This window comes from Miscanthus floridulus, chromosome 1 (genome assembly GCF_019320115.1).
Source record: "Miscanthus floridulus cultivar M001 chromosome 1, ASM1932011v1, whole genome shotgun sequence".
Classification (NCBI taxonomy): Eukaryota; Viridiplantae; Streptophyta; class Magnoliopsida; order Poales; family Poaceae; genus Miscanthus; species Miscanthus floridulus.
The window spans coordinates 143,024,903-143,096,808 of NC_089580.1; the positions used below are offsets into that span (position 1 = coordinate 143,024,903).

Below are 71,906 nucleotides of genomic sequence, written 5' to 3' on the forward strand. Positions count from 1 at the left end.
AGCTGGGGGATGGCGCATCCACCATGGTAGCAGAAAAAGGAGAGACGAGGAAGCAGCATGAGGGAGGGAAACAATGTACACGCTAGTGCACTAACACGAAGGCAGGATGGGACAGTGTAGCGTGGCTGGCAGCGGCACACCTGCGTGTGCATAGGGAAATGAAAAGACCCAGCGTGGCAGGGGCAGAGCCACGTGCTCCCTTCTGACTCCCCTACGTGGTGGACTTGTTAAAAACATGGGCTCCATTGCGTTACGAAAACTCTTCTCCCCTAGATGACCAAAACCACAGCGGACGTAAAGACAGAGCAAGGTAGGTGCCAACCGGGCTAGGACGAGGCATGTGAATGCACGAGACGACCACCAGGCAAACGTGGCAAGACCAACAGAGGGAGGGGAAACAAGCAGAGCAGTACAAGGCAGCAGTAGCCTAGCCAACTCATCCATCAACGCGCGCGTCATACCGGCGAGGTAGGTGGGGCGAGTGGTCAGCAGCACTATCGTTATTATTTCAGCTCTCAAATATTCATTTACCAAGCCGACTATTTATATTTTCCAACATGACTAAAGCACTAAAGTTTGTTACTTGATATTTTAACTACAACCAAAATCATACTCCGAATTTTACTTAAGTACTATATACCAGTCATATCATATTTTTGTTTATAAAAATTGTTTTCATGTTCAATCCAACATAACAAGTCATTCACCATTTACTTGCTAGAATCGTTATCGGACATTCCTAATTTTTTCTACGCACTGTGTAATTTAACTTGAGCATTTATTCGAGTCCATAAAACTAAGTCACACAGGATTCGCTTATTGCCTCAAGTACGTTTTAAATTAAAAACCCGAGAAACTCGATACAAAAATTTTTCTTAGGCCTAAATCACGGTGCTAAACGAGCTCGTAACACTAGGGGTGTTACACATCCTGGCTTGGCTACCATACAATGAGGATGAGAACGATGAGCTGATCTTCCCATTCAAATTCCGATTTGAATCAGGCTGTTCGGATGAGACAGCGGCTGTAATCTTTAATTCCTCCATCAAGCCCTGTGTTCTTCTAGCCAAATTTCGCCATGGTCATGGCAAAATGGCTAAAGGCTCCTTTCTTCCAGGCAACCTTCCAACTTATGAGTTCTACCATCCATCCTTCATAGCTCATCAGTTTAGTTTTGGTCAACTTCCCCCTCAATTGTTCTTCAAAAACATATTGAAGCCAAGAGAAGATATCAGTGAGGTAATGGAAGCTTCTAGATTCTTTCAATTGGGATCAGACATTCCTTTCCTTTGCTTGCATGACTGGATCAAGGTCAGCTTCTCTTCCACTCTTTTTGACTCCGGGTGGCAAGAATGACGCTCCCATCTTTTCTGTGGGTTAGTTCACCCTTTGTGCATAGCTCTGGACGGGGAATTCGCTTCTGACAATGAGGTAACTTTTCATCCCCTTTTTAGAGAAATTACTCGACAGATTCCTCTGCCAACTGTTCTAACGGACCCTTTTAGGATACTGAATTCAATCCTCCAAGCTTGGATAGGAAAGAGCATCCTATAGATTATCAGCCACTATGCTTAGTTTCAAGAATAGGATCAACCACACCTTCATTGAAGAAATTGATGAAAACTCATGCTGCCTCCACCATCGTAACATATCAATCTTCCAAGCGCAAGGCGGCTCAAGGGACAACCCAGAAAACCACTACTGGGAAGAGGCTCTATAGAATGAGACCATCAGCAGCTCAAGTAGATAATTCATTTCCTTCTCAAAATGACATTCAATTGTTGACCCCCTTCCTTTATAGTTATCAACCATTGCATCTCAATCGGTTCTGGGTGCGGAGCTGTTGTCCCAGGCATTCGGTTCGGCATCAACTAGACCTTCATCAACTGATTCCCAAGAAGAGCCGATTTTGGTTGAAACAACGGATGCTTTAAAAATGGCAGAAGATGTGAGTCCTCCCATCTTATCCTTGATGCTGCCGAAGTATTTCCTCAAAAATTCTTGATTCTATTTAATTTTTATTCCTCATCTAACTTCTTACCATGCTAGGTACTTCCTAAGGAAACACCGACGCAAGAGCAGGAATCTAACAGTCCCCTCATTGAAAATGATCATGCCATTGCTGACGTTCAAACTGTCGATTCCCTAATCCAGCACACAATTGATGGTAGGAAAGTCACATGCTCAATTTATCTTTGCAATAAATATGAACTAAAAATTTTCTCTGATGTTTGTAGATGTCGATGTTGAGAGTCTAGAGCCAATTCAACCAGATATTACTGGTGCATCATCAGTTGTTCCTACTCTTCAGACAGAGGCTACTATAGAAAAGGTATTGTATCTTCTTCACCATCTATTTTGTTATAAACTGATTCAAACCTCCTAACCAAGATTTCCTTATACATAGACACTCAATCTTCTAGCCTTGAGCTACTCTTTCAATCTTGAGGAGTATCTTGATAAAGATGAAATCAGCTCATCAGCCATCTCCTCTAAGGAAGCTTTGTCAGAAGAGACCGGAAATCAGCTAAGAGACATATTGTCAATGTTTGAGAAGAATATAGCCGATTTGGTCCTAGACACTAATTCAATGTAGAGAGTCTTCTTGGCTATTAAGGGTAATACATCCCTAGTTCTCTCTAGAGTAATGTCACCTTTATCTATTTTTGAAGATCAAGCCCTGAAGGTAAAAAAGACTCAGAGGAATCTGTCCGACCATGCAACTTTATTGGCCAAGGGGAACTCCAATAGGCAAGAGGCCAAAGAGCTGACATAGTTGATTGATCATTTGAAGAACACTTCTCTCAGTATCAACCTAGAGTTGTCTCAACTAGAAGTCAGACGTGCAGAACTTGAGAAGGAGCTAGAAAACATGAAGACTGCCATTGATCGTCATAAGTCCACCCTGGCTTAGATACCCGATGCCATTAAACAAAAGAAACAGGAACTGCTGGCCAAAGTTAGAGAAGACAGAGCCATCCGAAGTAGACTCGAGAGCATTCCTAGATCAGTCGAAGAAGATAAGCAATAAATCATAGAAGTTGATGCTGTCCGGCTAGAAGTGTTGAAAGCAATCCAGGATGTTCTAGACTTGTAATTTGTGTATCACATATCTTGTGTAGAATCAATGGTAACCATACTTTCTGTTGCCTAATTGTACTTCTTGTTTTTGGCTAAAGAGCCGATTTAAAAATAGCTGATTCTAGACTTCCAACCTTAATCCAATTAAGTCTGAAAACACAGCCTTTATTATTAAGAGAACCCCTCGATCTTCTGTCCTTAGTCACCCGACACCGTATTCTCTTCGGTATTAGTGACGTGGCGCTTCACCTTCTATTAATTGTGGTTGCCTTTTGCACATCCCGAGGCGTCCACCTCTTCGCTCCGTGACTTCAAATACCATCCGAGGGCTCCGGCCTCGAACACATCTACACTTGCAACCGCTCCTGTTCCTTTGCACCTCTCCACCCTCATAGACTCTATAGTAGTTTTCTGCCATCTTCTTGTAGACCCAAACAAACCCTATGGCCGGCGAGGACAATCGTGGCAAACATGCAGTGGAGGAGATTCCAAAGGAAGCCATGTCGGTGAACCAGCGCCTGTGACGTATGAGGTGAGATTGATATCTTCTATTTGTGACAATGAACTATTCTGATTTGTCTATAGATTCATTTTGAACAATAGTCTTCGTCCTCTTCACATGGTCGGTGAGCCCTCTGATGGCACATCTTCTGTGCCGGCCTCGTCGTTGGATTCTTCCGACTCCTACAACGACGATGACGCTCGGCGTTTTCTTTGAGAGTGGAGGGTGGCTCAGAACCGCTATTCCAAGGCGACTCAGGAAAACGGCCAGCTCGAGATCCGTCTTGGGGTCTCTCAGGCTGCCCTTCATGCCACCGAAGAAGAGGCCAGTGCTGTCTAGGCATGGCTGGCTGAGTCCGGCGCCATGGTGGCGGGTAAGATGAATTCTAGGAACGCTTTTATTCTAATTTCCATTGCCTTTACATTGATAGCTTTCCTATTTCTGTGATCGCCAGCCCTGACGGTGTAGTTGGAGTCCCTTCAACTGGTGGTGAACACGGCCATGGATGCCATTAATGCTCGAGCCCCCTTATCAACGCACGCCTCCATGACGTCTTGGCCCGCATCTAGGAGATCGCTCTCCACGGTGTTCATCATGGTGCACCGGTGGTGCTGGTCGTGGCGCAAGTCCAAACCAGGTACGAACTTCACTCCATGGAGACTGGCTTCTCGTTGGGCGACGGCCCTAAGGAGCATGAAGATTTGATCGAAGAATTCATCGACGCGGCTGAGGCCATTGTGGACATCACATCTACTCTGGATGTGGTGAACAAGGTCTTTGCTTAGTTTGTACTTAGGGAGAACTAATGAACAAAATCTCTTGCTCTTCCATGACCGTGTCTTAGTGCAATGCCCTTGTATATGTTATGATTGTCTTTGTTTTTGCTTTTGCTCTATAGGTGATACATATCGTATCGGCTCTTACATCTTCAAGTTTATTTTAAACTAAAGGCGATACCTTTCTGGTATCGGCTATTAGAGCCGATGACTAAACAAATCGGCTATCAAGTATTGATCAAACGCTAGGATAATATCCCTTCAAATTTTTTTATCGATCGCTATTGATAGGTTGCACCAGAACTTTTTAGACTAAAGGTTAAACGATCGATCGATCCAGGCCAAACATCTTATTAAGTGAAACAAAACTTCCTTTAATAGATCTATCAACTCTGAATTGCACTTATGATTCGACTTAGCGCTCACACATGTAGGCCTAAGCCTATTTCTAGTACCAATACTTATTCTTCCTCAATCCAATGGCCGACGCGAAGCTATGACTATCCACTAAAATAAACTCTCAGAGCTAATTGCTTGGACTGGCTATTAGCCTTCATTACTGATCTTAATGAAGCCTTCTTCCCACATGTTAACACTAGATTTTGGTCGACTTTGGAGGATGACAGGTGGACCCGCATGCGGGAAGAAGGATATTCAGCAAACAAAACGAGCGGTCGGCTAAATGCTTGTGCAGTCGGTTACTTCAGAAGGTGGTGACTCCATTCGGGAAAGTAGAAGATGGCAGGCAAAGCCGATCGAAAAGATGAAAGTTGTAATAATAAAGGACTCTGAGAGTTTAGGGCAAGGAATCATAGTTTCCAAGTTTGTTTAAGAGTTCCTTTGTAAATCGTAGTCTTTTAGGACTCATGTTTTGTCTAGGGTATAAATATTGACCCTCGACCATTGTAATAGGGGTTCACAACCAAATCAATACAACCGGCCCCGTGCCAACTTTCGAGTCCTTTTGTCGTGTCGTCGAGTTCTTCGAGAGGAGTCATCGATCCGTCGACCTCCGTAAGTTCCGACAACCTTGTTATCATGTTTAGTATCATGCGGTGGATTTAGACGTGATGCAAGTAGTCTTGTTTGTTTTCAATGATCGTACGGTGGATCTTTGCTTGACAATCAAGAAGTCTTTGCTTATGCTTTGTTTATGAGTAGATACCGTGCGGCAGGCGTTTGCTCAATATGCTTAGTGAAAGCAAGACAGTTATCGGCTCTATTAGATACGGCAAAATCTAAATAGATTCATTAAGTTATCCTGTGTTGCATGTTTTAAATATTTTATATATTTGTAACACACTTCTGCCCAATCTAGATTGATATTGTTCGGCCCTCTCTTATGGTTTTATTCGTGCTTCAATGATAATTGCTTTTCATATTACCTTTGCAAATAGATAACATGCTCATAATGGCTGAATTATTTTAATCTAGATTATCACATGTCGTGGGTTCATGCATGTTAATTACGTTTAAGCTTTAACAAAACTAGGTGTCGTGCGGCAGATGCAGGTTTTAGATTAGTTTAATCGTGTTTATTTGCATGTTCCTTCTTCATGGACCCCAACTCAGCTGGATTGCTGAGCTTGGTTATGCATTAACTCATAATTAATTTCACTTGTTCAAACATGTCTTCCCATGCACATGCATTCGGCAATCGGATCTTTACGTGTGTTCATCTTACGATTAGCTGAATGGTTTATAAACTTGTTGGCAGACAGCTTCCTATAGCTGTATGTCGTTGTAAGTGGCTTCAGGGCCGTATATATGGAACTGTCTGGTCTCACCCGACATGTTCCGGTTTGGCATTTAACTGTTTTATCCCTTGTTAGTTTTTTTCAGGTCAAACTGACTGGCACGTTTTCGGATCACGAAGCACCCGGGGACCCGATTGAAGCCACGCTTTCTGGCTTGCTGTGTGTGAGGCACAGTGTGTCACATTTTGTGTCAACACACTTTTTGGCACGCTCGGTGGGACAATCTGTTAGTTCAAGATGGCGTCTGAGATCAACAATGATCATGTTCTGGATGTGAGCATGGTAGAATTGCCAGATAATTACAGGGATTTAGTGCTACAAGCATGTGAGCAATACCAACGGAAGTGTTTGATGTCTTTTTCCAAAAACAAGAGCAACAAAGTGTTTCAAAAGCAGTCAATGCCAAGGGTTCTTCTTCCACATCAAACTGATTACACTGAAGAGGACGATGCTCAGAAGATGGCAGCCCTGGTTTATAAAGCTATGGGAGAAACCATGACAAACCATCACATAACTTTTCTGAATACCTTTCGGGCAATCATGATCAGTACTTTTGGTCCAATGGTTGATAAATACTTTGAAGAAAATGTTGGCCCACTCAGTGGACCGACACTTTTCAATGTTCCAAAGCATCAAGAGAAGCCTGTTGGAAAAGAAGGAGCATCGACTTCAAATATAGGTGGATTGACTCACACTGAAAAGCAATCACATCCCACCTATGGCCAGGTGACATTTGGTACCACAGGAGAAGTGCCACCTTCAGCTTATAGAGTTTCTCCAGCATCAAACATATTGCAGAAGAATATGTATGGAGATGGGTATCAAGAATTTACTGATTACAATGCTATCAATGCTGTGCCAAATCCAGGGTATAGGAGTGTTTCAGGATTGCCTTCTGGAGTGCAAGTACAAGGAAATCAGGATTCAGGCATTGATGTTTTGATGCACAGGATGGCTGATATGATGCAGAATCAGTTCGGCTTGAAGCCAAAAAATCAATCCTATTCATACAAGTCTCCTTATCTAGAGTGGTACAACAGAGTGGCGTTACCTCCAAGGGTGAAGCCTCCAACAGATTTGACCAAGTTTTCTGGTCAAGATGATACTAGTACCATAGAGCACGTCAGTCGGTACTTAATGCAGCTTGGAGAAGCTGCTTCAGATGAAGCTTGAGGATTCGATATTTTCCTTTGTCTCTTACAGGACCAGCTTTCACGTGGTTCACGTCTTTACCAGCTCATTCCATTGGTACGTGGGCAGAGCTAGAGCAGAAGTTTCATTCATATTTCTACACGGGTACTAATGAGAAGAAGTTGGTCGATCTCATGAGTCTGAGGATGAGAACAAATGAGACACCATTGGAATATTTTCGTAGATTTAGGGAGACCAAGAATATGTGTTATTCTCTGAATTTACCAGATGATCAACTACCTGGAATAGCTATAGCAGGAATGTTGCCAAATATCAGGGAGAAGTTGTTCGGCATGGAGTTTGATGATCTTGGCCAACTTGCACAGCGTTTAGCAGCTATGAGTAATCAGGCCTAAGGATTTAGGAGAGATAATCGCTTTTAGAAGAACAATGCCACTAATGAGGTGTATCAAGGTTTTCTAGAGGAAGCGACTGAGTATATTGATGAAGATGAGATAGCTGCAGCTGAGTTGAATTGGGCAAAGGAGCCTACTCAAATTAGTCAACGCTGGTTGAAACAACGAAAGGGAACCTATGATTTTGATGTTACTAAGGTAGACATGCTTTTTGCATTATTGATGAAGGAAGGACGCATCAAGCTGCTAGAAGGACATCCCATGCTACGTCCTGAAGGAGTGAAAGACAAAAAGTATTGTGGCTTCCATAACACTAATTCTCACTCTATCAATGATTGCCGAGTGTTCAGAATACAAATCCAGAAAGCTATCCAAGAGGGACATTTGAAGTTTGATGGCAAGATGAGAATTGATGATCAGCCTTTTCCACAAAATATGATTTCTTTCTCTGTGAATATGGATCTCTGCCAATGATCTCAAAGGTAAAGGCAAGATGAAGGTGTTGACTTCTGATAGAGCAAAGAAAAGTAGTGCTGTTGACCCGGATCGGCAAGTCACCAGTAGAGAGCTGCAGCAACGAGTTCGGTTTCAGAATAAGCCGAACCGAGAAAGGTCAAACTTCCAAACCCAGAGTTACATCACGTATTTTGCTAAACAAGTGGCAGAGAGAGCAAGAGAAGGAATACTATAAGAAGCAATGGTTTATGGAAGAATGCCGGAGGTATGAGGAAGAGGTATACCGAAGGGAGCAAGAAGAATACATGACAGAACAGGAGCAGTCTCATTGGGGTTGTTCATTCTTTAGGCATTGTTGGAATGAAGGCTTGAGGTTGCCTGCTAGAAATAATTGTCCGGAGTGTAGTGCTCAGTACTCCGAGTATAGGCAATCTCGAGTCAACCGCCGTCCCGTCTATGAAAGACTTGGAACGAAGGTTCCTGAAGATGATCGGCGCTTAAAAATAGATGATTTTGAGAATCAGCAAAGGAAAAGATTTGCAGGTCAAGGTTGGATTCATGATAGGGTGCATGATGAAGAAGCTGATTCCTATAGATACGTATGGCAAAAAGGACAGTGGTGTCCTCCAGGCCTGAGGAAAAGTCAGAAAAGAAGAGTTCAACGGTTGAGGAATAGGGAGTTGAAACAGGAAGTTACCGAAACAAAGCAAATATGGCGTCCTAAGAAGAAGCCTGATGGATGTGGTCCTTCGGCTGATGCTTGCATGGCTTTCTTCCTCCCATCAGAGTTTATAGCTCCCGAAAGCCAAGATGTCCAAGAAGAGGTGTACTCTGATTTTGATGAAAGTGAATGTCAGGATTTGATGGCTCAGCTTGTATTAACACAGCAGGCTGTTTTTGACAAACCAATCAAGAATCGTCACTTGAGACCACTCTATTTAAAGGGATATGTCAATGGCAAGCCTTTAACTAAGATGTTTGTTGATGGAGGGGCTGCTATCAATATCATGCCTTATACTACCTTCAGAAAGCTTGGGATGACTAATGAAGAATTGTTGAAAACTGACATGGTGCTTAGAGACTTTGCTGGCAACCCTTCCGATACCTGAGGTGCTATCCATGTCGAGCTGACTATTGGGTCGAAAACTCTGATTACTACCTTTTTTGTCATTGATGGCAAGGGGGCATATAGTCTACTCTTGGGCAGAGATTGGATCCATGCTAATTGCTGCATTCCTTCAACCATGCATCAAATTCTCATTCAATGGATTGGAGATGACGTTGAAGTTGTACATGCTGATGATTCGGTAAGTGTTGCTGCCACAGAATCTACCTACTGGGAATATGAAGGCGTCGATTGTTTCTCTAGGAAAAGTGTGGAAAGAAGGTCCTGTAAATGTTTTCAGCGATGGCCAACAGCCGATCCAAGCAGTCGGCTCTCATAGTAATTTTTAATGGGAAATCCTGTCGATGGCAACAAAGGAAAGTTGGGACGTGGTTTTATGTCGGCTGATAAGTTGGAAGAAATTGATGTTGGTGATGGTTCTAAGCCAAGGCCGATGTATATTAGTGCAAAGTTAGACCCAGAATATAAATCAAAGTTGATAGATCTGTTGAAAGAGTTTAAAGATTGTTTTGCTTGGGATTACACGGAAATGCCTAGATTGGATCGTTCCATTATTGAGCATCGATTACCCATTAAACCTGGATTTCGTCCTTACAAACAACCTCCACGGAAGATATACAAAGAGGAGGTATTGGCCGATGTGAAGAAGGAGGTTGAAAGATTAATAGAAGCAAACTTCATTCGGCCATGCAAGTATGCAGAGTGGATTTCAAATATAGTACCGGTATACAAGAAAAATGGAAAAATGAGGGTTTGCATAGATTTCAGAAATCTTAATAAGGCCACTCCCATGGATGGTTACCCAATGCCAGTTGCCGATTTACTAGTAGATGCAGCAGCAGGTTATGAAGTCATTAGTTTTATGGATGGTAATGCTGGCTATAATCAAATTTTTATGGCAATGGAAGATATTTCAAAAACGGCCTTCAGATGTCCTGGTCATATTGGTTTGTTTGAATGGATAGTCATGACATTTGGGTTAAAGAATGCCGGTGCAACTTATCAAAGAGCTATGAATTATATTTTTCACGAGCTGATCGGCAAGATTGTAGAGATCTACATCGATGATGTAGTGGTCAAGTCTAGAAATCATGAAGGACATTTAGCCGATTTAAGAAAGACTCTGGAGTGCACAAGAAAGCATGGCTTGAAGATGAATCCAAACAAATGTGCCTTTGGAGTTTCGGCTGGTGAGTTTTTGGGATTTTTAGTTCATAAAGGAGGAATTGAAGTTGGGAAAAAGAGCATGGAAGCAATAGACAAAGTTGTGCCGCCAACCAATCTCACAGAATTACAATCATTGTTAGGCAAAATCAACTTTGTAAGAAGATTCATATCCAATCTATCAGAGAGAGTTTTACCCTTTTCTCCTTTATTAAAGCTCAAGAAGGATCAAAAATTTGTATGGAGTGACATACAACAAAAGGCTTTTGATGAGATCAAGCAATATATGAAGGCACCACCTATGCTGGTACCTCCACAACTTGACAAGCCTTTTAAGTTGTATGTGGCTGGCCGATAGCCTAACTGATAGGATCGGCCCTTATGCAAGAATTTGAAGGAAAAGAAAGAGTCATAGCTTATCTTAGCCGAAAGCTGCTAGACCCGGAAACAAGGTATTCGGCTACAGAAAAACTTTGCTTGTGTGTGTATTACTCATGTACCAAATTTCGGCACTATTTGTTGAATGCCGAATGCGTGGTAGTTTCTAGTTTTGATGTAATCAAACATATGCTATCAATGCCAATTTTGAATGGAAGAATTGGCAAATGGATTTTAGCATTGTCAGAATTTAATTTAAGGTACGAATCGGCAAAGGCGGTAAAAGGTCAAATTATTGCCAATTTTATTACCCAACATCGGGATCTTTCTGTTGAGGCGATAAGCATTGTGCCTTGGGCCTTGTTCTTCGATGGATCATCTTATAACAAAGGTGGTGGTGCTGGTATTCTCTTGATTTCCCCACAAGGAAAAACTTTTGAGTATGCGGTTCCTATTGGATTTCATGTTACTAATAATCAGGCAGAGTATGAAGCGTTGCTTAGAGGGCTTCGGCTTCTTATAGAAGTAAAGGCCGTTGCTGTTGAAATCTTTGGGGATTCTGAGTTGGTGATTAATCAACTGAGTAGGTCAGTATGAATGCAAGAACAATGTGTTAAGAGAATATTATGAGGAGTGTAGAGAACTTTTGAAGAATTTTCTGGTAGTAACCTTGCATCATATCCCTAGAGAGTACAATGAAGAAGCAAATAAGTTAGCTCAAGCTGCTTCTGGATATCGAGAGAGTCGGGAAGTTTTTGCTATAGAAGAAGGTGTTTTAAATACTGATCAAGTAGATGGTGATTGGAGATACGAAATTACCAATTATCTAAAAGGTCCATCTCAAAAAGTTTCCCGAAAACTCAGGTACAAAGCTCTCAAATTTGTGTTCCTTGATGATCAGTTATATTACAAGTCCATCGATGGAGTATTGCTCAAATGTTTAAGTCAAGAAGAGGCCAAGAAAGTGATGTATGAGGTTCACGAAGGATTGTGTGGTGCACACCAGTCAGCTTATCAGATGAAGTGGATAATTAGGAGAACTGGTTATTTTTGGCCGACTATGTTGGAGGATTATTTTGAATATTACAAAGGGTGTCACAATTGTCAAAAATTCGGCAATATTCAAAAAGTTCCAGCGTCTGCTATGAATCCCATAATCAAGCCTTGGCCGTTCAGAGGATGGGGTATAGATTTAATTGGTCAGATCAATCCTCCTTCTAGTAAGGGACACAAATTTGTACTCTTGGCCACGGATTATTTCACCAAGTGGGTTGAAGCTATCCCTTTGAAGAAGGTAACGTCAGAAAATATGATCAGTTTTGTTAAGGAACATATAATTCACAGATTCAGGATTCCTCAAACTATAACAACTGATCAAGGAACTCAGTTTACTTCTTCAGAATTCTATGATTTTGCCAAAGATATGGGGATTAAGTTGTATAATTCTTCTCCTTATTATGCACAAGCTAATGGTCAGGCAGAAGCATCAAATAAGATTATGATTAAAATCATCCAGAAGAAGATTGACGAAAAACCAAGGAGATGGCACTTGGTTCTTAATGAAGCATTGTGGGCTTACCGAATGGCTTGTCATGGGTCCACTCAAACGTCTCCCTATGAACTGGTTTATGGGCATCATGCTGTATTACCATGGGAATTACGGTCAGGTTCAAGGCGAGTTGTGTTACAGAAAGAATTGGTAGAAGAAGATTATAAGAATCCGATGATGGATGAATTGGAAGATTTACATTTGATTCGTCTCAAGGCATTGGAAAATATTGAGAAAAATAAAATACGCGTTGCCAAGTATTATAACAAAAGGGTTAGGCTGAAGCAATTCGCAGAAGGAGACTTGGTTTGGAAAACTATATTGCCAGTTGGAACAAAGGATAGAGCGTTCGGCAAATGGTCTCCAAATTGGGAAGGTCCTTTCCGAATAGTAGAATGTGTACCTGGCAATGCATACATATTGAAGACTTTATTTGGGGAGGAGTTTACCAGAGCTATCAATGGAAGATTTCTTAAGAAATATTACCCCAGTGTTGAGGTTGGTTCATGAACGTAGATCAGAAAAGCCGATAAAAGAGAAATCGCCTTTAGCCTAAAAAATAAAACTAAGAATAGCCGAATAGTACTGGATTGCTTCGGCAGGGGGATTAGACTCAAGATCCTGTGCATAACCAGATGTTAAAATAAGGAGTGAATTCAAGAGCGGGAAATGATGAGCATAATGAAATTACCTCACTATCAGAAGTAAAATCGGGCTGTAAGTTTTTGCATAAAGGATGAACTGATATATTGAAGATATGAGCATGCCATTCTTGCCACCAAGAGACAAAGAAGGGATGAGCAACATCTATTAGCCCAAATGGAGATGGTTCGTATGTTGGCAATTCCCATCCTAATTCAAAGATTTTCTTGGCTTCCATTCTTTCTGTTATTACTTCCCTTGACTTTATGATTGTTGAGAAGAGGAATCTTGGGGGCAGCTGGCCACATCCTAATTATCTGGCCACCATATTTGGATAGTAGAATTCATAGGTAGACTGCACTAACCTCCCATGATGAAATTCAGCTGGCAGAGTACAAGGTTTGATAAAGGAGTTAAAGGTCTCCGTGGATTCTTGACCTGAACAACCAATTTCATAGCTAAACTTGCAGGGCAAAGTCAAATTTTTATTTTCTCTGTAAGGGAACCAGAGTACATTGCCGAATCCTTTAAAAAACAGCTTGAAGAAATGACCAATGTCTATGTCAATGCTGATAGATGATGCTGCTTCCCCATAAGTCTGACAAGCCTTAACTTTTGCTGTACTGCCTTCAGCATAGTTAACTGAAGGAAAACTTAGATTGAAGAGGCTCACAGGGGTTATCTGATGCATGTATAGCTGGAGCCACATTTGAATTAGCCACCAGGGACCATTCACACAAGAGATTTCTCCACCTTGGCGCATCTGAAGAGTAATCTGATGCATCATATGATAAACAGACCCTAAGAGATATTTGCCTAGTGGGATCTAAGTGCCTGCAGCTAAGTCTTCAGCCATCACCATGTGATTCAGAGTTGGTTCATTGGATTTTCCACAGAAGATGAATCTGCATAGCCACATATTCATGAAGGCTTTCAACTCTTTGTCAGAAATGGTGCCAGATGCATTCATGTAGTTCTGGATGTATTTGACCCATCCACATCCAGAGCTGACAGCTCTTTGATTACTTTTGCTCTTGTACTTATGAGGGTATACTGGTAGTGACACGTTCAAGCCAGTCATCATGAACATGTCGGCTAGAGTGATGGTCATCATACCATGGCCGAAGATGAAGGCATTAATGGTGTCAGACCAAAAATGGGAAGCTGCTATCAAAAGGGAATCGTTTCTGGGTGTTTCTGCTAAGGATAATTCTAGACAATGACTGATGTCTTGACTTTCCTAGTGGCTGCTGCTTTTCTCCAACATTCTCCTGTACCAATTCCGCCATCCAGCGATTGGGGGAAATGGCCAATTCTTGAACGTGTTTGGCCATCGGTTTGGTAAGGTGATCCTAGATTTGAAAGGGATTCTTTGGGTTTCCTTCTCGATAATTTCAAAAGGGTCAGGATTTCCCATTGGGCCGAGGAAATAGGAATCGGGGTTGGCAGCATAAGGGATCAAAATCTGATTCTTGTATTCCTTTAAAGGGTGATTGAAATCAAAGAGGAATAAGCCAAAAGAAGAATGGGAAGATCAAGTGGAAATTGCCGAATATAAGTGAAGTTTACCTCTGGAATTTCATCCTGGGTCGCCATTGAAGATTCGAAGTGGGTCCGAGGTTGCGCTGAAAGCTTGAATTTTTTTTGGACAGCGGCTGCGGTGTTGAACGGTGCTGACCTAGGAGAAAGAAGGAGCTTGTGGTCAATTTCAGAATAAAACAACTTTTATCCCGAAATTGAGGGGGCATGTGTTAACACTGAATTTTGGTCGACTTTGGAGGATGACAGGTAGACCCGCATGCGGGAAGAAGGATATTCGGCAAACAAAACGAGCGGTCGGCTAAATACTTGTGCAGTCGGTTACTTCAGAAGGTGGTGACTCCATTTGGGAAAGCAGAAGATGGTAGGCAAAGCCGATCGAAAAGATGAAAGTTGTAATAATAAAGGACTCTGAGAGTTTAGGGCAAGGAATCGTAGTTTCCAAGTTTGTTTAAGAGTTCCTTTGTAAATCGTAGCCTTTTAGGACTCATGTTTTGTCTAGGGTATAAATATTGACCCTCGACCATTGTAATAGGGGTTCACAACCAAATCAATACAACCGGCCCCGTGCCAACTTTCGAGTCCTTTTGTCGTGTCGTCGAGTTCTTCGAGAGGAGTCATCGATCCGTCGACCTCCATAAGTTCCGACAACCTTGTTATCATGTTTAGTATCATGCGGTGGATTTAGACGTGATGCAAGTAGTCTTGTTTGTTTTCAATGATCGTGCGGCGGATCTTTGCTTGACAATCAAGAAGTCTTTGCTTATGCTTTGTTTATGAGTAGATACCGTGCGGCAGGCGTTTGCTCAATATGCTTAGTGAAAGCAAGACAGTTATCGGCTCTATTAGATACGGCAAAATCTAAATAGATTCATTAAGTTATCCTGTGTTGCATGTTTTAAATATTTTATATATTTGTAACACACTTCTGCCCAATCTAGATTGATATTGTTCGGCCCTCTCTTATGGTTTTATTCATGCTTCAATGATAATTGCTTTTCATATTACCTTTGCAAATAGATAACTTGCTCATAATGGCTGAATTATTTTAATCTAGATTGTCACATGTCGTGGGTTCATGCATGTTAATTACGTTTAAGCTTTAACGAAACTAGGTGTCGTGCGGCAGATGCAGGTTTTAGATTAGTTTAATCATGTTTATTTGCATGTTCCTTCTTCATGGACCCCAACTCGGCTGGATTGCTGAGCTTGGTTATGCATTAACTCATAATTAATTTCACTTGTTCAAACATGTCTTCCCATGCATATGCATTCGGCAATCGGATCTTTACGTGTGTTCATCTTACGATTAGCTGAATGGTTTATAAACTTGTTGGCAGACAGCTTCCTATAGCTGTATGTCGTTGTAAGTGGCTTCAGGGCCGTATATATGGAACTGTCTGGTCTCACCCGACATGTTCCGGTTTGGCATTTAACTGTTTTATCCCTTGTTAGTTTTTTTCAGGTCAAACTGACTGGCACGTTTCCGGATCACGAAGCACCCGGGGACCCGATTGAAGCCACGCTTTCTGGCTTGCTATGTGTGAGGCACAGTGTGTCACATTTTGTGTCAACACCACAACTTGCCAGAAAAACACTCACAGTCTTCTAGCTCCCAAAAGACTGGATCGGCTCTTGCGATACTCACAGACTTATCAGCATGAACCAGCTCGACATCATCTCCATGCCATTGAATCAAACACTAATGCATGGTTGATGGCACACAACAGTTCACATGAATCCAATCACGACTAAGGAGTAAACTGTATGACCCTTTTCCATTGATGACAAAGAACATGGTGAGCAGAGTCTTACTCTTGATTGTTAGTTCAACGTTCATTGCCCCCAGGTTATAGACGCATTACCCCCAAAGTCCTTAAGCATCATGTCAGTCTCAATCAGGTCTCCTGGTCCCTTGCCAAGTTTACGAAAAGTGGTGTAAGGCATAAGATTGATAGAAGCACCTCCATCCACCAACATCTTGTTCATCGGCTTTCCATCAATAAAACCTTTTACATATAAAGCCTTTAAGTGTCGATGCTTGACTGGTTTATCAAATATATTCTGCTGTATAACTATCAATTTGGCAACTATCTCCTCATACTCCGATTCATCAAAATCTGAGTAAACTTCTTGATCTGCTAGAGCTTTGAACTCTGACGGCAACAGAAAAGCTATTTGAATATTAGCCAATGGTTGCCTCCTATCGCTGTTTGCTTAGCACGCCATACTTGAGGTTTACTGGATGCCTGAGCCTGTTCCAACTATCTATTCCTTAGGCGTTGCACCATTCTCTTCTGGCTTCTTGTTAAACCACCTGGACAGAGTTCAACATGTAACCCGTGGCTTTGTCGCCCCATCTTTTGATGTTTCTCTCTGCTCATATTGGCTTTTTTACTCGCCGCGACGTCTTTTAATTTCTCTATATTCGTCAGTTGATATTTACATCTTGAGATTGACTGTTCTAGTTTCTCTTGATTTGGTTGATGTTAGGACCTTAGTCTTTTCTTTGAGCAGCCTAGCATCGACCATGTTTTGATCTCCTAGGAAAGGATTATCATCAACTTTCATCTTCCAAGGCGTATCAAATTTGAGCCTCCCTTGCTGAATAGCCCTCTGTATATGCTGTCAAAAAACTCTGCATTCATTAGTAGAATAAGATGTAGCATTGTGAAACTTGCAGAACTTCTTATTTTTCAATTGATCAGGGGGCAATATAACATAATTATCGGGCAACTTGATTTGTCCCTTCTCGAGCAAGAAATTGAAGAGCTTGTCTGATTTTGTGACGTCAAAGTCATAGCTCTCCTTGACTCCTCTTCTCCAAGGATTTGACACAATTACTGTCTTTTTGCCCCAATTCCATTTAGCCGCGGCAACCTCTTCTTCTTCATCATCTTCATAGCTGTCATCGACTGAATATGGATTATAAGCTTCGGCCATTGTGGTACTTTTCTAGAATCGGGTATCTCTGCGCATACTCTGAAATTGGCTATTGAGCGCTACCACTCATTGAGCCAATTGACCCAAGTTATCAAACTCTTATCCTAATAGCTTCTCTTTCCACGTTGGCAATGTTCCTTGAACGGTCAAAGTAGCTAGCTGACCATCAGCCAAGTTTAACAAGAAGCACAAATTTCTAGTCTCTCGAAACCTTTGAAGAAACTCAGTGCCTAATTCATTAGTTCTCTGTCTTATAGTTGTCAAATCAGTAATCTTCTTTTCTTCAGTCCCAGTATAAAAATATGTATGAAATTTCTTCTCTAGGTCAGCCCAATTGGCAATGGAGTTGACTGGCAGTGATGAAAACCAAGTGAAGGCTGGCCCTGACAGTGATAGGGAGAAGAAACAAACTCGATGGGCCTCTTCAATGGATACCTCACCCAATTATGTAAGATACCGACCGACATGTTCTATTGTGCTTGTGCTGTCTTGGCCAGTGAACTTAGCAAACTCTAGGGGCTTATAATTTGTAGAAAGAGCGACCAAATCATACCATTCTGGATATGGGGTTTGTAAGAGAAGGTCAGCCCTTTTGGCTTCAGACTGAACTAATTCTTTATCATCACGGTCACTCTCAACAACAACTCATTAGCATTTGAATTTGGATTTCTCTGCACCTGCTGACCTATTTATGGATTAAAATTTCGGGTACCTTGGTACCCTGGATTCGGAATTATGTGAAGGGTATTGTAATCTGTGCCATAATGATACCCTTATGGAATCTCTATCTGATGGGTCCTCTGCTGGTTTGTTGCTTGAAGTCTCTAGTTATAAACATTAGGATCTATATCTCTATGGATCCTTTGAATTGATGGTGCTATTTTTTGAGCCGACGATGGTATGTAGCCTGATGTGCCAAAATTAATCATCTGGTTTTGACCTTGCCCCACCGGCTATTGCATATGCTGCACTGACGATCCAGGATTATACTGTATCTGATTTATAGTAGCACCTTGAGCTTGCTCAGATGAACTCTGAACTGCCTAGACATCATCATTACCAGCTGGTGCTGCTTCTTGATAGCTGGTACCGGCTTGATTGTTTTCCTGAGTCAACAGATGTGGAATGTTGTAATAAGCTGGCCCAACCTGATTAACTGGAAACCCATGAGACACCTCCTTCATGGTGTTGTGGAATGTGTCCAAGAAAATTTCATTATGATTCGATATGTCATCATGAACAGATTTGTTTATAGCTTTCGTGAAGAAACGCCTATCGTCAGTCTCATCCGTATCTGTCTGCCCATGCAACATAACTCTTAGTAGTGGATATTTCTGAACAATTATATTATCACATGTTTTGGTGTAGGACAACAAACACTTGTTCTGAAATTCTTCTATAGCTTTGCTGATGATATCTTTATCTCCATCAGGTAGGTCTTCATAAGGTACCATAAGGATGTCATTGTTGTTGTGAGTCACCATGACAATTGTGGGGTCCCACTGGGCGTGCCAGAACGTGTGTTGGCATGGAAATTTATCTCGTGCCGAGCACATGAGCAAGCCGGAAGGGTCTGCTCGATGGAGCTGGAGATCCGTCTAGCTTCAACGCAGGGATGATCGATCCTGCGTACTCCTCCCGAGATGTGCCAGTCAATTTGACCCTGTAATTGACAAGGAGAGAAAGTTTATCACTAATTTAAGGTGAAACATGCCGGTCTGTGCCCAGACAGTTCCAAGTGTGCCGCTTCGGGAGCAGCCAGACGAGAAAGGCGACTAAATAGTCGATCCGCATAGAAATTGGCTGTTACGGACTATAAAGCTTATGAGTAACGATTAATTTCATGTTGATAGGTATAGTACACGTATATGTAAATAAGATCATTAGCTAGACATATATTGCTAGTATAAACCATTAAGCCGATGAATCTAATCAGAAAAAGATATAGCACACGAACGAATCTACCATCTGATACGAACGGATCTACAAACGCTCTGAATCTAATCTGTTACCACCAACAGTGAGGCTCGACCGGATCGATGACAACTATGATGATAGCAACAAACTAAAACCAAAGAATCCACAAACACATCCGTACTTCGACAGGCTTTCCAAAAGACATGCTATACGTAAAGGCTCGGATGCCGATTCATGTGAAAAGGACTACAGCATGTGAACAATCGACTATTTCACACGAACAAACCCGTGGACTCCTTAGACTCAACCCACTATCCCTAACAGTGGGGTTCGACCGGATCAATGCAGTTGTAAAAAAGACGACAAATCAAGTATTCAAAGCACACAGATCTATTCACGCTTAACAGAATCATGGACGCACACCGTAGGCGTTAACGCACAGGTGATCGGCTATTTAGCCGATGCAAGCATAGTAAACAGATAAAGTCATGCCTAACCAGGAACAGATCTACTAACTAGTATCCCCTAATCTACAGTGCCATCAGTGGGGATCGACCGGATCATTATAGCCATAATGGTGAACTATAAATCAGATTCAACTAGCCAGCAAGCCTCTTCAAGATTATTCGTGCCTCAACCATGTACTATGCATGATCAAGATCGAAGTAAAAACAGCCGATGAAGCATAACCCGTCGTTCAGAGTAAGAAATATCGTGTTGTAACAAAGCGAACGACGGACTGAAAGGATATAAAGCCGATCTAATTCAATCTCGACCGGGCGGATTGATATTGCTGTAAACTAATAATAATGAAAAGCATCAACAAGATCGATAACTTAATGAATCTACTCGAAGGACGCCACCCTTAGATAGAGCCGATAACTTAACTTTAATCTAGTTCGAGCAGTGGAGGTCGACCAGATCGATGCAGCCGTACTTGAACTAGACAAGAGTCGATAACTAGCTTATACCAGAGTCATAGTGGAGGTCGACCGGATCGATGCAGCCATACGAACAGAAGTATAAGCCATGATGGTACTTACAGGCAAGCCGAAGGTCGGCCGAACCAATGCAGTCCTGCTCGCTGAAGAACTCATCGAGATCTACTCTATTTCTACTCCTAAGGGGTGGGCAGAGCCGAAAAAGTAAGTAACTTGTGTTTGATTGATTGTGTGTCTTTTACAATAGCCAGGGTCCAATATTTATACTCGGAGCCTAAACATGAATCGTACTCGAGTACGACTCATTACAATCTTTGGTATAGAAGAAAATATTTCTATCTTAGGATAACTTGGACCCTAATCTTTCCCTCTTTGTAGAGTCCGATATGTAGTCTTCTGACGTCAACCGTAGCTCATCATCCTTATCTGCCGACGTCATTCAAGAGAGCCGATTCTAGTGTCGCGTCTAAATCAGCTGATATCGATCCTTATGTAATCGATTCCTTGATTGACACAATCTTGGAAGCCTTTGAGTTCATGCGTTCTTTTCCTAAATTTTGGTGTAAACACTAGGGAATGTGAATCCACCGTCTACGTACCATATACTCCTTAGTCCCAAAATAAATACTAGACTTCTAGAGTTTAAAATTTATTATCCCAAATAAGTGCACATTTAAATATGAGACAACCTAACTCTAGTTATCTTTTATACCTTCTCTTTCTCCCAAAGTGCAATAATTACATTTTTATAGAGATATATACGTAGGGCCTGCTTGATTTTCGACCAAAATTTGTCATACCAAAAGTTTGACAATCAAAAGTTGGGCACTTCCGTAGATTTGGCAAGCAAATTGTTTGAGGTCGGTAAGTTTTGGAAACAAACCAAATATTTGTCAAAATCATAGTTTGCTAAATCGGCTTGATAAATTTTGAAATGAACCAAACAGACCATAATTTCTCATTAGCATTGATCTTCTCGTCAAAACCCTAGAGGCGCACTTGTTTTGAAACCGAGGGATACCTATTTGTGTATACCAGATCTATGAAGGTCGATTGTTGCTGGTTGCTGCATCACGCGATTTTTCCCCCGTCCCCCTCCCAGGTTGCCACCGTTCGTTGCCCAGGTGATTAAAAAAGGCGTCCCTCGGCCCTTCCGTCCCTCTACTACCGACGGCTTGGCAAAAAAAGAAGGGAAAATTCCCTGTGTGCCATTAAAAAAAGATCGTAATGCCCTGTGTGTCCCTAGAAAAGTTCAGCGGTCTTCAGCGTCACTGCTCCAACTTTTTTGTGCCCTCCATGCCACTGCCGTCAGTTTGGGCTCTAACGCCGTCAAACTGCAGGTGTGAAAAGTCAAAAATACCCTTAAATCTAAATATGTCATTAATTTTTTTAGCATCTTAACGACTTTAAATGAAAAAAACTCAAAACTAGAAAGTTGTAGATCTCGTCGAGATCTATAATTTTCATATAAAAATTATCTTCATTTAATTCCATAAAAAAGATATGATTTTTCTAAGATATATTAATCATATCAAATCATATTTTTTTGTGAAATTAAATGAAGATAATTTTTATATGAAAATTATAGATCTCGACGAGATCTACAACTTTCTAGTTTTGAAATTTTTTTCATTTGAAGTCGTTAAGATGCTAAAAAAATTAATGGCATATTTAGACTTAAGGGTATTTTCGACTTTTCACACCTGCAGTTTGACGGCGTTAGAGCCCAAACTGACGGTAGTGGCATGGAGGGCACAAAAAAGTTGGAGCAGTGGCGTTGAAGACCGCTGAACTTTTTCAGGGGCACACAGGGCATTGTGATCTTTTTTAATGGCACACAGGGAATTCAAAAAAGAAGAAGGAAAAAACGCTCCCCACCCCCCGCTCCACCGCTCGACCAACTCGGCTCCCGCTCCGCGCACCGCCGCCGCCGCCAGCCCCTCTCCCACCCCGCCGTCCTCCCTGTTCCGCTTCCACTTCCCGCTCCCCGTCAGCTCGTCCAATCAGCTGCGCATCTCGCCGACGACCTCCACCGCTTCCATCTACAACAGGTCGTTCGTTCGTTTGGTAACACGGAACACCACCTAGGGTTTGAGTTTCCGTGAGGAATCTAACTAGGATTTAATTAGGGTTTGCTTGGTAACACACCACCCGGATTAGGTTGTGGTCAGATTTTGGTTTAGGCTGGATTAATGATTTTTTCTACTGTGCGTGTACAGCAGATTTGTTGTATATTCGCGTTGGGGGTCTGTTTGGATAGGTATTAATTGGGATCCTGAAAGTTAAGTTCATGTAATATGCTATGTTGTGTTCGATTTCAGTTTAAACCAGATTAATGAATTTTTCAACTGTGGGTGTAAGATTTGTTGTGTATACGTGTTCTAGCTCTGTTCGGATATGTGACAATAATTGGGATCCTAAAATATTTATGCACTTGGATTTGCATGCAGCTGATTATGTTGTGGTTTATGTTGGTAGGCATATGTGCATTCTAGCTTTGTTTCGATAGGTATTTGGTTGTTTATTATTGTTTGGGTTTAGCTTGTCTTATTTTATATTTGGCAATGATGATGTATCTTTTGCCAGACAATTGTAGTGTTGAGGATGATAATCACCTATGTACTAGCTCTTTCATATGCTGGTGTGGTTTTCTGTACTCACCATCTCCTTCTGCACATGGGATGCAATGACTTGGATTCTTGGTTAGGAACTATTTCCCAGCTGTTTTTAGTTCATTGTTTCCTTTGCTAGTGAGCTATCAAACTAAAACTGCATTCATCCAGGAGATACAATTTTCTTAATTGACACAATAATATGATGAATGATGGGATCTCCATGTATACTTTTGAACCAAATCATATTCTCTTTGTTTGTAAGTTACTTGGGTAGGTGCATGAAAGTTTTGTTCTGGGTGATAGTGTAATAATCTTGTTTAGTTGCCCATCAGAGTATACGTGGTTGAATTGCTCTCAGTTCATAATACTAGCTATTCTGTCATACAATGTAATATGCTGCCCTTCCTACAATGGAACTTTCAGCTTGGATGTTCCCATACACATTGGTGCTGTATGATCTCTTTCTGACATTCAATCCTCTGTTTATGCTGTACCAGGTAGCAGCAACTGTTCTGCTGCAGTCTGACAAAGTGGAGGGCTTAGGAGTTGCTGCTTCTTTTATGTCTGAACAATCTTTGCTCTATTTGGGATTGCTGGGAGAGTACTCTCGCGCCACGAGGAAAAGGCACAAGGTTCCGTTCCACTGCATGCATCAAGAGCCCATCTGGTTTCCTTGTTCTGAGGTGTCGTTTGCTGGTGCTCAGAGTCGGCTTGGTTTTCTCGAAGGATCAGCAGCTACTCTTGATTCTGGACTTTGTCACATCTGATAGCACCGATTTCATAGATCTTTATCCAAGATGGCGCTGCAAAACATTGGTGCTTCAAACAGGGATGATGCCTTCTACAGGTACAAGATGCCCAGAATGATCACCAAGATAGAAGGTCGTGGTAATGGTATCAAGACAAATATTGTGAACATGGTTGACATAGCAAAAGCACTTGCCAGGCCAGCTTCCTACACTACCAAGTACTTTGGCTGTGAGCTTGGTGCACAGTCCAAATTTGATGAGAAGACGGGGATTTCCTTGGTTAATGGGGCTCATGATACTGCAAAGCTGGCTGGTCTCCTTGAGGTATTCATCAAGAAGTATGTCCAGTGTTATGGATGTGGGAATCCTGAGACTAAGATTCTCATCTCAAAGACACAGATGATATCACTGAAATGTGCAGCCTGTGGGTTTGTCTCAGATGTTGACATGAGGGACAAGCTCACAACCTTCATCCTGAAAAACCCACCAGAACAGAAGAAGGGAGGAAAAGACAAGAAGGCCATGAGGAGAGCTGAGAAGGAACGCCTGAAGGAAGGTGAGGCTGCTGATGAGGAGCAGAAGAAACTGAAGAAGGATGCGAAGAAGAAGGATGGTGCATCTTCCAAGGAGTCCACTGCCAAGGGTTCGAAGAAGAAGGCTACTGCAGGTCTGCAGCTGGCTCTGATGAGGACCACTCAACCTCTCCAACTCGCAGCCGTGATGGTGACCATGTAGCTGCAGATGAGGAAGAGGATGATGATGATGTCCAGTGGCAGACTGACACTTCTATCGAGGCTGCGAAGCAGCGCATGCAGGAGCAGCTGAGTGCAGCAACTGCTGAAATGGTGATGCTGTCCACTGAGGAGACTGAGAAGAAGAAGAAACAGGCAACCCACAAAGATGGCACTGCTAAAGGTTCAGCAAAAGAAATACCTGTTGAGAAACCTGCTGTCACTAAGCCTAGTCCCTATGAAAAACTGGTTGGAGACATCAATGCTAGCCTGGGAAGTGGTCCTACCCCTACCCAGCTCAAGGCTGTGCTGGCCTCCTCAACCCTTCCTCCCCAGGATGTGATGAATGCTCTCCTCGAGGCTCTCTTTGATGGTGTGGGCAAGGGATTCGCGAAGGAGGTTGTGAAGAACAAGAAGTACCTTGCAGCTGCTGTGCCAGATGAGGGTGCCCAGACCCTGCTGGTTCAGGCCATTGAGGCTTTTGGTGGCAAGTGCAACCCTGAGGCACTGAAGGAGGTCCCAGTTGTCCTGAAAGCCCTGTACGATGGAGATATCCTGGAGGAAGAAACCATCATGGACTGGTACAATGCTGCTGTTGCAGCTCGAAAGGACTCCCAGGCCGTCAAGAACGCCAAGCCCTTCGTTGAGTGGCTCCAGAGCGCCGAGTCTGAGGAAGAGGACGACGAGTGAAGATACAACGCCGCTTTACTGCTGCTCATGCTGCACTTAATATTATATTTCAATTAAGTTCCTTTTGCAAAGGCGGGCCTGGTGCAAACGGTAGAGTCTTACCGCATGTGATCGGGAGGTCTCGGGATCGAGTCGTGGTCTCCTCGTATTGCACCAGCGAGGGTAAGGCTTGCCGCTGACACCTTTCCTCAGACCCCGCACAAAGCAGGAGCTCTTTGCACTGGATACGTCTTTTTTTCCCTTTCGCTTGTCTGGTGTGATCGTGTGTCAGTGTTCTAGTGACGATGTGTAAAACTGTTAATTGTCGTGTGGTGCAGCATACCCTATGTGGTTGGCTGCGTGTGGTGTCGTCAGTTTGGTGTCTGTTGGATGTCACGGTTTATTATGGTCCTATGGATTGCAATTATATTAGTATTTGCTTGGGTTGTGCTTTTATAACCTTTTGAGATTTTGCATTTTCTTATTGCAATGCATTGTCGTCCCTGAGCATGTAAGGCTACATAGGGTGCCCTTAAACCTGGCTCGATCCACTTATTTTTTTCATCCGGAACAATATTTTTCTCTCACAAATTCCTCCAGCATTCCTCTAAACTATTCAGATTCCTTCAGAATTCAGACAAGCGAACAGATCCATAGTCATCTGCACAACGGAGGATGCTTGTGATGCAGTCGTTGTCATGCTTGTGATTTTTTTTCGTGGCGATATTTTGATTTGATTGAGCCAACTGCCCATAGAAGCCTCAACTAGCCTATTTATCGGGTCATCAGATAGGGACGACCGATTTTAAATCCCCCTCACCTGCCTCCATGCAATGACGGAGCTAGGATTTTTTTTAGCTGGGGCGAACTTTATACACTTACTGCGCGGGGCTGCAGGGGGCGGCGAGCCGGCGACGCCGACGAGCAGGGGCAGCGGGCAAGTGGCGGCTCCGGCCCCAATGACGGGTAGACCCTCACCCTCCTCGTGGACCTCCTCACTCCTCCCTCCATCGCCGGCTCCTGCTCCTCGGCAAGCGCACCTCAGGCGTCTGGGCGGCTGGGTTGGGCTGGGCACCTGGCGGCGGCTGGCGGGCGGATGGGCGTCGCCGCGCGGGGCGGTGGATGGCCGGCGGCCGCTAGCACCTGGCGGCGGCCTGTGGGATAGCGCGGCAGGCGGTGGCTAGCGCAGCCGCCCAGTGGCGACGTGTGGTGGCTGCCGGCAGGCAGGCGAGCGGCGGTGACCTGGAGCGCTCGATGGGGATTGGGGAATTGCAGTGCGGATGCTCGATGCGGACTGTGGACAGGGAGAGGCGTGCGGCCCTCGATTGGGGAATTGGAGAGCCAAATTGGGCCCTTACTGGGCTAATCAAACTGACCAAACAAAGGCCCAGTGTCTTAGCAGCTCAGCAGGAGTCTTCTTCATCCTATCGTTGCCTCGTTCGTTGGCTCGTCGCCATGGCGCAGCGCCGCAGCTTGCTCGGCAGCTCGCGTCCTCGGCAGTCGGCAGCCGAAGATAGGGAAGAAGAGGGGGTCCGGGGGTCTGAAGCTACGCCGCCGGTAGCTGGGGCGGCCGCCCCACCCCGCCGCTAGGGCAGCTCCGCCAGTGCCTCCATGTATTGTTGTTTTACACCCCTCACCTGCCTGCACGTATTGTTGTTTTACACCGTGCTGGATTGGAGAAATTGGGCAGGTTTCTTGAAAAAAAAAAGCTGGGCAGGTCTATTCTTGAAAGAAAAAGGAAAAGGTTGGGCAGCTCTATTCGTTGGTAGGGAAATTTTCTGTCTTTTCTGAGGAGATATTTTGAAGGTTGTAGTTTGGTAACAGAATGGAGAGGAAACGCTTTCTTCTCGGTTTTATTATCTCGACTCCCTTTGCAGCATTTAAGTTCAGCAATTTTGTCCACGTATTACCTAGGGGTAAATAGAACTTGAGAGGAAAAAGAAAAGGTATTTTAGTTTCCTGTACTTTTGCATTGCACTGTGAAAGAGTAGCAATTCAAATTCAGCAATTTTGTCCACGTATAGCATCTGTGCTCATTGGACAACTCATTATTACTCCTATATGATGGCCTCCCTAGATCATTTTGGTCCACTATGGGCTCTACAGGCTGGACCTGTCAACTCTGTTCTTTGTTTTGAAACTTCCTTTACGTATACACATCCAGATTTTGTAATGAAACGTATTTCCTTAGCATGTCGTATATGCCCTTGATGCAAATGCTGCAATATACTCCATCAATTTCAAATTATAAGGCGCTTTGACTTTTCTATATATAATTTTTGCTATGCACTTAGATATACATTATGTCTATATATACACCTATAGTAAAAAGCAATATATTTAGAAAAGCTAAAACATTTTATAATTTAGAACGTATGGAGTATTAATTATTATCATCATCTCTGTGGTCTACAAAATAACATTAGCAACTCTCTTTCTGGAGATGTTCACTCCAGTTTTTGAGCATACAAATTCGGGGTTACAACTGAATTACTCAACTAAATGAAGGAATTGATAATACGTTACAGTTTTGGAACAAACATACAATAGTGCAAACTTAGATGGAGTTATACACAAAGATGTAAGCATGAATTTACTATGTCCTGGTTCGTGACAGGTTTGTTTATTTTCGTTTGAAAAAAAAACTGATTCATGTAGTTATAGTGCATATATACATTGAATCTGTCTAGCAAATTGTTGAGTCGAAACTGTTTTTACTTTGCATTCGTTGCTTTAGTAGTAAAAAAGATGCATGGTCAAGCCATTGGATAATTGAAGCTGTTTATCCAGTATCCTCTTGATCATAATAGCCTAGTGGACTGCTCTATTCCTGTTATCGGAATTGTATGTTCCTTTCCAAATTGCCTTTTCAAAAGAATCTTCCCATTTTCAATGAAATAAAGGGATCGCGAGTACCTTGCAATTGCAAGACTTTTTTTTTCTTTTTCTTTTTAATAACGGAAGACTGGTTATTACTGCATAAGAAGCCACCATGAAAATCACGTGCACTTGACTCTACAACTGCAAGTACCAATTTTGAGCTGAAATTAGCTTTGATTTAAGGGGCTAATTTCATGCGTTGAGTAATTAAAATGGTGCAAAAGAATAGATAGTTGAGTCCTCGTATTTTTTTTATTTGTTTTGACTGTCTGGTTAGTTTTTTGTTTTGTTTTGTTATGCTCTCAGCGGTAAAAGAACTTGTTTATTATAATATAGACACAGGCATTTAAACGTATTATGTATGTTCCTATCCCTATCAGTACCTCGAAAGATTGAGAGCTTAAGATTTACCAAATCAGCATAGGCATCTCACTGTCAATGATAACCGGCCTGTTCGGTTGGCTGGTTCATATCGTTGCTGGTTCATGAAGAAGTACTGCTGGCTAGTTTATGTGAGAGAAAAACACTGTTCTGGCTGAAAATTTACGATCGTTTACGATAAGACACAACCAAATGAACAGGCTGGTTAACATCGCCTATCACTTTATTAAATCGTTAAAAAAATCTAGAAAAACACGTGTCAAGTCATATACTTGAACTAGACGGGCTTGTTTCACCACAAGAAACCCAACCAACTAGGCTCCACATACGAAATGTTTCCCTTCTGCTATAGGTAGAACAATTTTGGTGCTTACACATGTTTAGATGTTGTGGTATTAAGATATTGTAGTATTAAGAAACTATAGTTTTAAAACCCATGTACAAGCAAAACTATAGTCTAAAACTATAGTCTAGAAAAAAAAGAGGTCTACTGACTACTGCAAAGTTTATAAAACTAAAAAAACTATAATTTTAGCAATAGTAGTATTTTTAGAACCATAAATTTGTTGCATCTAGACACTTCATAGCAATATAAAACCATGATATTTTTCTAAAACTCTAAATATACTTTGCATCTAAATAGGGCCAGGCTGGAATGGTACAGTTATGAGAAGAGCATTGTAAGTATAAATTTGATTTGATATGATCTTACCCAAGTGACTTTTATTTGGTTTGAATAACTCTAGGATTTTCAAATAAGCTCTCTACTTTTGTTTGAGGGTCTACTTTGGTCATGTTTAGATTCATAGAACTAACAACTAGTTAACTAATTTTTAGTCCTTAAGTATCCAAATATGCAGACTAATGGTTAGTTCACTAGTTATGGACTAATCGTTAGTTCATTAGTTCATTTATAAGAGCTAATAGGACTAATTGTTAGTCCTAATCCATTCAAACGGACCTTTTGGTGCTCAACTCTAGTTGTACATGAAGATGCACTGTTTACTTGAACCAAATTCTATTTATGTGGGGGCCTAATAGAGATTTTTTTGCCGGTAAATAATATACTATCACAGAATTATATGCTGTTTCAACTATATTAGTTTTTGGTTGCCTTTTTATTACAGAAATCCCACGTGTCGTGATCACACAGATTGCTTCGTACGGTCGCCATTTCCAACCAAGAAATCCAAGCAAAAAAAATAATAATAAAACGTATAAATTCACCAGTACTCATGTTCCAGCTCTTGCCTTCCACGACACCAACTTTTCCACCTTTGGCAAAGGTGGACACCTCCTTTTCGCACAAAAGCCCCCGCATTCCTGTCAAATCCCCCTCCGTTCCCCTACCAAGAAACCCCACCTTTGCATGGGCAAGCGCCTACCTGCCGCCGCCGCCGCCGCGGTTCGCTCGTACGCCCGCAGCCTTCGCGTCCCATCCGATACCGCCGCCGCCGCATCCGCCGGGAGGGCAACCAAGACGCCGGCAGCCCCGCTGGATACGCCCAGGAAGTCCGCTGCTGCTGCCGCCGCCGCCGCCGCCAGCTCCGGCCGGGCCGAGGTGCGGAATTTGGCGGCAGCGTGCGGGCTAGAGGCCGACGAGCGGGTGCCTCTCGCGGAGGTGGTGTCGGACTGCACGAGGCGGTGGTTCCAGGACGCACTCAAGGAGGCGCGCGCCGGCGACATCACCATGCAGGTGCTCGTCGGCCAGATGTACCGCAGCGGATACGGTGTCAACAAGAACGAGCACAAGGTATGCCATTAAGATTCCGAAGTTGAAGCGGCTGTCTTAGTCAATGCTTTGGTTCTGGTTTATTTGGCCTTCGGAGTATGCCAATTCGTGAATATTGAATGGTTTCACTTTGGATCAGTTTTGGTTCGGTTAGTTAGAATTCTTAGTTACTGGCGGCTCCAAAACTTCCTCAGTGACTTGTCACAAACTTAGGTAGGTTGTCAGGCTGTCAGCTACTCAACTTGCTCTGCCTATTGTTGCAGTAGCAACGCTTGCTAGTGGGGAAATGTCATTGTCTGATTGTGTGGTTGTTAAGTGGTGTCCTTAGTCCTTACTGGTAGTTTTGCAAGAAACTATGGCCTTTTATTGCATATAATTGACGTGTGACACTGTCATCAGCCAAAAAGGAACAGAAACGAATATCAGAAACAGTGATCTGTAAGACGATCTTAGCATTTCCTATCTAATTGGGGCATTGGCTGACATGAGGAATAGAAGTGGAAGATTCATACCAACATATTTCGCTACATTTGTTGACAATAAAACTATAGATTGCATTGTTCAGCTGTACTAGTCATGCTGTTAAGATGCTGAAAGCAGCACCTGCTTGTAATTTTTTTTTGAAGGGTACCACTTTCTTGTTATCACATATTCGGTGCTTGACATCTACATTCTAGAGCTAAAAATTGCGACTGCAACATCTTTGGTTGCCAGGAGCCCAGGACCTTGTGACAAAAATTGAATAATAGGCTGCAAATAGGTGCACATGTAAAGAAATCTTATAAGACTGGATATGAATGCACCAAATCTCTATTGTGCTCTGAAGCTGGGAATAGATTTTGCAACAGCACGGAATAGGTTTGGAATCCAATGGGTGGAAGTATGGGGTGTTAAAAAAATGAAAAAGCATGAGAGCTCACCTATCTTTGGTTGGCAGGAGAGCTGCAAAAGCAGGCCCAGAGGGGCACTGAGCTCACCTATGTTGGATCCTGTGATCATTCCTGTTGTATTGCAACAAAAGTCTGACTGACCAACAACTTCATTATATAGGCAAGAGTTTGGATGGAGAAAGCATCAAGATATCGGTCTACAGTCTGGAAAGTTAGCAATAAACGTCCAGGTCATATCCCACCTTCATTTCAATGTTTACAGGGTTCCTTGGTGTCTTCGTCATGCCAACAACTGTATAGATGCATGTGGTCTTCTACTATTTGCTAGACCTGACAGGTTCTTGTTTTGCAGGGTACAATGCTAGTGACTCAGACTCAGGCTCAGATGATGCTAAGGAAACATGCAAATAAGAAAATTTGAGATTTTGACATTAATGGGCGGGTAAATTTCATTTACCTCCATGTGCCATTTTCCTGGTAGCTAAGCATCATGAGTTAATTAATTGAAGCATATTTGTTAGTTCATTTTTATGCTATACATTTAGCTGAAAAACATTTTCATTAGACAGTATCATCAAGAAGATATGGTAGCTTGTTAGACCTTTTCCATGCCCCATGCATACTTGTTAGTCATATTTGTGCTGACATTTAATTTTCCTTGTCACAATGATCAAGGTTAAGAGGTTCTACAAAAAAATCCATAGTTATGATCGGAGTAATCCTATGTAAGCAGAAGTAACAACATTAGAAAGACCAGAACTCTACTGTTCTGTTTAACTTCTCTTCTAGCACAGAAAGGCAAAGGTCATATATCGAATTTGTTCTTTGTCAAAAGGCCTATGCTTTATCACGCTGTGTAAATTCGCACTTTCTGTTGGTCGTTTCTTTGGACCATTTGATATCTGGTTGAGAAGATCCTTTTACTTTGCAGGAGCTGCGCACCTGCACTGCTGCCGTGACTACAAACTGGCGAAACAACACAATCTACCACTTGAAGATTCAGATGCAGTTCTGTCAACGAATCCATCTGTGTCCCCGTTTATTTAGCAGTATCGCTAGCTATTGTTGTATTTTCAGTTTCATCTTTCACTATGTGAGTTACACTTACACATGCTGTATTATTGTTACCTCTATGTCTCAGAGGTTTCCTCGTTTTTCTGGCCTTTTTTTGTGTGTGTTGATTTTGCTTGTCGTCAGGGAAGTGGTTATCAGAACGGGTTTTCACTGAAGATACAAAGAATAGCAGGATATTCTATGGCATAGCTAGCCACTGTTACATCTGCATTTCGTCATTGGTCTTTGCCCCAATCGTTTAGTGGCTGAGGCCTGGTTTGGCAGAGCTTTCGAAGCTGATTATATGTAGGAGCTTTGCCAAACAGTTTTTCAGAGAAAAGTGATTCTCTACTGATTCTGTAATGTGATTCTCTGAAATGAAGTAAGAGGTTGGGAGCTAAAAAAAAATAGCTTCTCCTGCTTCTGTGAAGTGATTCTTCATCATAATTTTAAGAGTTTATGCTAAACAATCAAAGAGAATCACTTTTAGTTTTGAGAGTTTATGCTAAACAATCAAAGAAAATCACTTTCAGCCACATTCAGCCATAGAATCACTTTTATCAGAGAATCAGATTCCATAGAGAATCAGAATCAAATGGAGCTCTCTCAAGAGCTCTCTCAAATAGGCCCTGAGAATATCGCTCTTTCAAGGAGGCAGGGAGAATGAGGATTCGACTTTCCTGGGGCAGGGAGTATTATAAAAAGATGTTAATCATAGATTATATAAAAAAAGCATAGAATAAGTTCTTCTTGGCTCGATGCCCAAGCGGTTAAATCCAGCTGGGCCTAAAAATGTAGGGTTTCGTGAATAAGAACCAAATGTTAAAAAATGTAGGGTTTCATGAATACGAACCCAAAACCATTATTTTTTATGGAATAAAAAAATGCCCTCTGAATTTGCATTGGAGCATATGGGAATTTTGAATTGAGGCATACTATTTTTTTAAGTCAAACTTCACTTATTTTGACCACGTTTATAAAAACACAGACAAATATCTACAGCATCAAATAAGATTCAATATATACGTATATTTTGAATTTGCATTTATTTTGTATTATAGATGTTAATACATTTTTTTTATAAACTTGGTCAAATTAGATAAATTGATTTAGAATAAAACTAAAAACAACTTGCAATTTAAAGTATGGATATTTTTTTTATAAACTTAGGTCCCCAAAGTGCTCACGAAATAATTGATAGCACTCAAAAACTCCACAAGTGACATGATTTGACTGGTTAAGGTTCTTATAAATAAAATAAAATAGTGTCCTAGATCAAATCAGTTGAGATGGCCGAGTTGGTCTAAGGCGCCAGATTAAGGTTCTGGTCCGAAAGGGCGTGGGTTCAAATCCCACTCTCAACATTGTTTTATTTACATTTGCTCTTTTTGTTACCATCTATGTACATTTCCTCGTTTTTTTTACCATATCTCAACAGTTTCTTCTTTCAACCATATATGCATCAATTTCTCTTTTTTGTTACCAACAGCAAATAAGCCCGAGCAACAGGGCATACAAATTGTTTGTTCTAATGGTAATATGGTAACTATTTTTGTTAGATTTAATTAGACTTGATGTCCTTAAATAAATAATTTCAAGTCCTAGAATAAATGCTAGTACAACAAAGGATTAATCTCGTATGAGAAAGAACTTTAATAGATGGCTATTATGTGTACCGGTTATGAGTTCAAAAAAGTGAAGGGTGAGCCATGTGCCCGCACGCATGCCGCCATGCAAACATATGTCAACGAAGATGTTGTAACTTTAAACTCAAATCGAGAAGCAGAGAAGCGACATACGAAAGAAAAAAAATCTTCGGTTTTTAACATAAATCTTCATTTTTTTACGGTTAGGTATAGATAGACTATACATATCACTTGACATCCAGTCCCACCAATCTTATTATCCAAACGAGCAATTAGTATGCCCACAATTAATTCGACTAGTTACATCAGTTGTTCATGTGCCAGTTTGCCACGTGGACATTTTTTTTATGACATGGCAGTATATTTAAGAGGAGAGAAGAAATGAGCTTCATCTAGATAAAACTCTCTTGGCATGCTTACCAACTATCTATGAGTCATGAAATTAAATGCATATGAAACTATAGAATAAAATTTTGCATTAAGAGTAGGTGTTTCAACCAAGTTTCATTGTCTTGAAAACAACGCCCTGAAACTATCCACTGAGACTAGCCTCACTCACGAAGGCAATCTAAACAATGTTCGCTTGAACTTATCGGTCATAGAACTCTCTTCTTCTTCTTTTTCTTCTTTGCTTTCACCGAACCAACTACTCTCTCTATTTTAAATTGTAAGATATTTTAATTTTTCTAGATATAGATATTTAAAATCTAGAAAAGCTAAAACGGTTTATACTTCGGAACGGAGGGAGTACCTCTTCGGTCTAGTTAACTTTCGTAGAGCCAACTACATCTTAAGGTCTAGTTTGGCCTAGTTAGCCTGTGTTAAACTAAGGAATGACATGGATGAATTTATTTTAATTTATTTTTTGATTCGGGGTCTATTTGAAACTACTTCGTTCCATATTTTCTTCGCTCTCAACTCTCGCACCCACACCTGTTGGACCAAAATCCATGGGGCTCTTACCCAAAACCGCCCTGCTGCCGTCCCTGCGTCGAGCTCGATGATCTTGCCACCCGAGCCAGCCTTTTCGCCAGCGGCTGCCTAATCTCGCCCTCCACTCAAGTCCTGTAACTTGGAGACGGAGAAGACGGCGAGGAGAGGTGAATTTTGAAGAGACAGGTTCCATCTGCATCTGCACCGAATCTTTCTCCGGGATGGTTGATTGTTCCATACTGTTAACACTGGATTTTGGTCGACTTTGGAGGATGACAGGTGGACCCGCATGCGGGAAGAAGGATATTCGGCAAACAAAACGAGCGGTCGGCTAAATGCTTGTGCAGTCGGTTACTTCAGAAGGTGGTGACTCCATTCTGGAAAGCAGAAGATGGCAGGCAAAGTCGATCGAAAAGATGAAAGTTGTAATAATAAAGGACTCTGAGAGTTTAGGGCAAGGAATCGTAGTTTCCAAGTTTGTTTAAGAGTTCCTTTATAAATCGTAGTCTTTTAGGACTCGTGTTTTGTCTAGGGTATAAATATTGACCCTCGACCATTGTAATAGGGGTTCACAACCAAATCAATACAACCGGCCCCGTGCCAACTTTCGAGTCCTTTTGTCGTGTCGTCGAGTTCTTCGAGAGGAGTCATCGATCCGTCGACCTCCGTAAGTTCCGACAACCTTGTTATCATGTTTAGTATCATGCAGTGGATTTAGACGTGATGCAAGTAGTCTTGTTTGTTTTCAATGGTCGTGCGGCGGATCTTTGCTTGACAATCAAGAAGTCTTTGCTTATGCTTTGTTTATGAGTAGATACCGTGCGGCAGGCGTTTGCTCAATATGCTTAGTGAAAGCAAGGCAGTTATCGGCTCTATTAGATACGGCAAAATCTAAATAGATTCATTAAGTTATCCTGTGTTGCATGTTTTAAATATTTTATATATTTGTAACACACTTCTGCCCAATCTAGATTGATATTGTTCGGCCCTCTTTTATGGTTTTATTCGCGCTTCAAGGATCATTGCTTTTCATATTACATTTGCAAATAGATAACATGCTCATAATGGCTGAATTATTTTAATCTAGATTATCACATGTCGTGGGTTCATGCATGTTAATTACGTTTAAGCTTTAACGAAACTAGGTGTCGTGCGGCAGATGCAGGTTTTAGATTAGTTTAATCGTGTTTATTTGCATGTTCCTTCTTCATGGACCCCAACTCGGCTGGACTGCTAAGCTTGGTTATGCATTAACTCATAATTAATTTCACTTATTCAAACATGTCTTCCCATGCACATGCATTCGGCAATCGGATCTTTACGTGTGTTCATCTTACGATTAGCTGAATGGTTTATAAACTTGTTGGCAGACAGCTTCCTATAGCTGTATGTCGTTGTAAGTGGCTTCAGGGCCGTATATATGGAACTGTCTGGTCTCACCCGACATGTTTCGGTTTGGCATTTAACTGTTTTATCCCTTGTTAGTTTTTTTTAGGTCAAACTGACTGGCACGTTTCCGGATCACGAAGCACCCGGGGACCCGATTGAAGCCACGCTTTCCGGCTTGCTGTGTGTGAGGCATAGTGTGTCACATTTTGTGTCAACACACTTTTTGGCACACCCGGTGGGACAATCTGTTAGTTCAAGATGGCGTCTGAGATCAACAATGATCATGTTCTGGATGTGAGTATGGCAGAATTACCAGATAATTACAGGGATTTAGTGCTACAAGCATGTGAGCAATACCAACGGAAGTGTTTGATGTCTTTTTCCAAAAAACAAGAGCAACAAAGTGTTTCAAAAGCAGTCAATGCCAAGGGTTCTTCTTCCACATCAAACTGATTACACTGAAGAGGACGATGCTCAGAAGATGGCAGCCCTGGTTTATAAAGCTATGGGAGAAACCATGACAAACCATCACACAGCTTTTCTGAATACCTTTCGGGCAATCATGATTAGTACTTTTGGTCCAATGGTTGATAAATACTTTGAAGAAAATGTTGGCCCACTCAGTGGACCGACACTTTTTAATGTTCCAAAGCATCAAGAGAAGCCTGTTGGAAAAGAAGGAGCATTGACTTCAAATATAGGTGGATTGACTCACACTGAAAAGCAATCACATCCCACCTATGGCCAGGTGACATTTGGTACCACAGGAGAAGTGCCACCTTCAGCTTATAGAGTTTCTCCAGCATCAAACAGATTGCAGAAGAATATATATGGAGATGGGTATCAAGAATTTATTGATTACAATGCTATCAATGCTGTGCCAAATCCAGGGTATAGGAGTGTTTCAGGATTGCCTTCTGGAGTGCAAGTACAAGGAAATCAGGATTCAGGCATTGATGTTTTGATGCACAGGATGGCTGATATGATGCAGAATCAGTTCGGCTTGAAGCCAAAAAATCAATCCTATTCATACAAGTCTCCTTATCCAGAGTGGTACAACAGAGTGACGTTACCTCCAAGGATGAAGCCTCCAATAGATTTGACCAAGTTTTCTGGTCAAGATGATACTAGTACCGTAGAGCACGTCAGTTGGTACTTAATGCAGCTTGGAGAAGCTGCTTCAGATGAAGCTTGGAGGATTCGATATTTTCCTTTGTCTCTTACAGGACCAGCTTTCATGTGGTTCACGTCTTTACCAGCTCATTCCATTGGTACGTGGGCAGAGCTAGAGCAGAAGTTTTATTCATATTTCTACACGGGTACTAATGAGAAGAAGTTGGTCGATCTCATGAGTCTGAGGATGAGAACAAATGAGACACCATTAGAATATCTTCGCAGATTTAGGGAGACCAAGAATATGTGTTATTCTCTGAATTTACCAGATGATCAACTACCTGGAATAGCTATAGCAGGAATGTTGTCGAATATCAGGGAGAAGTTGTTCGACATGGAGTTTGATGATCTTGGCCAACTTGCACAACGTTTAGCAGCTATGAGTAATCAGGCCCAAGGATTTAGGAGAGATAATCGCTTTTAGAAGAACAATGCCACTAATGAGGTGTATCAAGGTTTTCTGGAGGAAGCGACTGAGTATATTGATGAAGATGAGATAGCTGCAGCTGAGTTGAATTGGGCAAAGGAGCCTACTCAAATTAGTCAACGCTGGTTGAAACAACAAAAGGGAACCTATGATTTTGATGTTACTAAGGCAGATAGGCTTTTTGCATTATTGATGAAGGAAGGACGCATCAAGCTGCCAGAAGGACATCCCATGCTACGTCCTAAAGGAGTGAAAGACAAAAAGTATTGTGGCTTCCATAACACTAATTCTCACTCTATCAATGATTGCTGAGTGTTCAGAATACGAATCCAGAAAGCTATCCAAGAGGGACATTTGAAGTTTGATGGCAAGATGAGAATTGATGATCAGCCTTTTCCACAAAATATGATTTCTTTCTCTGTGAATATGGTCTCTACCAATGATCTCAAAGGTAAAGGCAAGATGAAGGTGTTGACTTCTGATAGAGCAAAGAAAAGTGGTGCTGTTGACCCGGATCGGCAAGTCACCAGTAGAGAGCTGCAGCAACGAGTTCGGTTTCAAAATAGCCGAACCGAGAAAGGTCAAACTTCCAAACCCAGAGTTACATCACGTATTTTGCTAAACAAGTGGCAGAGAGAGCAAGAGAAGGAATACTATAAGAAGCAATGGTTTATGGAAGAATGCCGGAGGTATAAGGAAGAGGTATACCGAAGGGAGCAAGAAGAATACATGATAGAACAGGAGCAGTCTCATTGGGGTTGTTCATTCTTTAGGCATTGTTGGAATGAAGGCTTGAGGTTGCCTGCTAGAAATAATTGTCTGGAGTGTAGTGCTCAGTACTCCGAGTATAGGCAATCTCGAGTCAACCGCCGTCCCATCTATGAAAGACTTGGAACGAAGGTTCCTGAAGATGATCGGCGCTTAAAAATAGATGATTTTGAGAATCAGCAAAGGAAAAGATTTGCAGGTCAAGGTTGGATTCATGATAGGGTGCATGATGAAGAAGCTGATTCCTATAGATACGTATGGCAAAAAGGATAGTGGTGTCCTCCAGGCCTGAGGAAAAGTCAGAAGAGAAGAGTTCAACGGTTGAGGAATAGGGAGTTGAAACAGGAAGTTACCGAAACAAAGCAAATATGGCGTCCTAAGAAGAAGCCTGATGGATGTGGTCCTTCGGCTGATGCTTGCATGGCTTTCTTCCTCCCATCAGAGTTTATAGCTCCCGAAAGCCAAGATGTCCAAGAAGAGGTGTACTCTGATTTTGATGAAAGTGAATGTCAGGATTTGATGGCTCAGCTTGTATTAACACAGCAGGCTGTTTTTGACAAACCAATCAAGAATCGTCACTTGAGACCACTCTATTTAAAGGGATATGTTAATGGCAAGCCTTTAACTAAGATGTTTGTTGATGGAGGGGCTACTATCAATATCATGCCTTATACTACCTTCAGAAAGCTTGGGATGACTAATGAAGAATTGTTGAAAACTGACATGGTGCTTAGGGACTTTGCTAGCAACCCTTCTGATACCCGAGGTGCTATCCATGTCGAGCTGACTATTGGGTCAAAAACTCTAATTACTACCTTTTTTGTCATTGATGGCAAGGGGGCATATAGTCTACTCTTGGGCAGAGATTGGATCCATGCTAATTGCTGCATTCCTTCAACCATGCATCAAATTCTCATTCAATGGATTGGAGATGACGTTGAAGTTGTACATGCTGATGATTCGGTAAGTGTTGCTGCCATAGAATCTACCTACTGGGAATATGAAGGCGTCGATTGTTTCTCTGGAAAAGTGTGGAAAGAAGGTCCTATAAATGTTTTCAGCGAGGGCCAACAGCCGATCCAAGCAGTCGGCTCTCATAGTAATTTTTAATGGGAAATCCTGTCGATGGCAATAAAGGAAAGTTGGGACGTGGTTTTATGTCGGCTGATAAGTTGGAAGAAATTGATGTTGGTGATGGTTCTAAGCCAAGGCCGATGTATATTAGTGCAAAGTTAGACCCAGAATATAAATCAAAGTTGATAGATCTGTTGAAAGAGTTTAAAGATTGTTTTGCTTGGGATTACACGGAAATGCCTGGATTGAATCGTTCCATTGTTGAGCATCGATTACCCATTAAACCTGGATTTTGTCCTTACAAATAACCTCCACGGAAGATATACATAGAGGAGGTATTGGCCGATGCGAAGAAGGAGGTTGAAAGATTAATAGAAGCAAACTTCATTCGGCCATGCAAGTATGCATAGTGGATTTCAAATATAGTACCGGTATACAAGAAAAATGGAAAAATGAGGGTTTGCATAGATTTCAGAAATCTTAATAAGGCCACTCCCATGGATGGTTACCCAATGCCAGTTGCCGATTTACTAGTAGATGCAGCAGCAGGTTATGAAGTCATTAGTTTTATGGATGGTAATGCTGGCTATAATCAAATTTTTATGGCAATGGAAGATATTTCAAAAACGGCCTTCAGATGTCCTGGTCATATTGGTTTGTTTGAATGGATAGTCATGACATTTGGGTTAAAGAATACCGATGCAACTTATCAAAGAGCTATGAATTATATTTTTCACGAGCTGATCGACAAGATTGTAGAGATCTACATCGATGATGTAGTGGTCAAGTCTAGAAATCATGAAGGACATTTAGCCGATTTAAGAAAGACTCTGGAGTGCACAAGAAAGCATGGCTTGAAGATGAATCCAAACAAATGTGCCTTTGGAGTTTCGGCTGGTGAGTTTTTGGGATTTTTAGTTCATAAAGGAGAAATTGAAGTTGGGAAAAAGAGCATGGAAGCAATAGACAAAGTTGTGCCGCCAACCAATCTCACAGAATTACAATCATTGTTAGGCAAAATCAACTTTGTAAGAAGATTCATATCCAATCTATTAGAGAGAGTTTTACCCTTTTCTCCTTTATTAAAGCTCAAGAAGGATCAAAAATTTGTATGGGGTGACATACAACAAAAGGCTTTTGATGAGATCAAGCAATATATGAAGGCACCACCTGTGCTGGTACCTCCACAACTTGACAAGCCTTTTAAGTTGTATGTGGCGGCCGATAGCCTAACGATAGGATCGGCCCTTATGCAAGAATTTGAAGGAAAAGAAAGAGTCATAGCTTATCTTAGCCGAAAGCTGCTAGACCCGGAAACAAGGTATTCGGCTACAGAAAAACTTTGCTTGTGTGTGTATTACTCATGTACCAAATTTCAGCACTATTTGTTGAATGCCGAATGCGTGGTAGTTTCTAGTTTTGATGTAATCAAACATATGCTATCAATGCCAATTTTGAATGGAAGAATTGGCAAATGGATTTTAGCATTGTCAGAATTTAATTTAAGGTACGAATCGGCAAAGGCGGTAAAAGGTCAAATTATTGCCGATTTTATTACCCAACATCGGGATCTTTCTGTTGAGGTGATAAGCATTGTGCCTTGGGCCTTGTTCTTCGATGGATCATCTTATAACAAAGGTGGTGGTGCTGGTATTCTCTTGATTTCCCCACAAGGAAAAACTTTTGAGTATGCGGTTCCTATTGAATTTCATGTTACTAATAATCAGGCAGAGTATGAAGCGTTGCTTAGAGGGCTTCAGCTTCTTATAGAAGTAAAGGCCGTTGCTGTTGAAATCTTTGGGGATTCTGAGTTGGTGATTAATCAACTAAGTGGTCAGTATGAATGCAAGAACAATGTGTTAAGAGAATATTATGAGGAGTGTAGAGAACTTTTGAAGAATTTTCTGGTAGTAACCTTGCATCATATCCCTAGAGAGTACAATGAAGAAGCAAATAAGTTAGCTCAAGCTGCTTCTGGATATCGAGAGAGTCGGGAAGTTTTTGCTATAGAAGAAGGTGTTTTAAATACTGATCAAGTAGATGGTGATTGGAGATACGAAATTACCAATTATCTGAAAGGTCCATCTCAAAAAGTTTCCCGAAAACTCAGGTACAAAGCTCTCAAATTTGTGTTCCTTGATGATCAGTTATATTACAAGTCCATCGATGGAGTATTGCTCAAATGTTTAAGTCAAGAAGAGGCCAAGAAAGTGATGTATGAGGTTCACGAAGGATTGTGTGGTGCACACCAGTCAGCTTATCGGATGTAGTGGATAATTAGGAGAACTGGTTATTTTTGGCCGACTATGTTGGAGGATTGTTTTGAATATTACAAAGGGTGTCACAATTGTCAAAAATTTGGCAATATTCAAAAAGTTCCAGCGTCTGCTATGAATCCCATAATCAAGCCTTGGCCATTCAGAGGATGGGGTATAGATTTAATTGGTCAGATCAATCCTCCTTCTAGTAAGGGACACAAATTTGTACTCTTGGCCACAGATTATTTCACCAAGTGGGTTGAAGCTATCCCTTTGAAGAAGGTAACGTCAGAAAATATGATTAGTTTTGTTAAGGAACATATAATTCACAGATTCGGGATTCCTCAAACTATAACAACTGATCAAGGAACTCAGTTTACTTCTTCAGAATTCTGTGATTTTGCCAAAGATATGGGGATTAAGTTGTATAATTCTTCTCCTTATTATGCACAAGCTAATGGTCAGGCAGAAGCATCAAATAAGATTATGATTAAAATCATCCAGAAGAAGATTGACGAAAAACCAAGGAGATGGCACTTGGTTCTTAATGAAGCATTATGGGCTTACCGAATGGCTTGTCATGGGTCCACTCAAACGTCTCCCTATGAACTGGTTTATGGGCATCATGCTGTATTACCATGGGAATTACGGTCAGGTTCAAGGCGAGTTGTGTTACAGAAAGAATTGGTAGAAGAAGATTATAAGAATCTGATGATGGATGAATTGGAAGATTTACATTTGATTCGTCTCAAGGCATTGGAAAATATTGAGAAAAATAAAATACGCGTTGCCAAGTATTATAACAAAAGGGTTAGGCTGAAGCAATTCATAGAAGGAGACTTGGTTTGAAAAACTATATTGCCAGTTGGAACAAAGGATAGAGCGTTCGGCAAATGGTCTCCAAATTGGGAAGGTCCTTTCCGAATAGTAGAATGTGTACCTGGCAATGCATACATATTGAAGACTTTATTTGGGGAGGAGTTTACCAGAGCTATCAATGGAAGATTTCTTAAGAAATATTACCCCAGTGTTGAGGTTAGTTCATGAACGTAGATCAGAAAAGCCGATAAAAGGGAAATCGCCTTTAGCCTAAAAAATAAAACTGAGAATAGCCGATATTGTTCATATCGCCTTTAGCACAAGATAGCCGATGCAGTTTGCATCGCCTCTAGCACAAGAATGTTTATGCAAGACCGGGGTGTTTTCAGCATTTTTCTGACAGTCGCAGGCAGAATTTTACCGAAAAGAATCAAAGAAATAAGTATTCTTCCAAAAGACAAGTTTATTTACAGAAGTCCATCCTAATACAAACTACTCCTCAAATAACTTGTTGAGGATGGACTGGGGATTTATGGACTCGGCAAGGGCGACGGCATGATCATCATAGACCTCCAGACGCTCATCGATGTCGTCGATCTCGTCCGGGCGTCCTTCAGTGAAGCCGACTGGCTGGAAGGAGTAGTCTTCGTTGGTTCGGGAGGTCATTGCCGCCAGCCCGAGAGAAACACCAAGGTGCACACCTTGGATGACGGCCTGATCAACACGGCCGTCCACAGCATCAAGGCGTGCCTCGGATGTCTTCCCCTGGGCATTCACCTTGTCGGCAACCGTGTTCGCCGCCGCCTTCAGGCGGTCGTTCTCCGCAGAAAGAGCTAGACAGAAAAGAAAAAAAAATGGGTCAGCAAACGGGGAAAGCCAGAATGATAAAACCAAATGAAGATATCAAACCGGTGATGGCGTCGTAGAGTTGCTTCCGCTGGTCCTCCCATTCGGCTTGCTCGATGCCGAATTTCTTGGAGACGTCGCCTAGCTCCTCCTGGGCCTCGTCCCTCTCCTGGCGAAACTTGAGCGCTTCCTCGTGAGAATATGGATGGTGTGCATCTGCTGGTTCCGCCGGGCCCCAAGGATTGGGATGATAGGAGCTTGAAGAGCTGGAGGATCCGGAGGAGCCGGATGATAGAGTTCCTGGTTGAGCTGCTGTCGCCGGAGGAAGGAGATGATATTGGCTGGAGCTGATGACCCTTATCCTGATGAATGAGGAAGAAAAAATCGAAACTAAGAGATGAACGAGAAAATCGCAAGGGGGCAAAAAGCCGATTCGTACCCACAGCGCCGGCAGCGCGATGCTCTGCTTCCTTCCGCCTCTCCGTCGGCAGGTCGCTTGCCACGGTCGCCACTGTTCACCATTTGCTTTGGTGGAGGTTAGGGTTTTCTTCTGGAATGAATCGAACAAAGGAAGTGGAGGAGACAGGTATGAGAACGCTAAAACGGAGATAGCGATGAAGGCTAACGGAAGGGTCTATTTATAAGCCGGAGCGAAGAATCGTGGCAAATTCCACGGAGTCGTGGGGCGAGAATGTCGAACGATGGAGTAGGGTTTTTCCCTTTCGGCTGGACCGCTACTGGGCTGGGCCAGGCATGGATTAAGTCGGGCGTTGTTCGACTATCTCCCTGATTTGTTGGAGCCAGCATTGTTCGGCTATACCCTCACAACATTTAAATTAGGATTCGTTCGGCTATCAGAAGAATGGAGACAATCGGCTATATTCTAATCGAGAAATTTAAGGGAAAATGGCTGATTGCTTTTTCAAACAAATGAAAATATGTAAACATAAAGTTGATTGATCAAGGGACAGATGATATCACACTTAAGTTTATTACAAGCCCAATGTCTACTTGTTCAGAAGCTGATTGATTGCCTCTATGGCTTCAGTCCTGATTCGGCTAACATTATCTAGCACTTTCTGATCCTCATCTTCAGAACTCTGGATGCTGGATAACTTAGTTTTGATTTGCTGATCTTCTTTGATGGCTGAAGTTATCTTTAGTGAATCTGCTTCTATGTTCTTCGGCAAATTAGCTATATGGGCCCTGTGAGACTGAATTTTGGCGTTCAGTTCGGCTAGTTGAGCTTCTAGTCTGCTTTTTTCATCCTCCATGGCTTTCAGTTCAGGCTCCAAGGTTGTCAAGGAATTTCTTGTAGTCTGGATATGAGAGTGAAGATCTTTAATCTCTAGCTTCTTCAAAGATCTATCCTTCTGCAAAGCAGCCCTCGAAGATATGTTCTTGGTTGCCCTTCTCACCATGGCAAAGTGGTCATCAAGATGGGCTGTAGATTCTAGGGGGGCCTTGAGAGCAGAAGGGATATCTTGATCAATGAGTTCAAGGAGGTCTCTTATCTGATCTGCATCCTGAACCAGACTAATGGTATCCTTGTTCAGCAGAATGATCACCTCTTTTAGCCGAGCCTGATTTTCTAGCGATAAGGTTTGTTGAGAAGTAATCTCTTCACCTTTCTCAATGATGTAGTCCTCAATAGAGAAGGAGTAGCTGGTGGTCGGTTTAGTGATGTTCTTCTAAAAGAAAAGAGAAGAAAAGAGGTGTTAGCCGATTGGGTGAATTTGCTAAAATATAGTGTAAGACAAGGCATTACCTGCTAAACTGATTGATCATCAGGATGGGTTATACCCTAGCTTGCTGGAGGACTTGGCTGAATGTTTAGAAGGGATGGGTTTGGAGCTTGATCAGGAGAAGTTTCCCTTACCAGTTCATTTAAGATTTCATCTATTCTCAATAAAGTAAATAATAATGAGCATAAGGGATAGATGTTATTTAAAAAAAAGAAAAAAAAGAGAATTGGTTGAATGATGTTACCTATAGTCTCATCAGATTTATGAGCCTTTGAACCTTCAGCCTCATGAGTCTCTGAAGCTTCACTGTCATGGATTTCTTCATTTTCGGTGGAAACTTCAGGAGTTGGTTTTACAGCTGCTGAGGTGCTGCCTAGTCTGGGAATTTCGACTTGTGGCTGCAATGGAAGTAATGAATATAGAGGTGGTCAGGTTTACTGCTAAGTGGGGTTGTTAACCTGATAGAGAATAAAAGGTTCATACCTTAAGAGATAATTTGGCTTTCTTGTCCTTGGTTTCTTGGGTAAGAGAAAACTTTTAGGTGTTTTCCTTTTGCTTTTTCCTCTTGAAGATGCAGCAACTGAAGTAGCAGAAGTTCTCATGAGTGCCTTTAAAGGTACTAAATCCAAAGTTGCAGGAATTTTCATGAATTCCTTTAATTTTAGAGCATCAAACCCCAGAGCAGGCTTAGGACCAGCCGAATAGTACTGGATTGCTTCGGTAGGGGGAGTAGACTCAAGATCCTGTGCATAACCAGATGTTAAAATAAGAAGTGAATTCAAGAGCAGGAAATGATGAGCATAATGAAATTACCTCACTATCAGAAGTAAAATCGAACTGCAAGTTTTTGCATAAAGGATGAACTGATATATTGAAGATATGAGCATGCCATTCTTGCCACCAAGAGACAAAGAAAGGATGAGCAACATCTATTAGCCCAAATGGAGATGGTTCGTATGTTGGCAATTCCCATCCTAATTCAAAGATTTTCTTGGCTTCCATTCTTTCTGTTATTACTTCCCTTGACTTTATGATTGTTGAGAAGAGGAATCTTGGGGGCAGCTGACCACATCCTAATTGTCTGGCCACCATATTTGGATAGTAGAATTCATAGGTGGACTGCACTAACCTCCCATGATGAAATTTGGCTGGCAGAGTGCAAGGTTTGATAAAGGAGTTAAAGGTCTTCGTGGATTCTTAACCTGAACAACCAATTTCATAGCTAAACTTACAGGGCAAAGTCAAATTTCCATTTTCTCTGTAAGGGAACCAGAGTACATTGCCGAATCCTTTGAAAAACAGCTTGAAGAAATGACCAATGTATATGTCAATGCTGATAGATGATGCTGCTTCCCCATAAGTCTGACAAGCCTTAACCTTTGCTGTACTGCCTTCAGCATAGTTAACTAAAGGAAAACTTAGATTGAAGAGGCTCACATGGGTTATCTGATGCATGTATAGCTGGAGCCATATTTGAATTAGCCACCAGGGACCATTCACACAAGAGATTTCTCCACCTTGGCGCATCTGAAGAGTAATCTGATGCATCATATGATAAACAGATCCTAAGAGATATTTGCCTAGTGGGATCTGAGTGCCTGCAGCTAAGTCTTCAGCCATCACCATGTGATTCAGAGTTGGTTCATTGGATTTTCCATAGAAGATGAATCTGCATAGCCACATATTCATGAAGGCTTTCAACTCTTTGTCAGAAATGGTGCCAGATGCATTCATGTAGTTCTGGATGTATTTGATCCATCCACATCTAGAGCTGACAGCTCTTTGATTACTTTTGCTCTTGTACTTATGAGGGTATACTGGTAGTGACACGTTCAAGCCAGTCATCATGAACACGTCGGCTAGAGTGATGGTCATCATACCATGGCCGAAGATGAAGGCATTAATGGTGTCAGACCAAAAATGGGAAGCTGCTATCAAAAGTGAATCGTTTCTGGGTGTTTCTGCTAAGGATAATTCTAGACAATGACTGATGTCTTGACTTTCCCAGTGGCTGCTGCTTTTCTCCAGCATTCTCCTGTACCAATTCCGCCATCCAGCGATTGGGGGAAATGGCCAATTCTTGAATGTGTTTGGCCATCGGTTTGGCAAGATGATCCCAGATTTGAAAGGGATTCTTTGGGTTTCCTTCTCGATAATTTCAAAAGGGTCAGGATTTCCCCTTGGGCCGAGAAAATAGGAATCGGGGTTGGCAGCATAAGGGATCAAAATCTGATTCTTGTATTCCTTTAAAGGGTGATTGAAATCAAAGAGGAATAAGCCAAAAGAAGAACGGGAAGATCAAGTGGAAATTGCCGAATATAAGTGAAGTTTACCTCTGGAATTTCATCCTGGGTCGCCATTGAAGATTCGAAGTGGGTCCGAGGTTGCGTTGAAAGCTTAAATTTTTTTTGGACAGCGGCTGCGGTGTTGAACGGTGCTGACCTAGGAGGAAGAAGGAGCTTGTGGTCAATTTCAGAATAAAACAACTTTTATCCCGAAATTGAGGGGGCATGTGTTAACACTGGATTTTGGTCGACTTTGGAGGATGACAGGTGGACCCGCATGCGGAAAGAAGGATATTCGGCAAACAAAACGAACGGTCGGCTAAATGCTTGTGCAGTCGGTTACTTCAGAAGGTGGTGACTCCATTCGAGAAAGCAGAAGATGACAGGCAAAGCCGATCGAAAAGATGAAAGTTGTAATAATAAAGGACACTGAGAATTTAGGGCAAGGAATCGTAGTTTCCAAGTTTGTTTAAGAGTTCCTTTGTAAATCGTAGTCTTTTAGGACTCGTGTTTTGTCTAGGGTATAAATATTGACCCTCGACCATTGTAATAGGGGTTCACAACCAAATCAATACAACCGGCCCCGTGCCAACTTTCGAGTCCTTTTGTCGTGTCGTCGAGTTCTTCGAGAGGAGTCATCGATCCGTCGACCTCCGTAAGTTCCGACAACCTTGTTATCATGTTTAGTATCATGCGGTGGATTTAGACGTGATGCAAGTAGTCTTGTTTGTTTTCAATGGTCGTGCGGCGGATCTTTGCTTGACAATCAAGAAGTCTTTGCTTATGCTTTATTTATGAGTAGATACCGTGCGGCAGGCGTTTGCTCAATATGCTTAGTGAAAGCAAGACAGTTATCGGCTCTATTAGATACGGTAAAATCTAAATAGATTCATTAAGTTATCCTGTGTTGCATGTTTTAAATATTTTATATATTTGTAACACACTTCTGCCCAATCTAGATTGATATTGTTCGGCCCTCTTTTATGGTTTTATTCGCGCTTCAAAGATCATTGCTTTTCATATTACCTTTGCAAATAGATAACATGCTCATAATGGCTGAATTATTTTAATCTAGATTGTCACATGTCGTGGGTTCATGCATGTTAATTACGTTTAAGCTTTAACGAAACTAGGTGTCGTGCGGCAGATGCAGATTTTAGATTAGTTTAATCGTGTTTATTTGCATGTTCCTTCTTCATAGACCCCAACTCGGCTGGACTGCTGAGCTTGGTTATGCATTAACTCATAATTAATTTCACTTGTTCAAACATGTCTTCCCATGCACATGCATTCGGCAATCGAATCTTTACGTGTGTTCATCTTACGATTAGCTGAATGGTTTATAAACTTGTTGACAGACAACTTCCTATAGCTGTATGTCGTTGTAAGTGGCTTCAGGGCCGTATATATAAAACTGTCTGGTCTCACCCGACATGTTCCGGTTTGACATTTAACTGTTTTATCCCTTGTTAGTTTTTTTCAGGTCAAACTGACTGGCACGTTTCCGGATATCACGAAACACCCGGGGACCCGATTGAAGCCACGCTTTCCGGCTTACTGTGTGTGAGGCACAGTGTGTCACATTTTATGTCAACACATACTTCCATCCCGCTCGTTTGGAACCGAATAGCCTTGAATCTGGGGCTTGCCCCATCCACCATCCCATCCCACCAACCAAACATATGGTTATAAGATGTAAAATAAAACCATAATTTCCCAGCCGCAAGTCGAACTGCTAAACATGCAAAAATCTCTGTTTTTACAGCCAGAGCGCAACAATCTATAAACAGAACTACATTTACGAATAGTCACACATGTCCACGCCTGCACACAGACAACCAGCATTCAACCTCATCTTGAGTTCTTGACTCATCGCTGCCATTTCATATATCCAAGGAGTCGTAATAGGATAACTGTTGTTTGAGTTGTGTGTTTCGAACAACAAAAAAATGCTGTAATAAGCAAACATTCTCGGACCATTTAAGCAGATCACAAACGCCAAGGCTTCTAGCGTGTTGCTGATGAGTCTCACATATACAGGCCCTCCGGCACGCCTTCTTTCTTCTTGAACATGACCTTTTCTTTGGCCTTCTTGAAGTCTGCATGCCTCACCTAATGCAACGGAAACCAAATAGCAGATCATGAGTGGATATTTTCTGTGACCTTGTATCCAAGTTATAGGTTATTACAAAAGGTTAACTCTGGTGAATTTGCTTATAGGTACAGGTACCAACAAGGTTAGCCAAAGTAGCAGATTTATGGAAAAACATAAGGGGGCATTTGGTGTACAGTACCTTCATCCGCCGCTCTCTCAAAGCAAGCAAGCCAGCTTCAGTACAAATGGCCTTGATGTCGGCACCTGAAAACTCATCTTTTGACATAATAAACTCTTCTAGGTTTACATCATCAGCCAGTGTCATTTTCGATGTGTGTATCTGCTCATCAAAACAAAACCTTGGTAAGAACAAAGCATGCTTTTCTATTAAAAGAGTAGGACTGAGAAGCTTTCGTCACATAGAAGCACCTGGAAGATGCGTCGCCTGGTCTTGACATCAGGTAAAGGGAATTCAATCTTTCTGTCAATTCGACCTGGGCGAAGCAAGGCTGGGTCAAGACTTTCAATGCGATTTGTAGCTAGAATAACTTTAACATCTCCTCTTGAATCAAAACCATCCAGCTGATTTAACAACTCCAACATGGTTCTCTGAATCTCACGCTCGCCACCAGACTGAGCATCATACCTACAACAGGGCAAGAAACAGCAAAACTCACATTAATCCATTCACTAGAAGCTCCAGCAGCAATTTTTTCGTAACCAAAGAAAATAACTGTGGTAAACTTTCATGTCTGATATATCCTACCTCTTTGTCCCAACTGCATCAATCTCATCAATAAAGACAATTGAAGGAGAAAGATCATCAGCCACCCTGAACAATTCTCTAATAAGCTTGGGACCATCACCGAGGTACTTTTGGATTAATTCACTCCCAACAACACGCAAGAACGTTGCTGATGTGGAATTGGCAACAGCCTGTAGCGTTTAAAAGCTTTACGTAATTAAAAGATGATTTTTAGGAAGAGAGGCATAGTACCTTGAGAATATCTTATGTGATCAGGAAGAAAAAAAGAATGAAAAGCGTTCGGTTGATTCACTGTTTTATCGATGGGCAAAAATAACTAAGGCATGGAAATAAAAACTTGGAACTGTCCTCAAGGAATCAGCACAAACCTTTGCGAGTAGAGTTTTCCCTGTTCCAGGTTCCCCATATAGTATAACTCCCTTCGGAGGTCTGATCCCAATGTCCTCATATAGCTCAGGATGTGTTAATGGAAGTTCAACTGCTTCTTTGATTTCTTGAATTTGAGCATCCAAGCCACCAATGTCAGCATAAGACTCCAAAGGTGCCTTTTCAACTTTCATGACAGAAACCATAGGATCAACTTCGTCTTGCAAAATACCAACCACTGACAGAACCTAAGGGAAACATTTGGCCAAGCTGTTTACTGAATAAGCATTCAAATGAAGAAAGTACATAAAACGCAGAGTACATCACTTCAAGAGCAGCATCGTGTCTGCTAAAACAAACGTGAAAAAAAAGTGCTGTATATACCAAGGGAAACCTCTGAGGGACGTGAAATGCATTATCACTTGAAGTTGAAGTGACAATTTTCTACCTGCCATTTATACATCACTAATACCCCAAACTGCAATATCTATTTCCAAATATTTGTATACCAAGCATATGCCAAATTGATGCACGCGGTGGGAAAAGAAATTATTTTCTTCATAGCACATGACAACACAATCAATAATAACACAGCAGAAATGTCGGAAAAAATAACACAGCAGCCTAAAAACTATGCAAATGATCTATAGATAGAAACCAAATAAATTATGTTCTTTAGTTTCCACACAAGGTCATATTGAACAGATATATTATACAGCCATAACTGTGAATTCACAGTTCATAAGCCTAGATGAATTAGCAATGAATTTAAACAAATATAGAATTCCTGGAATTCTCTGACCTCTTTGTTGTGCACCTATGAAACACGACAATGTGATATAATTGTGTCCTTCAAAATTTTAAGGTTACTCCACATTCCACCATACAGAACCAAAATAAACCTAAATTCTACAGTAAATCCAATAAGTTAACCAGAACAGCCTATTAATTGTCACTTGTTTAAACTAGACACAATAGAAATCCTAATCTTCATATAAAAAATAAAGTTTTTCCACCACTGATCTCCTCAATACCACACTGAATCACTAATTGAAACATGCGTAACACTTTCAATTCCGTAATTTAATCCATGAGATCAATGTGCATATATACCTTGTTGTGCATCAGAATGGCACATCCAGGCTCGAGCTGGTCCTTATCGACGAAGGAAAGTATCCCGACGTAGTACTCGGGCCCGACGGACGAGGACACGATGGCGTGGCTCTCGTCGATGATCTCCTCCAGCGAACCGACGCTCATGGGGGTGCCGCGGAGGTCGTCGACCTTGGATCGGTCCTCCTCCGTCTTATCTTCGCTGGGGTGCAGGCGCTCCTGGCTGGCGACGAACTCCTCTTCCATGAGGAGGTAGTCCTTGACGCGTTCGAGCTTGAGCAGGCGAAGGCGGCACTTTGAGAGCGGCGCCACGGCGGGGAGCCGCGCCGCCGCCTCGGAGCCCTTCTGCCGCTTCTGCCTCCGGCCGACACGGGATGGGGCGGCGGGTGGTTCATATTTCTTCTCTTTCTTCCCGTCTCCCTGCTTGCGATCGCCCGGGAGCCCGGGCTGTTTGCCCATCCCGCCGGGAGAACCTTGTCCCATCTCCGGCGGCCGTGAATTAGGGTTTGGCTCGGTGTGACTCGGTGAGAAGCAGGAGAAAAACAGGAAGGTGGAAGGCTCAAGGGGAAAAGAGGAAAACAGGTTATTGAGGTACTCCCTTATCCCTCTATATTCCAAATTATAAAACATTTTCTCTATTTTAAACTATAAAATATTTTAGTTTCTTTAGATATATTATTTTAATACATATTTAGATATAATACGGTGTATATCTAGATACATAAAAAAAAAATATATATACTATCTAAAAGATCAAAACATTTTCCACTTTAGATTATAATAGAGTGTGTCGGGTTCATAAACACAGGGTCCCTCGCGGACCGGCTTTCCAACAGAGGCTCGGCCCAGCAGGCAACATTGCAAACAATGCGCAACTCATGGGCTGGCCCAAGTACCTAAACAACAGGCCAGAAGGACGATCCAATCACCGACCGGAAGGCCTAGCCTTGGAGGAACGACGCCTGTTTCCAACTCTGGCCCACCTCTCCGACCGGAGCGCTCGCTTCGGTCTCCAGCCCACCTCCGGACAGTCTCTCCGATCGGAAGGCCTGGCCAAAGCACTACTTCTGACTCCGACCCACGTCTCCGACCGGGGATGTGCCAAACCCCTGTTCACTGCTCTTCTCCGACTGGCGCGATCAGAGCCGACTAGGACCAACCGACCGGGGACACCCACTCGATAAGGATCAGGAAACGGACGAAGAAAGTAAGGCAGGGCGCACAGTCAAAACCGCAATACCGAGGTCCATACCCTGTATACCTGCGGAAACAGTACTCTACGACCTCCTTGGCACGTTAGAACCCAAGCAGTGTTGTAGGCGCCGACATTTTTCCCTATAGTATTGTCGACGTCATTAACTCCCATACGGTAAGGCTCCCTCCACATGTCTCTAGGCATCGACAGTGTTGTGGGCGTCGGCATTTACCGTACCAGGCGAACATGGTAAAACCCCTTGTACGTCTCCAAATATCAACAGTGTGACAGGCGCCGACATCTGCCATACCCGAAGAAGACAACACAACCTTCCACGTGCATCTGACATCCAACAGTGTTGTGGGCGCCTACCATCATCTTGTACTCACCGGTGTGGGAAGCAAGACTTAGCAGCAAACGTACAACAAAACTATAAATATTTACTTGTTGGTCACTTTCTGTACCGACAGTTGACGTCGTCCGTGGGAAAGACGTTGTACGTTCAATACTTTTTGGTCATCGGATGGCCCACTTTTCCACCACATTTGCCATGGCAGGCTCAGGCGATACGACTCGCTTCGGCTCACTGGAGTTTCCCGCACTCCCACCTATTGGGATGTGGGTTCCACCCGTCTCTGGGTCGTCCCAGGCCTTCCTCTTTAAAAGCCTAGACTTTGTCGCCTACCGGCTCGACGTACTACACCTCCGCAAGGAGGCACTCGTTCTGGCGCTCATCGAAGGGGCACCCTCCATCGGCTCTGGGACGCACGACGACTTCAACGACAAGGCATCTACGCTTTATTCCGAGCAAACTCTCTGCTCAAACCCCGCTATGAGTAATGTACATGCTGATATTTACTTGTTATTCTCTATCTTCCACCGATTATCCAGAGGGACCCTATTGTCCTCGCGCGCGACCGCCATGCGATCGATTCCCCTACGGCCTCATATCTCCCACGGACGTGTACACCCGAGGGCTCCGAAGGATGCCGATGCCGCCCCCTCTCACGTCCGAATTCATGGGGATGGCGAGCTAAGCTCCCACCTGTTTCCTCGACCTCATGGATGACGATGTTGAGAGTAACGGCTCCAGCATCGGCGATGTGGCGCCTAGCCACCGTCCATCCCGAGAGTACGCTATGGCAGACGCTCCGGGATAGCCATCGGTGGTGACGGAGTCCTTGTAGACTCACACCCCTCTGAACCCTCGTGCGGAGACCCCCAAGCTCACACGGGGGCATGGCGAGGAGATACAACAACAACGGCTGAACCAGCCGTCGACTGCGCCAGCGCGCTTGGCGCACCACATTGCGCCCCGTGCGCATAAACCAGCGAGCGGCGCCCATCGGGTCTAGTGCAACACCATGGATAGGGGGAACGATCCCCCATAGTTCACTCGGGCCAATCAGAACATCGCCGCTGCGACAATGCTTCTACGTGGCCTTTTCGAGCCGAACGACCCCCAGGAACAGGCGATCCACCAGAACCTCTAGGCACTAGTGGAGACCGCCGCCGTTCAACAGGCGAAGAGCTCCGTATCGCGACACCGACTCGTGGCCTCTCTCCCCACCAGGGGAGTAAGGACACACCAGATGAATCGCTCCACCCGCTCACCGCTACAGCCGCCAAGCGCGGCACAGGAGGCCACATCTCTGCCTTGTCTTGACTTGGCGACCGCTCCACACCGATTGCCTGTACACGAGCGGCTCAGGCTGAACCGAGACGCTCGCAGCAGCGACCGGATCCCAGCTCGGATGGCCTAGGACCACGGGCCTTTGTTCGATGCATCTAGCGAACGCTGCTCCCGCAGCGCTCCAACAGAGGCCAAGGCAAAGGCAAGGCCAAGCGCTAGGATCAGGACGAGGGCCCCTCCACATAGAGGGGGAAAAAGAACAGAAAAGATCGCCGCCGACCGGCCAACTCCGCTTTGGTCGCCACGGCTGATCACACAGGCAAGCAGCCCTAGCAGGACCTTCTAGGCCACTTCCACGAGCTCATGGAGAACCCATGCACCAACCATGCCTACCCCGTCAAACACCTCTATAAGGACTGTGAGCTCCTCAAGCGCCTTCTGCGATAGGCTGGCGGGCCGAAGGAAGAAAAATGCGAAGAGGCAGCGGCCAAGAAAGGGGGCATAGCGGGCAAGGATCCGGACGACTGAAGGTCGAGGTGATATGACCGGACGCCTACCGACTGAAGGACAACAACGACGACATTCTCACCAACGCTTAGAATAGCTATGTCATTTTCTTCCCCTTAAATTTAGTCTTACCATTGTTTACTTAACATTTGCTCCTATAAAAGCGCCCCGACCCGAACACTTTTGGCCCGGGTCGCTCGGGGGCTCCACGAGGGTGCACTACTACCTCTCTTTTTTGTTTGCTATCATATGGTGAAACTCCTTCCTACCCAAACAAAAGGGTAGTTCATTCCTTTAAATTGCCTTGCATAGCTTTGCTTTAAAATATTCTGACCGATCGCACCCCGCCTCAACCTACGGTTACAAGCAGCTGAGCCTTGTGGGCCATGCCCGGGCTCCTAAGGGTGTAGCCTATGGGACAAATGGGCAAGTACGAAAAAGAAAGAATAAAAAACAAAATTATGCTAAGGTAAAACTAAGGAACGAAAGGGACAAGCTTCCCCAAACGGAGTGACTCCATCACAAAAAACGAAACCGATTGTAGTCATTGAGTACACAAGAACATTTACACGAGGGCTCCCCATGAACTTAAACTTTTTACATCTACTAAACTACTTATACTTTACAAGCTATTGGGGTGGCTCGGCGACATCTGCTGTCGGTGCAACCGGCGAAGGCATGGGCTGCTCACTCCCTAGTGGGACGACATTCGACTCAGTTGAAGGCGGGGCGATGTCCACTTCTGACCCAGGCTCCATGCCATCCGTAGGCTAGGCGATGTCCCCCCAATGCACACTTCCTGCCATGTCCTCACGGCGAGCATCCATCACCCACTACGTAGAGACTTACTCTGCCACCAACCTTGTGTGCGGCAGCAAGCTCTCCTCGAGCGATTAGATGTCCTCCGTGCTCAAGCCGTCGGTATACCCGCTGTAGATAGTGACGAAGTCCAGGTTCGGGTGGTACGTTGCCACCGAAGTCAACACCTTAGACGCTTCATAGAACAGCCCGTGTGTGATGAGGGCCTGGACCTCATCTGGGACCTCTGCCAGCTGGATGGCGGGCACACTGGTACTTGGCGCCGACCCAAAGACCTCTGAGATGACGAGCTGGGCAACATTGCGGATCTGGTCAAGTTCCTCCTCGAGGGCACATCGCTCCTCACGGGACTTGGCCAGCGCCTCCACATTCCGACCAAACGTCGCCTTGACCGTCTCTAGGTCCTGCTCCAACAACTTCACCTTTCCGCCTAGCTCTAGAAGAGTGGCGACAAGCTCAGAAACAAGCTAAAGGAAGAAACCAACATGATGAAAAATAGAGAAGGGTATGTACCGAGGTGGAAGTTCTCAAGGGTGGAGAGTCCCTCCGCTTGTTGGGCCACCTACTCGCATAGCTAGGCATTCACCTCCTCCGTCCCCATCACCCGGCCTCAGAGCGCAAGCACTTCCTGGTCTGCCTCCGATCAGGCCTTTCGCTCTGACTCTAGGGCCTTTCGTGTTGACTCTAGGGCCTTTCGCGCCAACTCTAGGGCATTTTGCTCTGACTCAAGGGTCTCTAGGGATTTTTGGAGCGCCGCCTCGATGTTCACTAGGGATTTTTCATAGCCCTGCCTTGGTTTCTGCCTGATGGCCTTCGCTATCTCAAGCCCCCACTCGGCGGTGGTCGCTCGCTTCGCTGCACGCTGCTCCTCCGCCCACACCGCGGTCACCTCGGTCGCCTGGTCCTAGGACTCACGACGGGTAGACTCTAGCTGATGCTCAAGCTCGGCCATCTGGACATGCTCCATCTAGAGGAAACGGGACTTATGAGACAACATCTCCTGCAGGCCCTATGAAAATGAGAAGCAAGCATGCTGAGGCAACCAACAAGAGACTAAGAGGTCAAGGACAAACATGAGAAACTCACCTCTATGGTGAGCTATAGATCAACCTTGACCAACTACTGGGCGGACTTAACTCGCTCCTAGGCATCCCCAAGCTTCACCGACAACCTGGCGAGATTGGACTCCATGGCGAGTCCTTTCCCCCCAAGGATGTCCCAGAGCTGACACTCCTGGGTATCCTAAAGGATGAACCAAACCTTTGATGGGTCCTCAGGGTAGGGCCACTCCAGGCCACCCTCCTCTAGCCTACCGGAGGGCCCAGCCTCCGACCAAACCACCGCCAGTTCCCGCAACGGCACCGACAGCTCCATCACATCATCTGCTTTATTGTCGGAAGGGATCTCCATGACCTCGGTTTCACAGGCCACCAATGGGCGTTTCGACTCCATCCCGACCGCGTCTCTCTCTGGCGCCTTCCGCTCTGACCGTGAGGGTGAGCCATGTAGCCCTTTGCCCAACGAGGCAGGGAGCTTGGTCTCTGTCTCCTCTTCCATCACAGCCGGTGAAGGAGGGGCACAAGGGACACCTCTGACGAAACCCCTACCATCACCACCGGGATCGCCGCCAGCACCATCGCCGCTGCTATCGCGTTACCAGCAACCGACCTGGGGAGCACCACCCCCGAGAGGGAAGGACTCACCACCACCACCCTATTCCCTTCGCCGCTCGTTGCGGCACGCTGCAGGGTGGGCCTCCAAACCTCCTGCATGAGAGTCCGGCCGCTGACAAAGAGTACAGGTGAAAGCTCTAGTTTGGTTTTGGTGAATTGATAAAACCCTAAGTGCTAACCTAGTTTATCAAGTGATCATGAGATAGGTAGCACATTCCAAGTGGTGAAGCAAATGAAGATCATGCCATGGTGATGATCAAGTGCTTGGACTTGGAAAGAAGAAATAGAAAAATAAAAAGCTCAAGGCAAAGGTATAAACCATAGGAGCTATTTTGTTTTGGTGATCAAGATACTTAGAGAGTGTGATCACATTTAGGTTTGATAGCTGTACTATTAAGAGGGGTGAAACTCGTACCAAAATGCGGTTGTCAAAGTGCCACTAGATGCTCTAACTCATTGCATATGCATTTAGGATCTAGTGGAATGCTAACACCCTTAAAAATATTTGTGAAAATATGCTAACACATGTGCACAAGGTGATACACTTGGTGGTTGGCACATTTGAGCAAGGGTGAAGAAGTTAGAGGTGAAAAGGAGTTAGTCTTGCTGGTCCCTGAGTGACCGGACGCTAGTCTGAGAGGGACCGGCGTGTCCGGTCAAGTGTGGCAGCAAAGACGCTGGGTCTTGGACTAACCAGACACTGAGGTCTGGGGTCTGATCCTATTGTCGAGCAACATAGAGAAATGTCACTGTGTGATCGAACACTATCAGGGTCCGGTCAAGCATGACCGGACGCGTCCGGACGAAGAAAATCATTTCTGGAACCTTACTAGAAACGACCGGACGCTGGAGGCTGAGCGTCCGGTCACTTTGTGTGCTGTGTCCAGTTAATAGATGAACGCTGAAATCTAACTAGCAGTATTTGAAGCAGGGGACATGTGGCGTGTATCATGTGACCGGACGCTGAGGGCCAGTGTCCGGTCAATCGGACTGGAGCGTCCAGTCACCCCACGTTGTGCCTAGTGAATGGGTACAACGGCTCTATTTCATAGGGGCTTCTATTTAAGCCCCATGGCCGGTTGAGGCTCATACCTTTGGCAATTTTCATTGACATAGCAACCTTATGAGCTTAGCCAAAGCCCTCCCACTCATCTCCATCATTGATTCATCATCTTTGTGAGATTGGGAGAGAATCCAAGTGCATTGCTTGAGTGTTTGCATCTAGTGGCACTTAGTGTTCGTGTTTCACTACGGGATTCACTTGTTACTCTTGGTGGTTGCCACCACCTAGATAGCTTGGAGTAGCGAGGATCATCGAGCGGAGGGTGGTGATTGTCTCCGACTCTGATCGTGGTGATTGTGAGGGGTTCTTGACCTTTCCCCAGTGGAGAGCCAAAAGGTACTCTAGTGGATTGCTCGTGGCTTGTGTGATCCTCATCTTGTGTTGGTTGTGCGGCACCCTATTGAGGGTTTAGCATGTGAAGCCAATTAGCGCATGAACCTTCAAGTGAGTGAATCGCCACAACGAGGACTAGCTTGCCGGCAAGCAAGTGAACCTTGGTAAAAATCATTGTGTTTATCATTGATTCCGAGGTGATTGGTCTTCATTGTTGTTCATCCTTGTGATTGATTGATTCCTTCATCTACACAATGGTATAACCTTCTTGATCACTCTATTTACATTACCGTAAACTAGTTGTCAAGCTCTTTAGTGTAGCTCTTTAGTTGGTGTGGCTCTTTAGTTAGTCTTTGAGAGCACACTAACATAGGGTAGTGTCATAGCTATTGTGTGAATAAATACTATCTAAACTAGAATTGTGGTAGGTGGCTTGCATTTTGAGTAGGCTAGCGCAACACTTGCTTCGCCTCATAATTGTCTAATCATTTTGTTAAGTGTTGTTGTAGAAATTTTATTAGGCTATTCACCCCCCTCTAGCTATTAGAACCTTTCAACAGGTCAGTCATACTCCAAAAAGACTCAACGGCAGAATCGAAAAGAAACAAAGAAAAACATACCAGGAGGTAAGTGGCACGACTCTAAAGCCAAGACTCAGCGTCGACCGGCCCGCAGGGCGAGTACCGCTCCCAGGCTGTGACCCGTGCCCTCTCACTTCAGCCGGGGGCAGAGTCATCACAATCGGCTCCTGCCCGGCCTTCGGGTCACCACGACCTTCAGCTTGGGACGCACTGACCGGAGCAATAGGTGGGGCATCCTCCCACTGCGAGTCATGTGCTGGCACCGGTCCCGATGACGCACGGGTGCAAGTCCGCTCCTCTAACCGCCTGGCATGCTCGGTCACGCCCGCGACAGGCGGGGATGAGACCGGCGACGCCACCAAGGGGCAAGGTGACCGTGTCCACTTTGCCTCCCATTCGCCGGTAGTGTTCGTGCTCACCGCACGCTTCCTTAGCATGGGAACCACGACGCGCCTCTCCACCTCCTGCTCATCGTCAGCAGACATCGCCGTAGGGTCGCGACGCTCCGCTGAGGTCACAACGACCTCCTGACTTTCCTCCTCGGAGAAAACCATGTCATCCACATCTGTGGGATCCTCTGGCTCGAGCTCAGACTCGATGTTACCCTTATTTTCCCTAGCCTTCACGTGCTGGGCGATCTCCTTATCCCTCTTATACTTCCGCCAAGCCACCTCGGCTTTCTTCTTTTTCCTAGCATCCGTCACCTCCTTCTAGGCAGCCTACCGGGCCACGCCCTCTGGCCCCTTCGGAAGGTGTGGACGGGACTTGTAAGCATCAAGTCCCTACGAAACAGGTGATTCAAAATAAAAAAGTAGGAAAGCAAAGGGGAAAAGAACACAAAGTAAAGAGAGAGGAGCATACAAGTTTGGACACCATCGAGGCGTTGAGAGGTCCGGGCTTTCCATTGACCCTCTCTTTGGGCTTTAGCTACAGCACCCGGTCCAGGTGACTCCAGACCTCGTCACCCGGTAGCTCCTCCGACGATGCACAATTAGGGTCCGACGAGCCGTTGTACATCGACATCGGTCGTGCCCTCTCTGCTAATGGAGCAACCCGACGGCGATAGAGGGTGTGGAACACCCGCACCCCGTCAAGGCCACACCGCATGAGCTTCTAGAGCTCTGCCTCGATGATCTCCACCTTCTTCTTCTCCTGATGGGAAGGGCCCCATGACCAACTATCCCTCCTCTCCGGCCTCCCGCCGGTGAACGTTGGGAAACGGTGCCTCGATCGGGTTCCTAATATAAAACCACTCCCCGTGCCACCCCCGGTTGGAGTCACTGGGGATGTACATGGGATATGAGCCCTCCACGCTTGGTTTTCTCTACAGGGCGAATCCCCCCACCGGCGTGGCCTTGGGTGGATTCCCCACCGACAAAGTTTGCCCGAAGAAAAGCCATCAGAAGAAGTCCACGTGTGGCTCCATCCCGAGGAAGGCCTCGTAGACGGTGACGAAGCTAGCGATATGCAGCACCCCTGTTGGATTGAGGTGCTACAGCTCTAGACCCCACTCATTAAGGAGCCCATGTAGGAACCAGTGCATAGGATATCCTAATCCATGCTATTAGAAGGCGAGGAAGGAGACCACCTCATCAGGACAAGGCTGTGGAACATCCTCCCTCCTGGGAGCCCTCTGGTGCGCGACCTCCTTCGATGGAAGAAACCCTTCACGGCGAAGGCCTCTAGCATCGACTCCCTCATAGTGGATGACCTCCAGTCTAACATTTCGCTCTAGGTTCGCAAAAGGATTTGTGAGTTTTTTCCTCTCCCTCGCTCTCTCCCTTTTCTTTTCCTAGAAACCACCGCGGCTCTCAAAGACGCTCTCGACAAGAAGGAAAATGACAGAAGGCGGCAGATGGGAAATAGATGACAGAACAGGGCGAAAACCTTCTTCCTTCTCCTACTTAAGGAAAATGGCGCAATAGTTGAGGAAGGTGCTCCGATTGGGAAAGTCAAAACAGCGAAGCGAAAAACCCTCTCTCTTCCCCACTTAATGCAGATGGGATATGATGAGATGCATCCTGACCGATGAGACGCGCCCTGCTCGACAAAACGACACCTAATCAGACAGGACATGACCTAGGTATGGCCCACCACTACTGCACACTAGGCGCAAGAACCAAAGCACCACCGCACACAGGTAGCTCTCCGCATCCCCAGGCGGGACGTGGAAAAACCCGAAATGGGATCTCTGCTAGGAGAGACCATCAGGCTTCCTAAGTCGATCAAACGGCTCAGGATAACACTGAGAGACAGGTACGGAGCAAAGGAACGCTCCATGTAGGCCATGCCGACTTCGTTAGGAACGACGAGCATGGGTCCCGGTTGAACATTTCCGATTGGAGCTCTTTAAACCCTGTTACTCGAGTCATCAAGGTAACACTACCGACCCCCACCTATTCCTTTATATAATCATTCATACATTCATACACACATTCATTCCATACGTCCGTGCCCCCTAGATGATTTGGGCCCTGAATCACCCGGGCGCTTGGGAACTAAAGCATCGCACGTGCAACGAAATGCATCACAACATTCTGTGTTGCGTCACGAAGCGGTTGTTGCCTCATTCGACATGAGCAATGACCGGTCAGGGTTCGAAGGCCAGCCCACGAAGGGCTCGAGACCGCCCCACGTTAAATAGAGCTAGGGGAGAAAATGCAGATGAGCCCTATGCGGCCCTCGCCCATTTGCCCCAAAGCAAACAGGGTCTTCTCAATCTTCTTGTTCGATCCTAAACCTCTACCAAACCCATAGAATCTCCATCGAGGGGAGGCCAGCAGGCCACCCGGGTTGATCTCTGGAATGACCCAGGCATCTGCCAGGTTGTAGGTAAAGGAGCAGTGGAATGTCACAAGAGGGCTACACCGACCCCATCACAAACGATGGACCCGGATTCCACTCGATCATACCCGTTAGTGAGCTCACTGAGTGCATCACTCGAGCCCGAGCAATCGAGGCAAGCGACAAAGCTCAGCCCCTCTGGTTGTGAGAAACTGAGGACGGGGTAACGCACATAACTCAAATCGATCCCTACCAAAGCCCAACAGGGCTTGGGGGCTCAAGACACCAAAACACCTAGGTCTGTGACCCTGAACTCACCCCATCCCTTAGCTACGCTTTGACTACACACCAAACGCCTGGGTCTATGACCCTAAACTCACCCCATCCCTCGGCTATGCCTCGACTACACACCAAAAACATCTACGTCTGTAACCTCGAACTCACCCCATCAGGATCCGCGAACTCTGGCTCGCCCGATTCCTAAACTAACTAACTAACTGTCTCAGCTACATGGGCTACACCGAGGCCAGGATCCACGAATCTAACTCGCCTGATCCCACGGCGCGCACCGACGCTAGGACCCGCAAGCTCCATCTCGTCCGATCCCTAAACTAACTGCCTCGGTTGCGTGGGCTACACCGGGGCTAGGATCTATGACTCTGACTCGCCTGATCCCACGACGCGCACCAACATTAAGACCCGCGAGCTCTGTCTCGTCCGATTCCTAAACTAACTGCCTCGGCTGCGAGGGCTGCACCGAGGCCAGGATCTACGACTCTAACTCGCTCGATCCCACGACGTGCACCGATGCCAGGACACGCGAACTCTGTCTCGTCCGATCCCTAAACTAACTACCTCGGCTGCGCGCGCTGCACCGAGGCCAGGGTCTATGACTCCGACTCGCCCGATCCCACAGCGTGCACCGATGCTAGGACCCACAAACTCCGTCTCGTCTGATCCCTAAACTAACTGCCTCACCCGATCCCACGGCGTGCACCGACGCCAGGATCCACGAGCTCGACCTCACCTGATCCCAAAACTAAACGCCTCGGCTGTGCAACGACGCCTTGGTTGACGACTCTATCTTGACTAAAAAACATGCACACACGCCCACTAAAAACCCCCTAGACGATTCTACCCAAATCGCTCGGGGGCTACACCCGTGGGTGCGCGCACCCGCTGATGAAACAAAAACCTCCCCCGTTGGCAACACGAACCCCCCCAAATGATTCTGCTCGAATTGCCCGAGGGCTCAGGGGCTACACCTGCGGGTGCGCTCGCACGCACCTGCCATCAAGACAAAAATCCCCCAGATGATTCTACCCGAATCGCCTGGGGGCTCCTGTCGGGTTCATAAAATCAGGGTCGCTCGTGGACTGGCTTCCCAACAGAGGCTCGGCCCAGCAGGCAACGTTGTAAACAACGCGCAACTCATTGGCTAGCCCAAGTACCTAAACAACAGGCCAGAAAGGGCGATCCAATCACCGACCAGAAGGCCTGGCTAAGGAGGAATGATGCCCATTTCTGACTCTGGCCCACCTCTTTGACCAGAGCGCTCGGTTCGGCCTTTAGCCCGCCTCTGGACGGCCTCTCCAACCGGAAGGCTTGGCCAAAGCACTACTTCTGACTCTGACTAGCGTCTCTGACCGGGGATGCGCCAAACCCCTGCTCACTGCTCTTCTCCGACTAACGCGATCAGAGCCGACTGGGACCAACCAACCGGGGACGCCCGCTCAATAAGGACTAGGAAACGGACGGAGAAAGTAAGGCAGAACACATAAGTCAAAATCGTAATACCGGGGTCCATACCTTGTACACATGCGGAAACATTACTCTGCGACCTCCCTGGCATGTCAGAACCCAAGCAGTGTTGTAGGTGCCGATATTTTCCCCTATAATATTGTGGGCGCCATTAACTCCCATATGGTAAGGCTCCCCCCACATGCCTCTGGGCATCGATAGTGTTGTGAGCGCCGGCATTTACCGTATCAGGCGAACATGGTAAAACCCCTTGCATGCCTCCAGATATCAACAGTTGAAAGGTCCTATTATGGCTAGAGGAGGGGGTGAATAGCCTATTTAAAAATTTACAAATCAACTAGAGCAATTTGATTAGTATGCCAAATAGCGAAATGCAAACTTGCTCTAGCTCTACAAGGGTTGCAAGCCACCTATCCAACAATTCTAGTTGCAATGATTACTAGGCACACAACTTACAATGTTACTACTCACTAAGAGCTCTCAATCTTGCTATTCTAAAGAGCTCTACTAGATGAACTTAAAATAACAAAGCAAGCTCTCAATTCTAATTACACTAAAGAGCTTGCCACAACTAGTTTGCAAGAATATAAATGAGTGAGTAGGGTGATTATACCGTCGTGTAGAGGAGTGAACCAATCACAAGATGAATACTAAATCAATCACCGGGAGAATACCAAAGGGCAAGAGACAACCAATTTTTCTCCCGAGGTTCACATGCTTGTTGGCACGCTAGTCCCCGTTTTGTCGACCAACACTTAGTGGTTTGACGGCTAAGAGGTGTTGCACAAACCTCGTCCACATAATTGGACACCGCAAGAACCTACCCTCAAGTGAGGTAACTCAATGACACGAGCAATCCACTAGAGTTACCTTTCAGCTCTCCGCCGGGGAAGGCACAAGATCCCTCACAATCACAACAATCGGAGCCGGAGACAATCACCAACCTCCGATCAATGATCCTTGCTGCTCCAAGCCATCTAGGTGGCGGCAACCACCAAGAGAAACAAGTGAATCCCGCAGCGAAACACGAATACCAAGTGCCCCCAGATGCAATCACTCAAGCAATGCACTTGGATTCTCTCCTAATCTCACAATGATGATGAATCAATAATTGTAACGTCCCGCCTTTCCGAGGCCGGGCCCGCTTACATCTGGCAGCTTCTCTAGGATATAGACTGCCATCACAAACCAACACATGTCTTTTCTACGCACTTTGTCCTCACTCGTGCGCACCCGGGAAAAACTTCCCGGTCGGTCACCCATCGCTCCAGGCCAAGCACGCTTAACCTCGGAGTTATTTGCAGATGGGCTTCCGGAAAAGAAGTTGCAACTTATTGGTATGAGTATCCTATTAATCCTGTTAAGCCCTGGGCCGGGATGTTACATCCTCACCCCCTTAAGAGATCGACGTCCTCGTCGATCAATCCCAAGCCAGGAGCGTCCTCTCTTGGCCACGTCCGTGTGTCCAGAGCCAGTGCATGTGCCATGCTGTGTGACCACACCAGATCCACACCAGCCATGTGCACCATGCCTGCGCAACTACGACACACGCGCCCGTGAAACCGCGAGAGTCGACTCTGATACCGTTCTGTAACGTCCCGCCTTTCCGAGGCTGGGCCCGCTTACATCTGGCAGCTTCTCTAGGATATAGACTGCCCTCACAAACCAACACATGTCTTTTCTACGCACTTTGTCCTCACTCGTGCGCACCCGGGAAGAACTTCCCGGTCGGTCACCCATCGCTCCAGGCCAAGCATGCTTAACCTCGGAGTTATTTGCAGATGGGCTTCCGAAAAAGAAGTTGCAACTTATTGGTATGAGTATCCTATTAATCCTGTTAAGCCCTGGGCCGGGATGTTACAATAATGGAGATGAGTAGGAGGGCTTTGGCTAAGCTCACAAGGTTGCTATGTCAATGCAAATGGCTAAGAGGGTGAGCTTGGGCTGGCCATGGGGCTTAAATAGAAGCTCCCACGAAATAGAGCCGTTGGGCTCCTTACTACTCTCAACACGGGCCGACTGGACGCTCCGATCAGATTGATTGGACGCTAGACCTCAGCGTTCGGTCACGCGATGCACGCCACGTGTCTCCTCTCTTCAAATACCGAGCGCCCGATCCCAACGATTAAGTGATGACTGGACACACTGCTACGAAGTGACCGGACGCTGGACCTCAGCGTCCGGTCATTTCCAGTAAGGTTCCATTCGCGCAAAATCACGACCGGACGTGTCCGGTCATGCTCGACCGGACTCATCCAGCGTCCGGTCACTCAATGTCTCCTCTGTGCGCCACCATGTCAGCGTACGTCAGCATTGACCAGACGCACCCTGCCAGCGTCCGGTCACTCTTCGCGCCAGTGTCCGATCATAAGACCGAGACACGTGCTTACTGCTGCTACTGATCAGACGCAAGACCCCAGCATCCGGTCACTGCACCACCAGCGTCCGGTCACTCTATGAACCTCTGTCTTTTTTGTATAGGGCGCCGATGGCACCGTCGTACTGTCCGCACTCTACGGATGGACACTCCACCGATGAAGTTTTCAACCCTTGCTCAAATGTGCCAACCACCAAGTGTATCACCTTGTGCACATGTGTTAGCATTTTTTCACAAATACTTTCAAGGGTGTTAGCACTCCACTAGATCCTAAATGCATATGCAATGAGTTAGAGGATCTAGTGACACTTTAATAACCGTATTTCAATACGAGTTTCACCCCTCTTAATAGTACTGCTATCTAACCTAAATGTGATCACACTCGCTAAGTGTCTTGATCACCAAAATAAAATGGCTCCTACTATTTATACCTTTGCCTTAAGTATTTTGTTTTTCTCTTTCTTCTTTTCCATGGTCAACCATTTGATCATCACTATGCCATCACCATCGTCATGATCTTCGCCATTGCTTTATCACTTGGAGTAGTGCTACCTATCTCATAATCACTTTGATAAACTAGGTTAGCACTTAGGGTTTTATCAATTAACCAAAATTAAACTAGAGCTTTCAATAGTGTGGCAGGCGCCGACGTCTGTCATACTCGAAGAAGACAACACAACCTCCCACGTGCATCTGACATCCAACAGTGTTGTGGGCGCCTACCATCATCTTATACCCGCCGATGTGGGAAGCAAGACTTAGCAGTAAACGTACTCCTTCCCTCTCACTTATAAGGCCATCCCCTTCATCTATAAAAAGGGATGCGCTCTCTTTCAACAGATAGATTCATAAGATCGATCAAATTTACTACCACATAATAACAGAACCTCTAGGTTCAAACCACGAGCACACGCTTGAACACTTAGCTCATAACGGAGGTCCCGTCACTCTCGGTCCTTCTGACCGAAGTCCGACCGGACCTCTTGTACCCCCATCTTTCTCCTTCTCGTTTGTAACCCCACTGTAAACTTCGAGCACCTGGTCTCAGGAATAAAGTCACCGACCGACTCAAACTGGACGTAGGGCACGTTGTCTGAACTAGTATAAACCCTGTGCCATTGAGTGCTAGGCCACCTTCGATCATAACGTACGACAAAACTACAAATATTTACTTGTTGATCACTTTCTGCACTGACAGATTGAGTACTGGCAAATAATATTCATTAGAAGTGAACGCTACCCATTTTAGAGATGGCATTGGGTTGGATAAAGTACGCATAAAACAAATAATCGTTTGTGATAAATTGCATATCACGTAAGATTTTGTATCTGTATATTGAGGTGAGATTTTTTATCTATACCCGTCCAGTATAATACCCGTGCGTGTATATACCCACAAGTTAAATTGTCATTAGAATAAATAGAATAGAATTAATTATATCTGTATCACCGGCAGGCCGCGGCTACACCAAAAAAAAAAGAATTGTTTTTTTTTCTTTTTTCTTTTTGCCATTTAATCTCTCCACACTTCACACTATTACAAACTAGAGTCAAATGAACGTCACAATTCAAAATCACAAAGTTTAAAAAATAAGGATAAAATTACAGCTACACTTTAAAGCAGGAATAGAAACACGAATTTCCCATTACAGTTTACCCTTGTTCCTTAAAGACACCTCCCTCCGCACCTGATATGTAGCCATCTCCACACATTGTTCGCTCCAGGCATGACCTTCGCCTTCCTGAAGCTAGGCATTCGGTTTAAACCGACACTTTGGCTCGGTCTATTCGGTTCCTCTAAAGTTCGGTTTCCAAGAATGAGAAGCCGATCGGTTTATCAGAGAATGCAAAACTAAGCATTTCGGTTTCGGTTTTTTTACATCGTTTTTCGGTTTAAACCGAGAAAACCGAGCCTACCTCCACTGCCTCGCAGTCGCAGTCGCTCGCATCCGCAATGCAACGCACGGAACTTTGCCTCGAGCAGCAGATGCACCGCCGCGCGCCACCTTCCACTCGTGCAGCGCCGCCGCCTGCTCGCATCCGCGACGCAACACCGCTGTCGCGCCGTGGAGCAGCCACGCCGCGCAGCCACCGAGCATGCCTCCGACTCGTGTCACGCCCGCGCCGCCGCCGCCTGCAGCAGTCGTGTCTCCACGCCTCGCCTCGCCCGCCGCCGCCGCCGCCTGGATTTAGGGTTTTGATTTGGAGTCGGATGGGAGAGGGACTGAGGGAGAGGGAGTCGGATAGGAGAGTGAGACTGGGAGAGGCCTCAGCCCTCAAGGCTTGCCCTGCGGTGCGTGGTGGGCCTTGGTGGGCTACATGCATCGACCATCGAAGATTGTGGAGATTGCTGTTGACTTCGGTTCCACGGTTATTCGGTTCCATTCAAGTCACAAACCGACCCTGCAGCCGAACACCGAAGTTTCCAGAATCCAAAACCGAAACCGAACCGAAAAACCGACACTTCGGTTTGGTTCGGGTTTCGGTTTTCGGTCTTAACGTGCCCAGGCTGATGCCTTCCTCGCATTTCTTCAATTGTGGTGTATGTAGAAATGCCCAATCGAGAGAGAAAGGATGAAGAAGACACCACGTGGACTGACATGTGGGAGCCTAGCCACGTGTAGGGACACTGTAAAAACCACCACTATGTTAGACAAAACCAGATAGGACTTGAGCTAGGGAGGACAACTAATTTGTTTTGCTAATTGCAGGAGAGTCAATGCTTTTGCTGTACTTTGTGTGTGTGTGTGCGCGCTTGGGGGGTGGGGGGCTACACTCAGACAATAGACAATAATCTAGCCAGGTAATAGAACCTTTTCCATTTCCAAATGAGCCTTTTCCGAGCATATGTTGAGCCATAATCTTTTCAATATCTGTCAGCTGATTCATCGATTAGGTTTTGGTTCGAAATATTGTTTTAGATCCATCCGAAGCATATCAAACCATCAGACCAGACCGCCTGCACCTTGTTCAGACTTCGGACTTCAAATCAAAAGTTGGAGCTAATCAGAAACAGAACTTACGACACTAATATCAGATAAAAGGGCGTACTCAGTGCAGAGAGCTCCCGCTCTGTACGGGGTCTGGGGAAGGGTGTTAGTGGCAAGCCTTACCCTCGCCTGTGCAATACGAGGAGACCGCGATTCGAATCCGAGACCTTCCGGTCACAGGCGGTAAGACTCTACCGCTTACACTAATATCAGATAACCTTGTATAAAATAAATATAACAACCATGTCCATTAGAAATTTAGCCAGAAGATTTTAGACAGTAATGCACGCATCACAAAGTAGCAGCTGCATTTGCATGTTACAAGATCTTGTTTGGATGCACATGTGTTCGCCTCAATTCATGTTTGTTGGAGTAAGCTGAGGTGGAATTTAGTTTAAGTTCCATCCAAACCGACTCTAACTCACATGGATTGAGGTGAATATACGTGCATCCAAACAAGACCTAAGGGTAGCAAACATTTCACTTTTCAGATCAAGGAAAACTATGAGCCCTGAAATAAGCATACAACTCTACTTCTGCATATGTTGAGAGAAGTTAAATGTTCTCATCATGACAGCAATATCTTAGAAAGGAAAACAATCATATCCAGGAATGCCGCATATAATTCTATGTACACACATGGAAGCTACTGCAAGCAACAACAATCACCTTAGCACATAACAGATGACGTTCAAGTTGAAGAGAAGCATCAGAGGCTTCTATTCTTTGGATTAGCAATCCATAATGAATATTCCACCTAATGGGTTTTACTTCTACAACGATGATTCACATGTATGTTTGTTTGGAGAGCTTGTAACCAGAAACCACTGCTGACAAGGCAAGAGCTACAAATGTAAAGAAGGCCATGCTGATTGCTGCAGCGGTCGCATCTGTGAAGTTGTTGACAACTGCAGATCTCATGCGGTTCGTGATGGGGACGGCAGCCGACAGCGCGGACATCAGCAAGTATGCAACTACCTGCAAACGACGACACAGATCTCTGTCAGCTCAGTTACATCGTTTAAACATTGCAATCAATTTCGTCTAAAGAATATTGTTGTAACTATCAGTTTCAGTACAAAGAATGTCTTGAAAGAACGAAGTTTCAGCCAACCAATTTTTTTCTCTTGTTATCTTGCTGCACTAGAAATGGTGTCATGACATGAAAAGCTCCTGAGTCCTGATCAAAGAATCTAAGAGGGATAAACATGAACTTTGATACAAAACAAAACCCTCTTAGCCAGTTTAACTGTTTTTTTAGATAACGGAACGAGGTTCCAGCCTCTACCATCCGAAGATGCTACACAACTGATAGTCAAGACACAAACCAAAGCCATGAGGCTCACACTCTCACGTCCAAGAGAGGTAAAAAAAAAAGCAACAAAGTTTAGCCAGTTTAACTGTTGTAAGAATACAACACATGACATGAAGGGTTACTTCATGTAATGCCACATAAGTCCCTTGAACCTTATTATTCTAACTCCGTTTGACTAACAAAATCTAGGTATGCACTGGAAAGTAAATTCAAGTTCCAGCAAATCTACTTCTAACTTACCCTTAGAATAAGTGGGGCCACTGATTGAAATATTAGAATTTTTTTTCATGAGATTTGAGAACTAAAGCTATGAAAAAACTAGCAAGAAACAAGTGAAACTGTAAATGGTCATGTTATTTGCAGAACCTGACCCCTCCCCCCGGGCGCCCATCCAAAAAAACTTAACAAAGGAGTTGCAGGACCAAGAGAGTCATATCCTCAAGGGCAGGCTAAGTGGACATGGTCCCCCAGACATTTCAAACTTCATTGTTCCACACCAGAGTATTTCAATGCATTTAAGCATAATCCATTGGGCATCATGAACAATTTTTTGACATGCAGTACTTATCTCCAACCAACTGAAGATTCAAAACATAGTCCCAACTTCGAGCTCATTTCAAAGTTTGGTCCAACCACTCCAATCTCCCTATGCTGGGCACCACATTACCATGATTGCTGCTGTTGGCCTGTCATGCATGCGCTGGTACTAGTATTGCCCACATTATTGGACCATTCTTGAGACTTGAGAGCTTCTAGCCCACTATCCTTTTTCTTAGTTTCTTCCAAAAAGAAACTGAAAGGGGTATTAGGTTCTCTAGTTGAATGTGTGCCACGAAAAGGAGCATCACAGACCAATCTGACTGATCCAACAGTAAAAGGTGATGTGCCTCTTTACAAAGTTAGTCGCACCATTGCTCAGATGGGGGAAAATGTACTGGAGAGAATTCTACTACACGCTACTACTGAATTGATGTGTTTCTTCACCATGGAAGTAGAATGTCTGTACTGGAACCTTTAATCCTGCTTATCACTTTATAAATTGCACTCACATTTTACCACCCCCCAAATTCATATTCTTCTCCCTTTTCCTTCACTGAGCAGGAATCTCGACCAAATAGAGAACCACGTTGGACTTTTGTTGATTGAGCGAAACA

At 44.3% G+C, this 71,906-nt stretch overlaps 3 protein-coding genes, 1 non-coding gene and 1 pseudogene across 4 annotated transcripts in view; 3 read left to right on the forward strand and 2 right to left on the reverse strand.

Annotated features, from left to right (window-relative positions):
- The first annotated feature begins 22,253 nt into the window (after positions 1-22,253).
- Positions 22,254-25,181, forward strand: LOC136496329 (eukaryotic translation initiation factor 5-like; annotated as a pseudogene).
- Positions 25,182-29,615: 4,434 nt separating this feature from the next.
- Positions 29,616-32,360, forward strand: LOC136496338 (uncharacterized). Its single transcript, XM_066491994.1, has 4 exons — positions 29,616-30,096; positions 31,126-31,195; positions 31,318-31,407; positions 31,897-32,360. The coding sequence occupies exons 1-3, from the start codon at positions 29,713-29,715 to the stop codon at positions 31,374-31,376; spliced, it is 513 nt and encodes a 170-aa protein (XP_066348091.1). The 5' UTR covers positions 29,616-29,712; the 3' UTR covers positions 31,377-31,407; positions 31,897-32,360.
- A 941-nt stretch (positions 32,361-33,301) lies between these two features.
- TRNAL-AAG (transfer RNA leucine (anticodon AAG)) lies at positions 33,302-33,382 on the forward strand. Its single transcript has one exon. It is a non-coding gene; the product is annotated as a tRNA-Leu (tRNA).
- A 15,685-nt stretch (positions 33,383-49,067) lies between these two features.
- Positions 49,068-52,295, reverse strand: LOC136496348 (26S proteasome regulatory subunit 4 homolog). Its single transcript, XM_066492004.1, has 6 exons — positions 51,722-52,295; positions 50,611-50,856; positions 50,243-50,412; positions 49,906-50,122; positions 49,676-49,816; positions 49,068-49,493 (listed from the first exon to the last, which is right to left on the reverse strand). The coding sequence occupies exons 1-6, from the start codon at positions 52,202-52,204 to the stop codon at positions 49,410-49,412; spliced, it is 1,341 nt and encodes a 446-aa protein (XP_066348101.1). The 5' UTR covers positions 52,205-52,295; the 3' UTR covers positions 49,068-49,409.
- A 17,832-nt stretch (positions 52,296-70,127) lies between these two features.
- The window catches only part of LOC136496356 (CASP-like protein 4B1), a 2,477-nt gene continuing 698 nt past the window's right edge, over positions 70,128-71,906 (reverse strand). The window contains exon 3 of the mRNA XM_066492016.1: positions 70,128-70,415. Coding sequence (XP_066348113.1) covers positions 70,224-70,415 — 192 coding nt within the window. The 3' untranslated portion in view covers positions 70,128-70,223. The remainder of the gene's footprint in view (positions 70,416-71,906) is intronic.

Bases quoted from the DNA above. Each gene is read 5' to 3' on its own strand.
- LOC136496338 (XM_066491994.1), top strand. From the start codon at position 29,713: ATGGGCAAGCGCCTACCTGCCGCCGCCGCCGCCGCGGTTCGCTCGTAC. The intron at 30,097-31,125 runs GTATGCCATTAA...TTCATTATATAG, and splicing joins TCAACAAGAACGAGCACAAG to GCAAGAGTTTGGATGGAGAA. The intron at 31,196-31,317 runs GTCATATCCCAC...CTTGTTTTGCAG, and splicing joins AGTTAGCAATAAACGTCCAG to GGTACAATGCTAGTGACTCA.
- LOC136496348 (XM_066492004.1), bottom strand. From the start codon at position 52,204: ATGGGACAAGGTTCTCCCGGCGGGATGGGCAAACAGCCCGGGCTCCCG. The intron at 50,123-50,242 runs GTAGGATATATC...GCCCTGTTGTAG, and splicing joins GATGCAGTTGGGACAAAGAG to GTATGATGCTCAGTCTGGTG. The intron at 49,817-49,905 runs GTGCTTCTATGT...TTTGATGAGCAG, and splicing joins CCAGGCGACGCATCTTCCAG to ATACACACATCGAAAATGAC.